Below are 72,089 nucleotides of genomic sequence, written 5' to 3'. Positions count from 1 at the left end.
GGAGATTGAGCTCTTGTTGTTATTTGAGAAGGACACTACTGCTTCATTATCACAAAAGATCTTTAGTGGTCTCTCAATAGAGTCCACAATTCTAAGACTCATAATGAAGTTTCTTATCTAAATGACCTGAGACAAAGTCTCGTATAGAGCAATAAATTTTGCCTTTATGGTATGAGCAACAGTTGTAGATTATTTTTCACTTTTCCATGAGAAGGCACCACCTCCTATTAGAAAAATATATCAACTAGTAGACTTTCTACTGTCGAGACATCCTCCTAAGTCTATATCAGAGTATCCAATAACCTCCAGGTGGTCCACTTTTCTGTAGGTCAACATGTAGTCCTTCGTTCCTTGCAAATAGCATATGACCATCTTTGCTACCTTTCAATGCACAATGCTTGGATTCAATTGATATCTATTAAGTATTCCCACAACAAATGTGATATCAACTCGTATGTAAGTCTGCGCGTACTATAAACTCCTAACTACTGAAGCATATAGAAGAATTGTCATTTGAGCCTTTTCATTATCATCTTGAGGATAGTCCTTTAAGCTTAATTTATTCTCTTTCACTATAGGTGCTAAACCAAAAGAACAATTCTTCATCCCATATCTTTTAAGAACCTTAAGGATATAGGATATCTGAGAGAGGCTAAGGACACCCTTAGTTGTATTACGATGGATCTCGATTTCAAGAACAAATGTGACATTACCCATATCCTTTGTATCAAAATGAGAGGAAAGAAAATCTTTTGTCTCATGTAATAGACTCAAATTATTTGTTGTGAGAAGAATGTCATTAATATATAACACCAAAATTATGAACATACTCCTACTAGTTTTAATGTATATGCACTAATCAATAATGTTTTTGGTGAATCCAAAGTTCATAAATACCTGATTGAGCTTTTTATATCATTGGCGGAAGGCTTGTTTAAGTCCATAAATTGACTTCCTCAATTTGTTAACTAAATGATTTGAGTCATCTACACTTAAACCAAGAGATTGTTACATGTACACCTCTTCTTCTATATTCTCATTCAGGATGGCAGTTTTTATATCCATTTGATATAGCTCTAAATCAAAATGAGCTACGAGGGCCATGATTATCCTCAATGATTCTTTAGTTAAGACAGAAAAAAGGTCTCATTATAATCAATGTCTTCTATCTGTGTGAAACCTTTTGCAACAAGCCCAGTCATGTACATCTCTACTTAACTTTTAGAGTCTGTTTTGGTCTTAAAGGCCTATTTACAACCAACAGGTCGAGGTACAAGATTTCATACTTAGTTCTTTGCCATAGAGTCAAGCTCTTCCTTCATAGCATTGATCTAATGTGTTGATCTTTACTTTCAATGGCTTTTGCAAAGGTGAAGGGATCATCATCAATATGTATGAAATTATTTAACTCTTACAAATATACCATATAGTCCGGATGAATAGCAGATTTTCTAGTCTTCGTAGACCTCCATACAAGTGCTACAAGTGGTTCAAAATAAATTTTTATATCCTGTTGTTGTTGTGTATCCTCATCAATAACTTGCGATATTTGGGATTGATGTTCATTGATCGAACTTTTCTCAACATTATCCAAAGGGACAATGACAAAAAAAAATGGGTCTTTATCCTTTGCAGGTATGGAACCTGAATCTTACATTTCCTCAAATTCAATAATTTGAGATGCATTTGTCTCAATAGAACTATTTTCAAGAAATCTTATTTTATCTGTTTCCACTATCTATGGTGTTTGAGTTGGACAATAAAACCTTAAGTTTTTTTATCTTTCTTGATAACCAATGAAAAATCCACTAGTCGTCATGGGATCAAAAGCTTTTATATGTGTGGGTTATACAATTTAGCTTTTGTTGAACATCTCTATATGTACATATATGACAAAGAAGGTTTTCTACCAGTCTATAACTTGTAAGGAGTCTTTTGAATAGTCTTTGTAGGAACCTTATTTAAAAAATACACTGTTATTCTAAGAGCTTCACCCCACAAGGTCAAGAAAAGGTTTGAGTAATTTAACATCGCTCAAACTATTTCTTTAAGTGTATGGTTTCTTCTTTCAACTATATTATTCTGGTAAGCACTACCAAGCATGGTATATTGCGGTACAATGCCTTCATTTTATAGAAATAACGCTAATGACCCTTCTTTTTATCTCATCTCAGTGAAATGACCATAATATTCACTACCTTTATCAAACCTAACAAGCTTAATAATTTCACTGGTTTGTTTCTCTACTTCTTTCTTTAAGTCCTTAAAAACATGAAAGATTTTTTCTTTTTCAAATAATAAGTAGAGATACATATATTGTGAGTAATCGTTTATAAAGGTGACAAAATACTTTTCTTTTGAAGCGCAAAAATATTAAAATTGTCCATCCAATATCTGAGATTAACTGAATTCACATCGATAAAATATTTTTTTTTAACACATCCTTCAGATGTGTTGCATCATAGTGCGACCTAACTATCTTTCCATGATGTTTGACCCTAGCCTTTTTTTTGTCTAAAAAATAAAGGCAAGGCTTAAGCAAAGTTGAGATAATGGTGGGTCTCAAAATGATGGCCCAAGCCTGTCCCAAATATGGCCTACAGGCTTGCTTTGCCGAATGCCTATATATATATAGGATGCTTATGTGGTGATACTATATCACCGTAATATATATAGGGTGATTCTATGGTGGTACTACACCACCATAACTTACGGTGGTACATACTTGATTTATGTAGATTTAAGCTCCAAATGCAAAATCAAATATGATATGTTATACCATTTTTAAACTACCCTTATTTTCATGTTGTGAGTTCGTTGATTTTCACCATCTCAAAATGAAATGTTATGGTGTATTAAACATGATAAAACCTTCTAATATACTAAATAAATTCTTCTAAATACATCTGTATGGGTAGATTTACCATTTGGTTTCTAGATTTATAGAAACAAGAGTACGTACCACCTTATATATATGGGTAACATTTGGTCAGAAGGGGGGATATTGGTCGTACCATTTTTTCGTTAGGTCCAGCTAGGACCCTCCAAAAATAGTATATTCAAGTATTTTTGCTTGATCTGAACCACTATGTGTTTATTATTGCTTATTTACTAAGGACTGAGCTTTCATTCAAATTGATTTGATATAAAAATGTAAATATTTTATTAACAATTTTTTGTATAATATCAACCATTGATTTTTTTACCTCTTTAGAATACAAATCTGAGGATAAAAATCTTAATTAAATAGATGCTTTCCATTGAGTAAACAATGATAAACACATGTAATGGTATAGATTGAGCAAAAAAATACTCAAAAGTATGATTTTGGTAAGCTCTTAACAGAACCTAACGGAAAAAGAGGTAGGAAGGTGACATGAGATAGAAACACTTCTTTTTTTTCACTTTTTTTTTGTTTTTCATGAAACTAACCTTAAACATGTGATTTACATGTTTTTCTTAGTTGGAATGAGCTCTTATACCTTCCCATTATGTCACATAGGTAGGTTTTTATTAGGCTTTAAAAAACAATGGACTAAAATGTGCAATACTTTTTTGGGTAATAAAATTGAGTTTAAAAAAAAAACATGATTTAAAAGCCAGTTCCCACTGTTTTGAACAACTGAATCTATCCCCGAGGCCGGATTAAATGAAAACAACCCAGACCATATAGATCTAGAGGCGTTTGTAAGCAATAGTGCCATTACCAAATGTTACCATATATATATATATATATATATATATATATATATATATATATATATATATATATATATATATATATATATATATATATATATATATATATATTCAAAATATGTGGATTGGAAAGAATAAATCTGACGATATATGAATTTAATTTGTTTTTGGTTTTGTAAAGTCTAGTAGAAAAGGAGTCCTGTCTCTTACATACGCAAAGGCGCATGCATAGTGAACCTAGGTCCATTAGTTATTTATTCTATTCAGATGTACATCTACGTGCAAATGGAGTGATATTAAAGTTTAACCTTTGCTACACGCATAGGTGATGAAAAAAAAAACAGTTATATTTTTAATATTTTTTATGTTTTTGCACATCTGACCTTCCAGATGCGATCTACATGTTTGGATCAGAAGAAATCAGTGCTTGGATTATGTTATTCCAACGTATATGTAAGATTTTGGTAGGGTTGAAAAAATCAACAGCCTACGTTTCGAAAATACGATCCAAGAGTCGATTATTGCTATTTTGACAATGCTGAACACATGTATGGAGTTAGATTGGGTCAAAACAACATCCCACTATGAGTTTCAACCAGGGAGTTGCTTACCCACCAAGGAACAAAATCTAACCTCGTAGATAAATTTGTACTTTAGAATTTAGATTCAGATTTGGATGAAAATCATAAAATCAATACAACACGTTTACCTATATAGTTGGGTCTAAAACTCTACTGCCTTTAACACAGTATTGAAGTTGCTCTTTAGTGCAAAGATGAGCTGAGCTTGGTCAGTTCACCAAACTCAGATCATTCGTGCTGAACCCTGAGTTAAGCTTCGGGGTCCTTATCGTGGCAAGCCAAGATTAGAAGGAATCAAACATTGCAACCCATGAACCTCAACCAATTATTCTATATTATTGCATGTGACCTAAATGATACTTGGTATGCATATGTTAACCTCTCAACAGGCCAACAGTACTATCTACCCCAACAGTCTTTAAGTCTGAAAAAATGGTAGGTGCGCCAACTATTTCTTCCTTTTCATGATGCGTATTCGAATCTTAATGTGAGAAAACTAATAGCTTCTTAAACAGTGGAAATGTTGGCCTTTCCTAGCAACGTCTAGCTTTTTTTGCTTTAACTGTTAATCCTTTTAAGATCTACAGACCCTCACTTTCACCACTCTCTCTCTCTCTCTCTCTCTCTCTCTCCACCCAATATATATCTATAGCCACTAGAATACGAAACCTACAAATAAGAAAACTACCATGTAAACTGGGCATTTCCAACATTTCTTTTCCAAATCCAACCCTCAGATGCGTTTAGCATGATGAATTTGCTAGGAATCAACTCTTGGATCGTATATTTTTTATGAGAAAATACGATTTTGGATGCTTGAATATTTATGAAATTTCTCAGCAATTGATTTTGAAGCCTTAAAAAGCCTGGTTATGCATCATAATCGATTCAAGAGTTGGTTCCTATAAAACCAAGCATGTATATTACTTTCATATGGTCATCCCATGAAAAAATCTGGTCAAGCAATAGTTTTCACATTGTAGTGGCCATATATACATTTAGATTAAAAAAACAACAATTTTCTTAAAATGAAAGTATAGTCCTGTGTAATTCACTGGTCACTGGGCAAGCAATCACCCCAACAAAAGAAATAACAGTAAGCTGGATCCACTAAATCCTCATAAAACACATGAGTTGCACGTCATTGGATAATCTTGCATTATATCGATTTCAAACTCCTGGTCAGATGCATTCTGTGTGCATGACTAAGTCGAACTGCTCCGTTCTGAATTGGTTTATCTGTTGAAGGAGCTCTTTACGAGTGGAACTAAGAGCGGCTCGTCTCTTTTCCCAGTCCTACCTCAAACTGGTGTGTACAAGGCATTGAATACACAAACTTGTCATAAGACATTAAAGCTAGTTTTGCTTTACAGCTGCTTTTCCATACATGATAGTGGCACTTGAAATTTCGAAGCAAGCCAAGAGCAGAGAATAAAACTAAACAGAGAATAAAAAGTAAAAAAAGCATGCTTTTGGAGAAAGAAGAAACCTGTACATAATTCCATTACCTTTATATTTTAAGGAGGTTGTCATTCTAAAGCTATGAACTTTTCCTTAAAGTTGGACAGTCCAAGCACTATTGCAATTCCTTTATCACATGTTGCAAACATAGTGCATTGGCCCACATGCCACCTAAAACCATAAAAATGATTATGCAAATAAAAAATTTGCCTCCAATTTTTAAAGCCTCACTAAGTTGACTTTTTTAAATCTTCAAAGCGCAAAATGCACTGTAGATGGGTCAGCAACAATCTAGGTTGGTCCAGGTCCACATCTGGGTCCATGGCAAGCAGATCCAGTCTTGAGTGCAGATCTGTCAGGTCGTGATTCAAAACTGGTCTTGTGGGGTAAATTTCTTTTTTTTTTCATAAATTTGCATTAGAAAGTGTGATTTATTTCATAATTTTGCATACGAAAATGTTGGTATATCGGCCAGCTCAGAGTTCTCGTCTCCATTTGATATGCCCGCTGCAGCATATCCTCTTCCTTTGGTATACTCATTTGCTTCCCTCATTAGTGGATGGTTCCTATTTTGGTCGGTCGATCCATATCTGCAAAGAAAACCTATTTTGCCTTATGTATTCGATTTCAAGCGTACCGGTACTTGGTATTGGTACGAAACTAGTTTCAAAACACTACAACCAGTTTCAGAAACACTAAGAAACTCATCCTTAAGAACATAGGATCCTAGCCCTTTTATAAGTGAAAGCCAACTAGTTTCATCTGTAGTGGTGGCAATGGTTTTATCCCTTTCAAATAAGGTAAAACATAGGATAATAGGGCCTCCACAATACTTCCTATGCCATTCTTATATAGGTAGATCTATCTTACTTTCATTGAAACCATTAGCATGCTTCTCTCACTTCCATTGAGGCTAGGGGTGGGCAACACTCTGGGCGGCCCGATGGGCCAAGCCGACCTTGCCCCCATATGCGGGGTTTGGGCTGAGGTTTTAGGCCTGGGTACATTAGGTATTGGGTCGAAACCCGGCTTGTTATATACGTGGGCCAGCCCGCGAGCTAACGGGCTAGCCCGATGGACCAAAGTTATTTATTAATTTTTTAATAATATAAAAAATAAAAAATTAATTATTGTATAGTAACTTTGCAGTTATTACAATTTACCTAATTAGTTAGGTTAATTTTATGAAAACTAGAAAGATAATTAATTGGGTGCATGGGAAGTTGATAACTTGTTAATTATTACTATTTACAAATGGATTTGGGTGAGGTTGAATCGTATCCGACCTGCTTTACATTGACCTGTTAGGCCAATGGGTTGGGTTACGGGCTGCTCTTCAAACCCGAGCACGTTAAGAACCAGGCCAAAACCCGACCCATTAGTAAACGGGCCGAGCCGTATTTGGGCCGGCCCGGCCCAATGCCCACCCCTAATTGAGGCTATCATAGAAGGTTATTTCTTTTTTTTTTCAATCTAAACCTAATTTTTGTACTATTTATATCAATTTCATGGTTGATATCTAAGAAGACATAGAAGATAGAATATAGCTTGAGACATTGACCCATATACATAGTGAAATTATGTGACAATTTGATTTTTAATATTTTTGCTTTTGTTTTTAACATGTTTTTATCACAACATATATAATGTCATTAATCTTATAACATAAATGATGAGATCTACTTTTCAGAAACTTGTATCGATTTTGTTAGAAACTCATACCATCATCAAGGATTTTGCGTACCAAAACCTCATATCAATGTCTATTAGAAACTCATGCCAACATTTTTTGATACTCATTTCAATGAAAACATACCCAAAACTTTTGAGGGCCTTGCGTACCCATATCCATCTCTAGCAATTATGGGTCAATCCTTGAGGAAGGTGCTATTGTGGGTTGTATGCTCTATTTAGGGGCCCACTATACCTGTTGTAACTATTCCTTTTTTCATAGTGAAGATTTTGTTGAGTGTACTTGACCATGGCCGAACAACATTATATGCAATGTCTCTCCTCTCTCTTCTTCTCCATCCTCCTTCCAATCATTCATGGTATCAAAGTAGGAATTTTTCTCCTTACTGCACACTCAGTCTTGAATCCTCTATTGTTTGTTGTGTCTTGTTGTGACCTTGCTCGACCTCCCTTTATCACAAAGTCCAGTGATGGTACTTCTTGTAATGCCTAGCATTTTTAATATTTTAAAAATTAAATTTAAATGTATTTAAATATAATTATTAATATTAATTTGTTTAATAATTAATTAATATTAATTTGTTTAATAATTAATTAATATTATTTAATTAATTAAATAGAGTGGGGTGTCATGATGGACCATGAATCAATTTTTGGATAGGACCCATAGTTCAAGAAGGATTTTAAATAATTTATTTATGTTAATTAATTAGAAAACTAATTAAAGTCTTAATTACTTAAGATATTGTTTTAGAAGAAGGTATAGATGAGGTGGCAAGGTAAATTTGAGAGCTTTAGTTGAAGTAGAGACTCCAAGGGTGCGACGTACCCCCTTGAAAAAGTCCTCTATGTTGGACTCCCAACCAAGGTGAGAACTCCAACCAAGGCAAGAGAGAGAGAGAGAGAGAGAATAGTCCTCTCTCCTCTATATAAGGAGAGTGGGGAACTCCTCCCTCCCACAAGATTTTGGGAGAGGGAGCTAAGGAGGAGAGAGAGAGAGAGAAGAGGCAAAAATGTTTTTTAGAGAAGAGGAGGCCAAGGTAAGCTTACTTCTATAATTTTTTATGGTTTATTTTATTTTTATAGTATAAGACTGATACAAGGTCTATAAATTAACCTTGGACAACATTTAAGTGAGATGAAAGAGAGATCTATGATCTCTTTTCGGGTTTCTTTGGTATTTTGGGTGTTTTTCATCGTGGTTCGATACCCATTCATTCGTCCATTGTGATTTTTTGTTCATTTACGAATTAAAAGTATAAGGTTTTTCATTATCCAACATGTTTAGGGTTTAGTATAGGTTGATCAAGCATGAAATAGTGTTCCAACGGTTTGATTTAAGATATATTTATTTTTAGACCCTAATTTCGATTATATATTTATTTTTAATCATGGGCTTGATTTAATTCATTTTCTGATGCAAGAACAATGTAGATTAATGTTTAAATTCATGTTCATGCTAGATTTAATATTTGCAACATGTTAGATATGTTTATTTATAGATTTATTATAGTTTAAATGTATTAAAAATTGATTGAAGGGTTTTTCATAGACCCAAAATCTTTTTGGAAATCATTTTTGAGAAAAACGTGTAAAAATGTTGGATCTTTTGCATGATTTGTGATATGTATGTTATTGTTCTACTTACAACATGTTTAGATATTTATGCACATGTGTATTATGTGCTTATGATGAATCCAAAATCGTTGGATGCATGATTATGATATTTTCTTTATGAAAAACATGAAATTAATTATGTGTTTATTTAAAACATGAAATTATTTATGTATTTTAAATAACTTTATCGTTCTTCAAAATGGTGAGCTAAAAAATTCTTAAATTTTATAGAGATATTTCTGACATGTAGAATCAGTTAAAAAAAAACAGTTTGTTTTAGGTCCGGATGAAGGAGATATGACCTCTTTATGTCAGAACAAAAATATTCTAATAGAAATTCTATGATGGCTGCACAGTTTTGTTGATTTTATTTCTTCAAATTTGCTCTATATTTATGATTAAAAAATGTATGTGTTATTTTATATATTTTAGAACACACGATAAAAATCTTGTGCATAGTTTTATTAAGGTTTGAGAATTAAAAATCACAAAAGTTTTTTAGAGCTTAAAATTTTTCAAAAATAGTTGTTGAAGAACAATAATAGACTGTAGTGCATGAATTTTGATTCTCATTTGCAATGGATTTTAGAGTTAATTTCTATTGAAGATTTTGGTAGACATATCCATCTAACTATAAAAAAATTTGCAAAATTTATTTCATTCTATAAATTTGTTGGTTGATGCTTCTTCAATGAGGCTGAATCAGACAAGTCTGTTTTGTGAACAAAAATCAGTTTCGATAAAATATTTGTTTTTTCCTAATCTGATCTCATATTGGACCAAGGTTTATAATTATAGTTAGCTAACGCATAGGTGCATCTACTGTAAAAATTTTAGAACTTATTTCATTTACTGGGATGTACGACAAAATTTAAACTGATAGGTGAAATTCTATTTTTTACAATTTTGCATGTAAAGTATTTTGACTTAATTACATATGACGTTGATTTGCATGCATGTAAAAATTTGTAATGTGTACCAAACCTTATTTATGCAACATGATGTTAAGGAGTAGCATGTTGTGATGATGTATATATCCTGATAATGATCGTGTGTTGCATGTGATTATGATTTGTGGCTTATGTATGTTGCATGAGGTAAATGCTTACTTGCTTGAATGAAACGGTTCAAGAGTTTGACTGGATTGTATTGTGGCTTATGACTAAGCCACATGTAGGCCTATTGATGGTTGTTTGCTAGTGCATAAACTCTATAATAATCATGTATATGCATTGTTTATGTTGTGTTATAATGCATTTGATTAATTAGATTTTTTAGCATACAATGATACACTATTTTAATGTATGGTGAGTTGTATGCTATGAATGATGTGAATTCAATTTGGTTCTTGTGGAAAAAACATGTAATATTTTAAAATATATAAAAGCAACTTGAGCAGTGTACTTGAGTCCTTGGTTGTCTTGCTTGTGTAGTGGAATCCTTGAATTTGTAGTTCGCAGGAGAACTGTGATATACCAAACACTATAGGTGTTATGCTCTTCGAGAACCCGATATGAAGGTTCATGTTTCCAATAAGTTATAGGAAACTTTTTCACCACTTTGCTTGCGTTGGTGATGTTTGGGTCAACTATAGCATATCAGTATACCAAGAAAAGTGGCGGTAAGTTGTGTGTGTCCCTTTGTGTCCTGACATTCGGGTGATGCATTCTTTGTATGTTCCAGCCTAGGGTGATATATTCCTCGAATGTCGGTTGATGAACATGTGTAATGGCCAATTAATAATAAGTTACAAGTGTGTGTGATTAAGATACAACTGGGTATTATTGTGAACCTCGAGATTTGGCATGTCTAGTATATGTGGGTCTTGGTCAAGAAAAAAACTTAAATTTGTTTGGCATTAATCATGCGGATGCATTAAAAAGAAAGTGTAAGGTGATAAAAGCTATGTATGCATTGATATGGGTTCATGCATTTGATATGCCTTGAAACATGCATTGGACATGCATCAATTTCTGTATTATGTGATTATGCAAGTATATTGAATACTCTTGTATTCAAGCATATCTGAATTGTTATATTATATCTGAATTATTATGTATGTTTAATTATTTTTTGAAATATATATTTGGATGATCTATGCTTTTCTTTTTTACTCTTAAGTAATATGAGATTTTGTACGAGAACTATGAGTTCTCACCTACTATATTTAACATTTTTCAGGTAATGAGGCATGATTTCAAAACTGGCTTGCTAGGAGTGGCAATGCTTATGAGTTAGTGGCTAGGTTCTAAACGTTTGGGATGAATTAAATTTTAAACTTATGAATTTAAAGTTTGTTAAGTTTGAGTATGGTTTGAAACTATTTTATTTCAAGTAATGATTTGAAATGTATGGTTGGTGTGGTAGATGTTAATCTTTAATGGACACCAGATCCATGGGACGATTTTTGTATTTAATTAAAAAATTATATTTCTATTTTTTTGACAAAGGGTTCCTGTATTTGGTAGTTCAGTACTGGACCTGGTACTAGAAGGTTAAGATATGCTCATACATGCTCTCAAGTGGGTTGTCTAATACTTGGTACGGTTGAAGCAGGACCATAGATTAGTCCTGAAGTCAATTTACTTTCTTTGAAAAAACAAAAATTATGTATTTTTGAAAGTGAATTTGGGGTCGTTACGCTTCTCCTCCAACACCCAAACTCGAATTAGCCACTTATAGGGTGACTGTATAGGAGTAGGATAACCCAGGCTTGATGATCACAACCATGTATCTAAAAGAAACCAATTATTTATCCTAGTCTAAGTCCACTTCCCTGTACCTGAGCGAAAAGGGGAAGGCTCGATCATGTAAATGACCAAAAGGCCGCTCTTGATCCTTCTGATTTCATGTTTGAGAAGTGGCAATCATTGGATCGCTTAAGTCCATGAAGCCAATGATCGTTGAGGGCTTCGTGTTCCTCAACTCGGCTAAAGCCATCTAGGATGTTGCCAAAGAGCTCTATAGCAAGTAGAACAATGTATGAGCTATCACAAGATATTAAAGAGTTCAAGAAACATGATCATCCCTTCAACGAGTATCTTAAAACACTTTGAGGGATGTGGGATTATGTTGACTCCCATATTCCCACCTCTTACGATCCCAAGACCATTCAAAAGCTAAGGGAGCGGGAGAAGATCTTCCAAATACTCACTAGTCTCAAACTCAACTACAAGACTATTTAAAGCTAGATATTGATAAGGTCCAACCTCTCATCCCTCAACACCGTTTGCTTAACCATCATGAGAGAGGAAGCTCAGCAAAAGATGATGAACCTAACCAAAACCAACGATCATGAATTGCATGAGAAATCTGCCCTTGCTATTGATCGACTTGACTCCAACCAATCATCAGAAAAGGAATCCAATGAAAAGACCAAATCCAAAAGAAAGAAGCTCACATGTTCATATTACAAGAAAGAAAGTCACACCAAAGATAGATCTTGGAAACTCATAGGCAAACCCAGTGTCCTTTAAAGAGAAGGAGAAAAATCAATCGACTGTCCATGTCAGTTGTGAAGAAAACATCAAAACTCCTTTCATTGTAGAAAGGCATACCCAGATTTTCCAAAACTTCACCAAGAGCAGTGTCACTAATGTTTTTGTCTCTCTACCCACCACCTCTACTTCTGAAGCAAGTAACTTAGGTAATGAATGCTCTCACTTGTCTACTTCGAGTTGCAATTCTTGGGTCATCGATTCCAGTGTTACCGATCACATGACAGGGATCGAAAGTAATGTGTCCACATTGGAGCTCACCCCTCTTTAGATACGAGTCACTATAGCCAATGGGTCTCATGAGAGGATATACAGTTGAATTTGTTTCAACTATTCTCTAATTTCCATTATAATAAATCTCTACTTAAGGCCTTTAACAAGGGTAATTTGGTTCTCATCCTAATGGAACTATTGCATCAGATTTGAGTGGTTTCTAAATTATCTCTCTTTTAGAGACCATTTGTAAAATGGTTGTGAAAGTTTTAGTAGGTAGATTGAGAAAGGTTATTTGCCACATAATTGGCCAGTCATAGCATTTCTTTATCCCTGACCATCACATGCAGGTGTGCTTTGCGTTGGCTCATGAAGTTGTACATGACAATGTATAATCAGGGCAACCAAAATTCATGTTAAAAATTAATTTCTAAGGCATTTGATATAATTTGTTGGGACTTCTTATTTTGTTCCCTATGAAGCATGGGGTTTGGGCAATCTTGGTATCATTGGATAAGGGACTTGGTTACAGACCTCGAAGTTGCAATTAATCTTAATGGCTAAACTGGTGACTCTTTCAAAATGAGGAGTTTCAAAACTAGCATCTTTGACATCTGGATCACTGAAAATGTGTTTCCTTCCATCCAATCAAGAAGTACGCCTCCTCTTTCTTCTTCTAAAACCCATTGAGAGGCCCTAGCTCGGGAAATAGAGAGTGGTCGAGTAGTCAAAAGTGATAGATTGTAAATCTGTTGAAGGTTTTTTACATAGGTTTGAATCTTGTTTCTCCCACTTGTTGTAGACTTCAGAGAAATGAGGCATGATAGGTGGAAGGCCAACCAAACCATGAGACCGAAGCTCTTTCTTTTTGTTGGTTGTGCCATGAAATTGTATTGTATGTTGAACTACTACGATCTCGTTATGGACCATCGTTATAGAATCCCAACGAGAATAGAAGGGAGTCACTTCTAGTTTAGTCATAGTCATAGTCATAGTAGTCAGCATTCCTATGCGGATGAATGCCTCTGTAGTCTTTGAGGCATGGTTTCTCTCTTTCGCTTCTTCTATAAGTGTGTTGTCACTCTCTTCAACTTTGACTTGATCTAAAGATGATGACTGCCAATTTAGAGAAAGCATATGGAAGTGAGTGAGAAACATAAGAGAAAACATTAAAAAATGAAAAGTAGAGTAAGAGAACACATGAGAAGAATATATGAAGTCTGTGAAACACATAGGAAAAGCATGGGAGAATCGAGATTCTCATCAAGTATAGAAAGTGAGGAATATCATGCTTTTGAAGCGAGTTTCCGGGAAGCAGGCTTCCCACCTATCTAAGAAGCTTTTGGTAACTCTAGTTTAGATCAATCATTAATTCTCCTACCCAATCTAAAGGTTGTTAATGCCATAATTAATGGAAGCACCCCCCTAAGGGTGCCCTTCCAAAGTGAGAAAAGACACTTCCTTCAAAAGGGGGAAGCATGGGAGAAAGTGCTTCCCATTTAGGAGAAGTGCACTTTTCACTCACTTTTCTCATGCTTCCATTTTATTTTTCACTTGTTTTCTTTCTACTTTACACTAATTTAGACAATCTTAGGGCAACTTGCATTAGAAAAAAATTAATTAGTGACAAACGTTTGCAACGAAAATAATTAGTCATCAATTTGTGATGGATTAGCTAGAGAAAACTATCTATTGCTAACATTTGCATAATTAGCAATGGAAAACTTCCATTGCTACTTGGCAATGGATTAGTGACAAAAAAAAATTGTCTCAAGTTCCTTCACACTTTAGCGACGGATCATTGGCAGAAATTTTTTGCCGCTACTCCGTCGCCAAGTAGCGATGGAGTAGAGACAGAATTATTCTTCGCTAATCTGTTGCTAATTTCCCCCGGAAAACCCTAATGCGAGCTCATTTTCCTTTTCTATTTCATCTGTCGCCTGCCCACCGCCCTTCGACCTCCCGTCGCCCGCCCGCCGCTCGTCGATCTCCCATCACCCGCTCGCCGCCCGACGACCTCCTCTCTTGTTCCCTCTACTGTTCTCTCTCTCGTTGCTCCCCCTCTGCATTTTCTGGCTAGCCGATGACCCCAGCCCGCGATGACCCTGCCAGTGACCTCTCATCGATGCCTCCCACAGGTAACCCTCCCCCTTTCCCCATTGCTTTTTTCCCTTGAAATAAGGGTCACCGGCGGTCTGACAGAGGGCGACCAACCTCTGTTGGAGCCTCCCCCTTCCCCCTATGGTTGTCGGAGGGCCAGCAGAGGCCCGACAGCCTCTGTCGGGACCTTCCCCACCCCTCTATAGTCGGCGGGGGTTGTTAGAGGCCCTGATCGTCTCTACCAGGCCTTTCCCTTATCCCGATATCTGGAAAGACAGGAGGCTTTGCTCTTGTCCTTTCGAATGCCGACAGGGAGCTTCACCCTTTGTCCTCTTGACTTCTCCGATAGTGGGGCTCTGCCCCCTGTTCTTGTTATAATCGGTATGGGGAGAAGCCCCCTACTCTTTTATTTTCCTTGGTAGGGGGTGTCTTCGTCCCCCCCTGTCCTCGATAATTTCGACAGGGGGAGAAGCCCCCTGCCCTTTTGTTTTCCCTGGCAGAGGGTGGCTTTGCCCCTCCTATCCTCAATAATTTTGACAGGAGGAGAAGCCCCCTGCCCCTTGTATGTTTTCCCGACAGGGGGCGGAATTCCCTGCCGAGAAATTTTGCCTCGACAGGGGGTGAGACCCCCCTGCCTCATGATTAATTCCAGGCAGGGGCTCAGCCCCTGCCTCCCGATGCTTCCCTTCAGAGGGTCCCACCACCTACCTCATGTGAATGTTCTGACAAGGGGTTTTGCTCTCTGCCTTGACCTTATTGTCGGCAGGGGCAACGCCCCTGCCTGTCTCGCTTTCAGCAGAGGGCTCTGTCTCCCTGTCCGGGCTCGTTTCCGACAGGGGGCGTCACCCCCCTTGTCATCGGGTAATAAACTTTATTTTAACATAGTGTCTCCTGCAGATTCTGCAATAGATCCCGCTTGTGCCCCGCGACCCGTGGTGAGTAAGTGACAAAAGCAATGCAAATCGGGTAAATACCCATGGTGAGTAAGTGATTCATGCACATCACAGGTTATTTAATTTCTTGGATGCATGATATTTTTTATTTGTTAGAATATGGTTCGTGGAGGTCACAGTGGTCGAGCACCCAGTGGTAGCCAGTCTCAGCCGTCATCTTCATGGGCTGCTTCGATAGTTATATCATTTAACTAATTATATACTTGATTAGTTTAAATGCGCATTGTATAAATTTCTAACTCATTTTTCTATAGATGATGTTTCGTCTGCACATGACCCACCTACACCAGCTATTCATACACGTCTCGAGACAATGTCAGATGCAGAGTCTTCTCAGTCTGACACACAATGACTCATTCAAATAGTGTATATCGATAATCGACCGTAAGTATTTCATTTTCACTTATCATATACTTATCTTATAAATATTGTATATTGATAGTTAATGTGTATCAATTTATGTGCAGCACGAGGTTTGAGTCACAAAAAGTAATATGAGAGATTAGGAAGTCACTAGTTCAACATCTACTACGACTGGTTGCTCAACAGAAAGAGTACCTGAAGGTGGTGTTGGATAGATTATGGTCCTCATTTATGATATACAATCGTTTCTCATAGTTAATGTGTTTCATATTTAATTTTTTGTTATTAGTCATGTCTATTAACTTTCTAAAACTTTTGTAGGCTTCGAATCGTTTCGCGACTACGATGGAGAAGTAGGACGCAAGAAAGGTGTAGCAGAAGGTGCTACCAGTCGATTTGTAGACATGTTGCACAATATGAAGACTGCAGCAAGAAAAGCATCTGGCATGATAGATGATCCACTGCAGTGGAAGGGCCATGACCTTCCTACTATCAGGTCAGATTTTTGGGATGCAATGTGTGACAAGTGGGCGGGGTATGAATTTTGAAACCGCTTAGTGAAAGTTGCATAAAACCGAGAGACGATTGCCAGTGCCCATCTGCACACAGATGGATCTAGGACTTTTGGGAGCCACTTGAAGAAAATGGTAACTCATCAATATATATTATCAAATTTATAAGTATTGTTGCATACCTGTTAAATAAATTTTTTATCATTTAACTTTGCAGAAAGTAGAAAAAAAAGGCATTGTGTCATACAAGGATGTGTTTGTTGAAACATATCAATGTAAAGACCACGGGAGAGTATCAGAGAAGACGAGAACAACAACAGTATGTATTTATTGTATTAATAAACATTATAATATACAAGTTATCATAAATATTGTAATTCTTAATTATTAATCCACACTGTAATAATTACTTTGTAGGAGTCATACGAGCAACAAATGGTAGAGCGATATGACGATAACTTCACTCAGCATCCGCCTTTTGATCCTGCAGCATGGGTGACTACAACAGGTGAACCAAAAAATGGTCGTGTATTCGGGTTTGGGAGTAATATGAACACCTCACCAGTCGTTGCCTTCTCCAGTCACGACTCTTAGAGTTCTCCTGCCAACATCAGCTTCAAGCATCCGACTGACCCTCCTACTTCTTGGGATGGTGTCCGCCAGCTTGTTAAGGACACAATGTGTGACTATTTACATGAAGCAATTTTCGACATTGTCCGTAATGAGTTGTGCAACTTTTTTTGGGATAGGAGAACTTCATCTGTAGGTGCCTGTCAGGTATGAAAGTTTCATGTCATTTGTTTCATGTCGTTAGATTTCAAGCTAGTATATGCATGATTTCATCACATATGAGCATGATTTCATCACTATGAAAGTTTTTTACTGCCTTATAACACATATATGCATGATTTCATCACTATTAAAGTTTTTTTACTATATTAGAACACATATAAGCATGATTCCATCACTATGAAAGTTTTTTCACTACCTTAGAACACATATATGCATGATTAAATCACTATTAGAGTTTTTTGATAACCTTAGAACACATATTTGCATGATTGAATCATTATAAATTTTTTTCTGTCAGCCTTAGAACACATCTAAATTCTGTTAATATCCTTCACTTTATTGCTAGCTAGACTATGTGTAATTCACTCATGTTACTTTGATTGTCTTAGCTTAGGTGCATTGTATATAATTTATTTCATTATATTGTGTTTATCAATACTAACCTTTCTTTTCTCTTATAGGATGTTGGAGATAATCAACATAGAGGAGCTGAAGGGGCAGATCAAGACAATGAAGAAGATGACACACAGAATCTTGGCGATGATTAGATTCATGTGTTAAATTTGTTGTACCTTCCTGTTGTTTCAAAAGAAACTCTTTGTAAATGTTCACTTGTAAATAATTAGAACTTGGCGAGGATTATAGTGGATCGATAAGTAGGTTTAGTTGCTTTGTATATGTATTTTTTATGTATATTTTGTTTTTTATACACAGGATATATAAATTGTATCACAAGAATTTTTTTCTCGATATTTATATTTTAAACAATTTTTTTTTAATTTTTTTTATGATGGATTAGCGATGGATTTTATCCGTCGCTAATTAATATCGGCCTCCAATTTAGCGACGGATCAGGGGCAGATATTTAACCATCGCAAAACTGAATCGGTTGATGTTGTGCGAAAGATTTTAATTCGTCGCAATTCCTCTCCTACAATAGCGACGGATTCATATCTATCTCAAACCCAAATCTCTGCATATTAACGACGGCCTTGCGATGAATCATAGCATTTGTTAATTCGTCACAAGTTAGCGACAGATATGTTCCATCGCTAATTAGCGACTAGTAATTTACGATGAAAGTTAGTCGTCGCTAAGCTCTATAATGACGAATTAGTGACGAATTACGGCCATCGCTAATCCACAGATTTCTTGTAGTGATGCCTTGTCACCTGACATGAGACTACCATAGTTGAAAACCCATGAGGGACCCTAGGGAGGGATGATTTCTATAAATCTGACCTCGAGAAGGCTTTGTCACATGAATAATCATGGAAAAAGAGAAATTTGTTCTTAATCTAGCTAGACTATGCATCAGATAAGGTTAATAGTAGAGGAGAGAGGGAATATTGATCCCTTTAGGTGAGCTACTACTGAGAGAAAATATATAAGAGTAGAGGGAGAAAAGGTTTTCCCTCTAAGGAATATGAATTCTGAAATAGAATGATAGAAGAATATCTCATGGGCCAAAATACTTCATTAAAAATAAACTATGGATACATCTAAATATATTTATATAAGAAGGCAAAAGGGTAAACACATAGTTCCCACCCTAGAGAGAATTCTAGGAGGTATCCCACCAGAGTCTGAGCCTGGGTAGGACACCAGGCTAGGCGAGTTTCTCTAGGAGTCTTAGGAGAAACAAAAATTCCCTTTACGTAGTCTCAGTTGAGTAAGACTCCAATTGGTTGTGTCTTGGCTAGGGCGGATTTGGTAGGTCAGACCCGAAGAAGGAAAAAGTCTATAACAAACCATCCATATCAAACTCGCCTTATCCTCAAGGCTAGAACATCAATCACTGAGCTGTTAGTTGGTCCTCTTCCTCCTTTTTCAATCTTGTTCCACCTTATGGGTTATGAGTCCATAATATAAAATCGGATCTCGAGGCTGATATATAAACTAAATGAACCAAGCATATCTATGCCAACATGTGTACTGAAGCCATGAACATTTTTTCTTATCCAAGCAAAGCCATGTGAGAGGCTTTCATAGAGAAATGAGTTAAAGGAGTTTGGAGAAGCTGGTTGAGACAAATTATAGATTCATTTTGAAATAACTTTGTTTGGTTCAGAAAAGTTGAAGGTATAGAGAACATTTAGGTTGGAATATATGGGTTTGGAAAAGGTTTGAATTTGGTTAGGAAATTAGACATTGGGAGGTTTTGGGATTGGATTTAACAAGCTTAGGTTTATATTCAATTTAAGGTTTTCAGGAGGATATGAGAGTTTGTGGTGGCTTTAGGAGGGTCAATATAGGAGACTTGGATTCAAGACATGAGTTTGAAAACAAATCTTCTTGAATTAGATTTGGGTCTTGAGAAGGATCTTGGATAAGTTTTAAAGGAGAAATGTTTGTATTGGGTCTCGATTAAGTTTCATCTATTTATATTTGGGTAGGCAGAGGGTGTTCGAGAGCTTTTTCTTTTCCCTATTCAATTTATCTTCAATATCCAAGGCATACTGAATAGCTTGCATAAGAGAAGTGGTTATGATGCTTCTCACTTTCTTGAATATTCAAAAATCAAGTTCGTCAATATATATGGTAATTTGCTTCTCTATGATTTTTTAGATACAGGTCTTTAATTTCATGCGATAAAACTGCTTTGTGTATTCTTGTATAGACTTGAAGCCTTAAAAAAGAAAAAGATATCATATTCATAGCCTTAAACTGTTGTCATTATATCTTCAAGGGCTACATGCGTATCTAGATCCATTAGGGTTTAAGGCTAGCTTTGGGTTTGGATTTCTGGTCAGAGGTACCAGGGAATGGAAAAATGATTTTTCAGAATTTTTTAAGGTTTATTTTTGTATTGTCAAAATTAATTTATTTCTAGGTTGTGACAAGGCATTACAAGTTTAGTTTGGTTGTTTGGGTTTGGATAGGGTTCAAAGGTCAGACCAAATCTCAATGATCTGAATGAATTTTTGAGATCTATAAATTGTATTCTAAAGCTAACAGTTATGGTTACCTAGGGTAAAAAATTTAAGCTTTTATGGCTTAGGATCTTTCGTAGGAAATTTTTTTAAGTTTTAAAAATGTTAGGTCATCAAGATTCAAATGTTGGATCTGACAAGATTTAATAAAATTGTGGTCTCTACAGATTGAGATGTGATTTTTCTGATCTGTAAATTGGGTTTGATTTAAGACAAATAAGACTAACTACGGTGATTTTTAGGTTTGTCAAACAACAAAGATGAATTTTTAAATATTACAGTTACCTTACCTATTTTTCAAGAACGATGCTTTGATACCACTGTTAGAACCTGAACTTAGAGAAGAAAAAATTCTACAAAAGGGGATTGAGAGGGCAACAAGAGGGTGCATCATAAAAATAAATAGGTAAAAAAAAGGTGGGGCGTACAGCAATGGAGGAGGGAGATAGTCATCTCTCCTAGTCAGTTGCGTAGGAATACGTGAGGTGGATGGAGGGCCGATGACAATGGATAGATAAAATATATTCTCTTTGAGTCGATGATGGGCATGGAAGAGCGGCAAGAGAGAATGTGTTTCATCACAGAACAAGAACAAGAACTAAGAGTGAAGTTTATTCAGAGATTTCTCTAAGCTTCGTTCTTGGTTCTTGTTCTTGTTCTTTGAGGAAACATATTTCTTCCTCATCTCTCTTCCACGCTCGTTATTGAATTGGACGAAACATTTTTTTCTCCATCCCTTGCTTTCAACCTCCCATCCACCTTACACATTATTGTGTTTAAGATGCATCTCTCTTTTCTTTACCTATTTGTATTTAAGATGCATCTTCTAATAGCCCTCTTGAGGCCCATTTATAGAATTTGTTCCTCCTTAAGGTTGAGTTATAACAGTTCTTTTAGGACCCAAGCTCTAGGGAGGACGATCTTATGAATTTGGATGAGCTGGACGCGAGACACGACTCTGGAGAGAAGCGCACACTACGCGCAAGATGTTTAGGCTATGGTTTAAGGGAGGGCTCTGCGTTTGGTAGTCTGGTATGGTGTATCAGTTATGTAATTTTTTTTTTGAGATTTTTTCATGATTATCTAAGGTCGAGATTAATTTATTTGTAGGTTATGTTAGGTCATTAAAAGTTTAGTCAATTTTTTAGGTTCTAATAGGTTCTAAAAATCAAACCAGATCTCAGCGATTTAGATGAAATTTTGGGATTTGTAAATTGGGTTTAAAAGCAAATAGATGTAATTTCTAGGGTAAATTTTTTAGAATTTATAGATCTAGGATCAAGTCTAAGGAATTTTTTGAAGTTTAATAATATTAGGTCATCAGGATCCATGCGCTAGATTTGGCAGGTTTTGGTAAAATAGTGATATCTACAAATCAGAATATAATTTTTTTGATGTGTAAATTGGGTTCGGTTTATAACAGATAGGGATAACTAGGGTAAGTTTTCAGAGATATTTAGGTCTATCAAACTGTAGAGATGAATTTTCAAAAATTGGACTTAGATGTAGTTCTATACCGATCCTTTCTAAGAACTAACAAAAAATTGCCTTGACTTCTAGAAGTTGAATCAAGGTCACCAGTGATCAGATTCTAACGATTCAAAAAAATAATTAGAAAGCACAAGAATCGAATAACTTGTTATCGATTTGATCTCCTTAGAATGATAAGAGGAGAAATCCTGGGATGCAGATCGTTGCAGTTGATGAAGATCACTATTGGTTGTGGCTGGATCTGTTGTGCAAAGCCGTAAAGGGCTTGGGCCCTTGTTGCATCATTTAAAAGCAATGGTTAGGCGACATGACTCTTAAAAATGATGCTCTGATACTACTGTTAGAAACCCAACCCTAGAGAGGGACAATTTCTATAAATCCAGCCTCAAGAAGGTTCTGGCACAAAAAAAAGAAAAAACAAATCAGGAAACAAAAAAATCTATTTTAGATCTAGATAGAATCTACGTCAGATGGGGTCAGGAGTAGAATAGAGGGAGAATATTGATTCCTCTAGGTAGGCTGCTACTGAGAAAAAATATGAAAGAATAGAGGGAGAAAGGGTTTTACCTCTAAGAAACAAGATTTTTGAAATAGGGTGAATGAAGAATACCTCATGGGTAAAATACTTTATTAAAAATAAACTAAGTAGAGTACATCTATATATAGATTTACAAGTGGGCAAAATGGTAAAAATACATACAGTTCCCACCCTAGAGAGGACTCGAGGGAGTGTCCCACCAGAGTCTCAGCTAGATAGGACTCTAGGCTGGACGAGTTTAAGTGGGAGTCATAGAGAAAGGGAAACTCTCTCTTCGCAGTCTTAGCTGGATGGGACTCCAACTGGGGCAGATTTAGAGCTGGAAAGAGCTCGTAACAGGTGTATCTTTTCTTAAGATCAAAGTAATTGAGTATGCTCTCCAACAGGCAGGGAGACCTTGTGTTTTACCAACCGGAGGCTCAATGACGAAACCTAGCCACCAACACACACACACACACACACACACTCATATATATATATATATATATATATAAGGAGAGAGAGTGATGTGTATCTTTCAAACTATTTATTCTCTGGACTCTCATACCCCTTTAAAAAACATACTTGCATGTATTTTTTATTTAATCTAAACCAATAGATGTGATCTCTATGCTTTATTTAGTAGAAAACATGTATTAGCTAGTTTAATGAGATTTGGCATAGTGGGTTGGCACCTAGGCCACTAGGTAGGCGATCTAGGTTCAAATCCCATGGTTATCACCCCTTGTGTAAACAAAAGTGTGGCAACTCCATGGGGGCAAGGGGTAAGCCTGCAAAGTTTTACTTGGCAGGAAGATGATTTTCAGTAGGGCAGGCAGAGCCAGTGCAACTAGGTCTCTGATCTTGGTGGTGGTTTATGTATAAATGTAAAAAAAATCCTTTTTAATAAAAAGAAAAAGTTTAAGCATTTTTTATGTTTAGATATGTTTTTAGCTCAATGAAAAAATCAACGGTATATATTGCACAAAAAAACTTGATTAAGTAGAAGTCAAGAATTCTTGTTAAATTAATTTGTTCCAAAGCATGGTTTTTAGTAAATAAGCAATGGTAAACACATATAGGTTTGGATTAATAAAAAAAACTTGCTCAAAAAACTTGCGCAAATATGTTTTATATAGTGATCTAGGATAGTCTAAGAGATAAATGGTCTACACGATACACATCATTATATATATATATATATATATATATATATATATATATATATATATATATATATATATATATATATATATATATAGTGAGAGAGAAAGAGAGAGAGAACACATGTAAAAGAGAGACATTCCTTTGAACATGGAGGGAGATAAATGGTTCCTCCAAACAAGCAGTAGTAGGTAAATCCCCATATAGAATAAACTGAAAAGTATCAGCATATAAGTGGATATTTGCCAAATAATAACTATTTTTTTTTAGAAAACTAAAAAACGTTTTGTTTTTTAAAAAAACAAATAATGATATAAATTATAATAGCATTTTATGTGACAGCAAAATAAGGTTTGAAAGATCAAAAAATTGATGTGTTTAAATGTTTATCAAGCCATGCGTATGATAATTTAGTAGTTTAAACAAAAAAAATAAAATCTCATTAGTTCTCCTATACTCAAAATAAAACTTAGAGTCGTGCATGCAAACACATGATACATGCATGCATGAAATTAATTGTTTTTTATATATCTAAGTCATTTTATGAATATGCAAAATAAATTAAAATTAATAAATAATCTCAGTTAAGGATATCAAAAATAAATGTTGGCAAAGTGGTTTTCATAAAGGGATAATTATCTAATGTTGCTTGCCGTTTAGTGGAATTAGCATATTCGAGAGGAAGGGAAAAGGAGGAGAAAAGCAGTCATGTGAAGAGAGGCAAAGTTCCTCCTTTTGTGATAGACAAAAAGCTAGAGAGATGAACATAAAAGGAGGGGAATATATAATAGAGTTTGAAAGATAAAAAGGCTTGTGGGGATGAGTCCATCATCCCTTGGGAGTTGAATTCATTAATTTTCCTAACACAGTTTTTGATAAAGTCTACACACGACAAATTCCCTACTTACAATAGCGCATCATCACTTTGGGATTCTATTAAGGTATCCAAATTACTAAATTCTACTCCAATTCATGGTTAATGTATGGTGGTGGTGCTCACTTTTGAAAAATTAAGAGTTTCTTCTTTTTTCTTCCTTTGATTGACAAAAGTGCCCCTTGACCAATGCTGCATGCACAATCCCCTTAAATTTGAAATTGTTTTAAGGACATTTGGTATAATATAAGACATCAAAACATAGTGGTTTTGACATTTAGGATATGTCATTGATCAACGTCTTAAGTAGATTATCGTAATCTACATTGATTGGCAGAGAGTGATATCTTTTCTTGTAAAGCTATCATTCTTGTGTCTTAAAGGGGAGATGCCCTCTCACATTTTTTGTATTAGATATTTTTTAGCTCCTCACTTTCCAAGGATGAGAATGTTGCTTATGGAATCAAAAAGAAAGAAAAGGGATTCTTTTCAACTCGTCACAATGCATTAAAAGGAGTGCTCTTTTTGAAATTTATCAAGGAAGATTTTTGCTTTTTCCTTCCAAAGTAGGCTATACTTTGCTCTATACCTACGTCACGGATCACACCTTAATCTTACCTTTTGCACTATCCATATTCATTTGTCCTTAATTGGTGTTAGCAATTCATGTTCTATATTTATTTCTTTGGATCATGTAAGAAATTGCACCACCTGGTGGCCCTACCCTCATCACATGCATTCAAAGGGTTGTAGCAATGTAGGTAGTCTCTTTGCAAATTGAACCACCCTTTTTCTAACAAGAAAAAGGAACTTGGGTGTGTGTTTTTCTTGGGTGACAAAGTTTTCCACCTAAGTGGGTAATGGGATCACTGACAACCAAGCTCTTACAGAGAGTGCAAAGGCACTTGCACACAGGGTGAGAGTGGAACTTACGACGAAAAAGTCAGCACCTTCTCTCTAGGCCTGCTACCACTCAGGTGACCAGGACAGGTGCTTGTCTATTTCTCTTTATGAGGAAACTTCACTATTGATTTGGACATCTTGAATGCAGGCCTAAAGGTGCCACATTTAAGCATAGTCATATTTCAATGTTGTTAGTGTAAAACTCTATGAGTACTCTCCCCTGCCGACCAAAAGAATGTTTTCCATTGGCTTCAATTGACATATGACATGTGTCTACCACGGTTCGAAATTAGGATATCCCCTGCCTCTTAGCCTGGTGTGCAGAACCGCATGGGATAATGAAGCTTATGCTTAGGGCTGGTAAATGAGCCCAACAAACCTAACAGGGCATGTTTAGGCTTGGCTCATTTTCCAGTGGAGGGAGCTCGTGACTCGGCTCATCCCTAAACGAGACGAGAGAAACACAAGTAGGCTCATGTAAACAAATTTTTCGTTATATATATATATATTAAACTTAATAGTTCATAGTTTAATTTCTTACATTTTTTCTTTATATATGTTCTTTGCATCATTCTCTGTATATATTATACTTAAAATATATCACACAATATATATATATATATATATATATATATATATATATATATATATATATATATATATATATTTATCTATATGAGTTCACGCGAGCTGAGTTGCCTAACATGCTATGTTCAAGCTTGACTTGTTTAAGTTAAACAAGTTGTTCATGACTAGGATCACCAGCTGCATGAACCGATCACAAAGTTCATGACAAGCTAACTCGCCAGCTGTTTGTTTCATTTACTAGCCCTACTTATGTTGTGATTTTTGGGGCTTGTGCTCAGGATTATGCTGGCCGTATATGATATTGATGTGATTAAGTTAAACAAACAATCACAATGAAACTAACAAAAAATGCAAATAATCACAAAATAAGAGGATTTTACATGGTTTGGCAAAACCGCCTATATTCATGAAGAAAGTATCAAAAGCCTTTATTAACATATGGTCGATATGAAAGGATAAATAAAATCATAAACGAGAATATTTGCTCTTGGCGTTAGTCCCATCAAAAGAATCAATGCGTACAACTCAAACTTTTCTCTCACTCACCAAGAAGAAATGGTCACATTCTCTCACACTTCTTTTAAAATTCAAAAGAAACCCTAAGCATCTGATAACCGCCCTAGAGAGCAAACCCACAATCTTTCAGCATTAAAAAAAAAAGGTACCTTTTTCTTTTCTCTCTTCCTGAAGCCAAGAAATACCTCTACCTTTTTTTCAAAAAAGAAGGCACATCCTTCTATTTATAATTTCCAAAAGTAGAGTCTGTCTATCAAATAACATTGTGTTCTTATTTCTCATATCATACGAAATTTTAAAAGAATGTTTAAAAAAGGCTTCTTTATATGACAAGGTAAGTTTTAGTTCACTAAAAACTAAAAACTAGTTCAAACCACAATCAACATTTTATGCTTGTGCAAGCCAATTTATTGAAAATTTTACCCTTCTAGCCTACTTATACTTTTCAAATCAATTTCTTGCCTGCATTTAGGCTTGAGCTTGTGAGCCTACGTCTGGGTGAATTCATTTTTGACAAAGTACACGTACGAGAAAAAAAATAATAATAAACGTGAGATATGATAACTTTTTTAAAGCGGAGGCTTCCATATGACAATATCCTATTTGTTTTTCCTTTTTATTTTGCTCGTAAAGGCAGCTACGACACCTATATATCTGTCTATAACTAATGCATAAATTAACTTACAGAGGCCATTATCTCAGGACTCACAGATTAGCTTGGGCGGTTGTCGTGAACTTACTCACCAAATATCCGGTGACGAGATGCTTTGATAACTATATTAGTCTCTAGGGGTGGCAATCGGGTCGGGTTGGCGGGTCGGCCTGTCAGCATACCTCAACCCGAACCCAACCCATTTATTAAACGGGTCGGCTGTGGCAAACACGAACCTGGCCCATTTAATAAATGGGTAACCCGACACGACCCGCCAACCCATTTAATAAATGGGTTGGGTAGGGTAAATGGGTTCTCAGGTTGGCGGGTCGGCAGACGAGTTGGCAGGTTGGCGGGTTGGGTTGGCGGGTTGACCCACCCGCCTAACCCGTTTATTAAACGGGTCAGGCGGGTTGGCATACCCCTAACACGAACCCGACCTGTTTAATAAACTGGTTAGGCGGGTCGACCCATTTATTAAACGGGTTCATTTTTTCCAAACCCGAACCCGCCTGTTGAGGGGTCGTGTCAGATTTTGTCACCCCTATTAGTCTCTCTCTTTCTTTCTTTTTTTCACATCAACCAACTTTTTTTTATAGCTAAAAGATCAGGTAAAGTATGATTGCACAAATATTTGTGCATTAAACACCTTATCACCTACTATCTTTGGGACAGGCCTGTGAGTTGTGGGGCTCCAAGGCCTGATGGAGGGCAATCAGGTGATTAATGCACAAATTTTGTGCCATGTGATTACACCCGATCCAGACACTTTTTTATCACCACGAATTCTTTATTGAAATCCATAACAATGCAAAAGCATCGATAAGACATGGAGTCGTCGAACTCCACTCTAGCTGCTGATTCGAAAGAAAGTACTTAAAAAAACCATCGAAAGAAAAGAATATGTTTTTTTTAGAAACCTCCTAGCATTACTGTAACAGAAAAAAGCAAGTCTCCCAGCCATACATGACTTTATCATATACGAGTGATTGCCTGCTATATTTTACTTAACAACTGATGCTTATAATTGACCAGAAAAGTCCTAGTTCAGTATCCATCTTATGATCAGTTGGTCAAGGCTTACATCCCATATAAATAAGATGGGATTGTTTACTGGTTGGTAAATGTATAAACAGCCAAGTCTCGGGCAATGTTTACTGGGTGTGGCCTAGTGGGATGGGGCCTAGATCGTTTGACGGACAGTCTAGATTCAAACACCATGTATCTCACTCTCCTGCCTAAGATGAACTAGTTAAAAGTTGATTGAAGGTATTACTTAGTCGACGAACCTTGGATAAGATCATTGTGGTAGTTAGAAACATGCTTTGGATCAAATTATTTTGTTGTCATCTATTTTTTCTTATGATGTTTTTGTGCATTGTGGACCATTACGGTATGTTTGATGTTTCCATCAAACTAACGACAGGGCGGTCCGCTGCATCTTTGAAATGCTAAATCATCATTCCACCCCCTCTTATGAAAAGAACAAGGACGGGGGACGCTCATTAAAAAAAAAAGTTAGGGGAGAGGACTCCCGAACAATCTTTCTCTCTCACACACTCTCTCTCTCTCAGTCGGGCAGTGAGGCCACTGTAGAGAGACCGACAGTGAGGCACGTACCGTGGTCTCTCTCTCCTATGGAGTGGTCGGGCAGGGAGACCAGGGTGTTGTCGCCTCGCCATGGGAGATGGCATCCTGATCTCTCTCTCTCTCATTCTTGTTCTTCTTCTCTCGGATTAGGGTTTTAGGGTTCTGATTAGAGCTTTGATTAGAGTTCTGAATTAGAAATTTCTTTTATAGGGCTTTGATTAGGGCTTTTTTATTCGATTATAGTTTTTCTTTAATTTTTTAGTTAATTTGATTAGAGATTTTCTTTGGTTTTATTAGGGTTTTTTCTTTGAATTTATTTGATTAGGGATTTTCATGTATTTGATTGAGATTCTTTTTTTAATTTTTTTTATTAGTCTTTGAAATAGGGTTTTTTTATTTAAATGTATGGTTTATTTTTCTTATAGTTTAGGGCTTTTTAGTTTATTTAAGATTTATTTTCTTGCATTTTAAGTTTTATGATTTAATAGGGTTTGATAATTTGATTTTATAGTTTTATGATTTAATAGGGTTTGAAATAGGGCATTTTTTATTTAATTGTATGGTTTATTTTTCTTATAGTTTAAGGTTTTTGATTTATTTATGATTTATTTTCTTGCATTTTAAGGTTTTATGATTTAATAATATTTGATAATTTGATTTTAAAGGTTTATGATTTAATAGGGTTTGAATTAGGGCTTTTCTATTTAATTTTATGGTTCATTTTTCTTATAGTTTAGGGTTTTTTTGTTTATTTATGATTTAATAGGGTTTGATAATTTTATTTTTATAGTTAATTTGATTTTAGGCTTTGATATTTTTATGATAAACTTTAATTAGATGTAATATGAGATTGATTAAAGCATTTATATATCAAAAAATATCAATTCTTATATTTTCTCAAATTACTCTAATTTTAAACATTTTTTAGTTTTTAGATCCAACCCGAGACCCATATCTAGGGCTAAAACCCATAATAAACATGTCAAAATACTCACATGATTGAGCAAATCGAGTCATATGATTCAAAACAAAGTTATCCAACCCATTATCCATGTGTATTCATATTGTCTGCATAGCGGATCTAACAAACGCTGGACATAAGGAACACAACTTTCATGAACAAGCCACCAAACGTTCAACTGAGTACAGTTGTTATAGAACAAAAATATGTATGTTTTGTTTCTTTGTTCTGTCCAATCTTGGACAAGCCATCAAACATGCTCTTAATGTTCAGATTTCATGAAAAGTCTATATGCACATCAAACCCACTTTTGTTCCTTTGTTTCCTCCAATCTTGGACAAGCCATCAAACATACCTTTGATGTTCAGATTCCTTGAAAAGTCTATATGCACATCAAACCCAATTAATCTATTACATATCTATGACAAATGAAGAGGCCATGCAAATCATATTTATATTGTCATATCTATAAAACATTTAGGATGTGTTTGGGAACCCTGCAATGGGATGGGAGAAGCGGTTTCCATGCATTGGTAAAACATTTGAGAATCGGTAGGATTATGAGAGAGTATGAGAGAGAGAGATCATACATCCATGTTAAGTGAAATATACTAAATGTGTTTTTTTGGCTCTTTTGTTGTTTTTTTAGGTTCCAACCCCATAATTGTGTTGGGCATGATCGATTTACTAGGAATCCATACCTAGATTATGTGTTTTGGTTGGAAAACATGATATTTGGAGCCTAAAAAATTTATGAAGAATTTAAAACATTGATTTTTCAAACCTTATAAAAACCAACCCATGTGTCTGAAGCAAACACTTACGGAGCAAATCCATATAAAATCAAGTACGTAGATCACATTTTTACTATGAACATTTAAAAATAAAACAAAAAATGCCTGAAAACCCCATTTAGCATGTTTCTTTTAACATATATGCGTACTAGCAAAATGATGTTTACTGGTTGAACCAACGGTGGCCATTCGATCTGGCTGGCTGGATCGGTCCTAGTTTCATCCCAATCTGACTCCCTCTTTTTCCCTCTTCCCTCCCTATACCGATTTATGAACTATCACCATCAAGTGAGTAGTGATTTATGAACTACCACCGTGTAGTGATTTGTGAGCTTGTAGCGATTTATGAGAGACGACTTTATGAACTACCACCATCAAGTGAGTAGCGATTTGAAGACCGAAAGCGATTTGCATGTATCACTGTGTAACGATTTATACAGTGTACCAGATGAATCAAAATGCGATTTTTCACAAGAAGGAATTAGCGTGGTTCAGTCATATTAGACCTACATCCACGGCAAACACTCTCGTTCTCCTTTTTTCTTATATTGAATCATCCAGGGATACAATGTTTATAATACACAATGAATGACTAGATTGGAAAGATCATAGCGGTACGATATATAGTTTCCATAACCATCTTGATATGCAGAGATATTTCCTGTAACCGTTTGGATGAGACGAGATCAAATCCCGTAAATCTAGGAGAGAGAGAGATGATAAGGATTATCATCAACACTTCCTTTCAAGTGGAGTGTAGATGTTTGCACAACCCCACTTGTCAAGAAGGTCATGATGATGATCTTGACTCAGACCTTTGGTGAATCCATCAGCAAGTTGTTCTGTACTTTTAATATATGGAGTAGAGATCTCTCCTCTTTGAACATTTTCACGAACATGATGGCAATCGATTTTGATATGTTTAGTCCTTTCATGAAAGACTGAGTTTGCCGCAATATGTATTGTTGCTTGATTGTCACAGAACATGGAAATAGGTAGATCGACCGACATCTTCATTTCTGTTAGGAGAGTTTTGACCCAGGTTATTTCACTGGCAGTGGTTGCCATGGTCCTATACTCTGCTTCTGCACTGGATCTGGCAACCACCCCTTGTTTTTTGCTTTTTCAGGTAACCATATTGCCACCAACAAATACACAATATCCTGTGGTAAACCTTTTGTCTGAACTTCCTGCCCAGTCTACAACAGTGAACCCTTGAATTTTGTGACATTCATTTCGCTTGTACCATAATCCTTGGCCTGGCGTTCCTTTCAAATATTGCAATATTCAATTTATGATTTTCCAATGTAGTTCCTGGGGAGCATGCATACATTGGCTTGCGAGGTTGACAGCATATGTAATGTTTGGTCGAGTAATGGTTAAGTAGATTAGTTTTCCAACTAATCTCTGGTATCCTTCCTTATTAATGGTGACATCATTAGGAGTGATAATAGATTTTTGTCCGCTCTCCATCGAAGTTTCAACGGGCTTACACCCGATTTTTCCTGCACTTTTAAGAAGATCTAATGTATATTTTCTTTGAGATTAAAATAGACCCTTTCTTGAATGAGCTATTTCAATGCCTAAGAAATAGTGAAGTTTGCCCAAATCTTTTATGTCAAAGGTGTTATGCAGAAGCTTCTTTGTTTTCGAATGCCTTCATCATCTGTACCTATTACAATGATATCATCCACATATACCAAGACAATAACCAAGTGATTTCCTTCTCCTTTGACAAACATAGAATTGTCAGCATTGCTTTTGACAAATTTATGTTGTTCCAAACAGCTGCTCAATCGATGGTACCATGCCTTGCGAGATTGTTTCAGGCCATACATGGCTTTATGTAATTTGCATACTCTATCAGTATTTTCTTCTTCAGAATGTCCAGGTGGAAGTTTCATATACACTTCTTCTTTTAAGTCTCCCTACAAGAAAACATTTTTAATATCTAATTAATAGAGAGGCCAATTGTAATTGCAAGCAATAGATAAGAGAATTCTGACGGTACTCATTTTGGCAATAGGAGCAAATGTTTCATCGTAATCAAGACCTTGAGTCTGAGTATACCCTTTAGCCACCAACCTGGCCTTGTATCTCTCTATAGTCCCATCAGTGTTATGTTTTATCTTATATACCCAGCGACATCCGATTGCCTTTTTTCCAAGAGACAAAGGAACAACTTCCCAAGTCTTATTTTTATAAAGAGCTCGTAGCTCTTCATTCATAGTTCAAACCCATATTGGGTCAATTCTAACTTCCTCATATGTGGATGATCACTCCTTAATTTGAGAGATGCGACTGATGTAGGCTTTATGAGTCTTGCTAATTTTGTGATACCCAATGTAATTTTCAATAGGGCACATGACTGAGAAAGTAACATAATCATTTAGATGAGCAGGAGCTTTAGATTGATGCTCTGACCTTCTTAGCAAAGGTTGATTTTCAGTTTCAGAGTTTGCCTCTTGAGATGAGTCCAAAGTTCTTCCTATGCTGGTTGCAATTTCCTCATATGAGTCGGTTACAGAGAGTAATCTTTCTCAAATATGTCTTTAGATGTTGTCTCTCCTTGGCACTGATTTTGCTGAAAGTATGAAATATTTTCGTTGAATTCAACATCTCTGGAGATAAAAAGGTGTTGCTCTTCTACATTATAGCATTTATATCCATTTTGAGACGCAGAATACCCCAAGAAGACATATTTGGAAGCATAACTGCTAAGTTTATCCGATCCTTGATGGACTATGAATACCACACATCCAAAGGTTCTCATGTGATTGAAATTGAGTTTTTGTCCCTTTAGAATCTCAAGAGGAGAGTATTTTTCTAAATTTCAGCTAGGCAGACAATTTATAATATAGAAAGCAGTCAGAGCAACATCACTTCAAAACATTTTTGGAACATTCATTTGGAATAACAGGGCTGTGGTAACTTCAGGCAAATGTCGATTTTTCCTTTTGACTACTCCATTTTGTTGAAGAGTACCTACGCAGGTAAATTGATGGTTTACACCCTTTTGTTTTTCAAATTCATCAAACTGAGTATTCTTATACTCAGTGTCGTTGTCAGATCTTAGAATCTTGATTTTTGTATCATATTGGTTTTCTACCATGGAGAAAAACTCTTTAAATTTACCAAGGACTTCATCTTTGATCTTAAGTAAATATATCCAAGTAGCCTTTGAAAAATCATCAATGAATGTTAGATAATATCTAAAACCAGAGTAAGACGTCACAGGAGAAGGTTCCCATACATCAGTATGAATTAGATCAAAAGGTTTTCCAACAATATTATCTGATCTAGGAAAAAGAAGTCTAGTCATTTGAGCATATCTATAAACATCGCATGAATGACAATCAAATTGTAAGTCAGGAAACAAAGTGTTTAATGACTGGCTTGATGAGTGCCCTAGGAGTTTATGCCATAAACATCCTTCATATTTTCCAGGCAGCATTGCCCTTTCGTGTCTTCCAAGCACATAAAGACCAGCATAAATTTTTCCTTCACCAATCACTTTCTTCATTGCATTGTCCTGAAAAATCACATTATATGGTTAGAAAGTGATATCACAATTAAGCTCATTTATAATTTTTGACACAGATAATAAGTTGGTCGATAAGCTTGAGACTACCATAGCATCTAGTTCTTTTGCATGACCAAATGGTTGAAATCTACTAATACCTGTTACTTCAACTTTTGTTCCATCTACAATGACAACATGCTTGCAACCACAAATTGGTTTTAGCCTGGATTTATTGGTTATAGTCGAACACATATGTTCACTTGCTCCTGAATCAATGATCCAATTATCATTGTGATGATCAGAAATATTACCTGGATTTGAAGGAGAGGATGTGGAGGCCGTCATAGCTACTTGATCATTTTTCTGACAAACGATTTTAAGCAGCTTAGCAATATTCTTCAATTGAGTAGACAAATCTTTTGAACTAACTCTTTCATTCGAGTTGGAAGTGGTAGCCACATGACTAGATGGTGCGGCTTCATGGGGACATCGAGCAGGAGAAGTTTCTGATTTATAGTGAAGGTTCCAGCATCTATCCTGGGTATGTCCAATTTTTTTATAAAAGGTACAAGAAATCTTGTTTCTTGTTTTGTGGCCGGATGATTCATAATTTTTTGTTGCACAGGCTACAACATCAGAAAACAGAGCTCTATCGGATATTTCAAGGAGAGACTTCTCTACATTCATTACTCGACGGCGAGTTTCTTCCTTCATTATGGTAGATCATATATTGGTAACCGATGGTAATTTGGTTGATAACAAGATCTGGCTTTGAACTTGATCAAATTCATTTCCTAGCCCAGCGAGCAATTGGAATGCTTTTTCCTTTTCACGAAGACTTTTGAAGGAAATCATATTCGTGCAGGTGGATGTATATGACTCATATATATCCCATATACGCTTCATTTTCCCAAAAAAGTCAAAGACACCTTGAGTATCCTTCTTGAGATTATGGATCTCGCAAGACAACTGATACATATGAGCTATACTGTTTTGCTTGCTATACATTTTTTTAGCAGTGGTCCATATTTCGTGAGCGGTATTTAAGAATAAGAAACCCTCAACAATTCGATTTTCCATCGAATTAAGAAGCCAAGACATAACAAGATTATTGATCGACCTCCAATCACGATATTTGGGGTCATTTATGCTTAGCCTAGTTATTTCTCCATTAGTATATCCGAGCTTAGATCTACCGCTCAGGTACAGGGAAACTAATTTGGACCAAGAATGATAATTTGTATCATTCAACAATATCGATGTGATTTTTGTATTATGTACCTAATCCTGAACGAGGATTCGCTCTGTTGATGATGGAGATTGAGATTGTTCTGACGAATTGTTCACCATGAAGGAAGCCACACACAGAGAACAAAAACGCTTGACGAGGAGGAGAGGAGAATGCAGTGGCCAGAGATCAACTACGCTTTGATACCATGTAGCGATTTATGAACTATCACTGTCAAGTGAGTAGCGATTTATGAACTACCACCATGTAGCAATTTGTGAGCTTGTAGCGATTTATGAGAGACGACTTTATGAACTACCACCATCAAGTGAGTAGCGATTTGAAGACCAGAAGTGATTTGTATGTATCACTGTGTAATGATTTATACACTGTACCAGATGGATCAAAATACAATTTGCCACAAGAAGGAATTAACGTGGTTCAGTCATATTAGACCTACATCCACGGTAAACACTCTCGCTCTCTTTTTTTCTTGTATTGAATCATCCAGGGATACAATATTTATAATACACAATGAATGACTAAATTGAAAAGATCATAGTGGTACGATATACAGTTTCCATAACCGTCTTGATACGCAGAGATATTTTCTGTAACCGTTTGGATGAGACGAGATCAGATCCCGTAAATCTAGGAGAGAGAGATGATAAGGATTATCGTCAACACTCCCTCTCTCACTTTCCTTTCTATGCTGAGCACAACCATCGTCGAACACTACCAACAATCGACCCACCACCACTGTCAGGTTTTTCCTCCCTTCTTTCTGAGGACCACCACCACTATTGTGGTTTCTCGTCCCTTCTTTCCACCACCTTCTTCACCCGATCTCCCTCTTTTGCTTGCTTTTCTTTCTCCCTTCTCTGCATCACCAGATCTCCTTGTGCTACTTGCGTCTTTTGTCTCCTCCATGGCAGCAAAGCAAAACCTTATCCATTGTTGCTTCCAGCTTCTTTGTGTTCCCACCCCCTTTCTGTGTTCCTGAGTGCAAGCAACACTAATTGTGTCTCCTCCCCGTCTGCACCTTCTGTGCAATTTATTGAGCACCACCACTGTGTTGTCGAACATTTCTCTTTCTCTGGTGCTGGTGGTGCTTGGTGGTAGTGGTTCTCGGCAGTGGTGGACCTCAAAAGCACAACACAGAAAAAAGGGAGGGAGAGGGAGAAGGGTGTCGGGCTAGTGAGAGAGAGAGAGGAGAGAGGGTTGTGGCCTGTGAGGTGGAAAGAGTTAAAGATGTAGCCGTTCGATCAATCGAATGGTTACTGTTGGTTCAAGCCACAAACATCTTTTGCTGGTATATGTATATATAAATATATATGAATCAGGCATAACATTGGACGCTGGGCATTGATCAAGGTCGGACGCACCCAACGCATCTGGTTACATGTTTTTTTTGAAAGGTTTGAGTGAAAATCCAAACTTTAGTGGCAGTCCAGGACTGCCACTAAAGGTCAAAAAATGCAAAAAATATCGCACACGCAATCAACAACATGCGTTTGTCCGACGTAACATCGAATTACTTGTGAGTCCAACGTTACTCTCTCTCTCTCTCTCTCTCTCTCTCTCTCTCTCTCTATATATATATATATATATATATATATATATATATATATATATATATGTGTGTGTGTGTGTGTGTGTGTGTGTGTGGTCCGTGTCTCTTACTGCTCAACTTTGTCTCGGATTACTGATCTAGACTGCCTTCACCCAACCTTTTATGAAAGCATATTTTGTCATCTGAATCTCTTGGCTACAAGCATGTTATTTGTATTAATGAGAGCTACACAAGTGTGAATGCTTACCTATATAAACAATACCCGAATTTATTGAGGCCTTGGCTTTAAGGCTGTCGGATGAATCTAAACACTATATTTTTGGAAGGATCCTTGGTCTCTAATGTTTTAGAGAGTTATTCTCAGCATTGTATTGAATCTTTGCAAACAAGGAGGGTATAATAAGCTCTTTTTAAAATCTCCAAACCGGATAGGATATCTAGCTAGGCAGGAACCCTTAACCTTTAGTGCTAGATCAATGGATAGAACTTAAGTTCTGGCTGGCCACCATTGCACCTATGCAATTAATGCTCCTTGCTGAAATCCCTCATCATCAGGTCTATTCACTATTGACTCTCGAATACCATCTTATGATCCCTAACCGGTCACTATGGGACAAAGCGTTCCCTAACGGCTTGGCTGATATTGCCTGACCGGATTCCTACGGATCTCATTCTTAAAAAGCGTGGATTTAGCATAGAAGCCAATGTTCTCTATGCTGTTATCAAGAGAAAACGAACCTTGCACTTGGACATGCACCTTTATCAAGTTGGGTTTTGGGCTTGTGTGGACCTTTGCTGCATCAAACTGTGATTCCTTGTCGGACGTTTAGAAGTGTACTCGTTGCACCACATCTGAAAACTCATGGCTCCAAATTTATCTATATATGGTGCTGCTTTGTCTTAATACTTTGAAGGATGGTTTAGCTTCAGAGGAACAATCGTAGGCATTCCAGACCCATGCTTCAGCACACCTTTATCGCTAATACTGCCAAGGGGGAACTTTTTATTCGACTTGGCTTCCGAAATTTTGATGTACCACGATTTCTGCTGTAACTTTTCATCTGATAATTAGCATTGAGGGGTCTCTAAACTCTCTGCTATGGTTGTAAATTCTCTACATCATTAATCAATAACAAATTCATCTAAATATTTTTCTCTAAAAAAAATAACAAATATTTGGTTAACTTTTCTCGAGCCAAGAACGCATTTTTGTGTCGAAGTTACTAAACCAGAAAATGACAAACTGGTCGCTGAACGACCCTCTTGCTGGTTTGCATGGCTGTGAGCACTCAGCTCACTACCTCCATGGACATGCAGCACGCATGAGAGAGAGAGAGAGAGAGAGAGAGAGAGAGAGAGAGAGAGAGAGAGAGAGAGAGAGAGAGAGAGAGAGAGAGAGATTCGGGATGCGATAAACAAATTTCATGTTACACTAACCATTTTTTACATGCTAAAACCAATCCATAATACCCACTAGGAAAAAGGAAGAGAGAAAACATTTCTATGATACAAAGCTCTCCACTCTTTCAATGGCAAAGACAAAACTTCTGTCCACATACTTGAGCAGCTCCACCTCACAGTACTGTTCCACGCTCTCATTGTCTTCCACGGAGAGATTCAAGTCCAAAGAAATGCATGGACTCGTACCATCCCTCTCTCCTCCCTCACTGCTGCTCATTCTCGCCTCTACCTCCTCACTGCTGCTCGATGACTTCTGCTTAACGCAAGGAGAGCAAGCTCGAGACTTGGACCTAAAACTCTCACAGCTCAGAATGATGATGGCATCCCCAAGACCAATCTCGTCACCATCCGGTACAAACACCTTCCCCCTCTCTATAGACCTCCTTATATTGATCATAGTATGATAATCCACCTGGTCTACATCCTGTAGGAATATAACCCTGTGTGGATTGTACCGTATGGCTTCACTGAGTTTCCCAAAGTAACTGGAATCTGCTTCTTCCCTGCACCTTTTCCCTCTGAAATCCTCACTTGAGTCTGTTCTCACTGTGGAGAAACTGCTTAGCCCAATGGAAACAAAGCTGTGTTCAGAACAAAAAACCTGATTTGCTAGCTCTCTCGCTATTATTTCCTTGCCCTCTAAATCCCCACCTTCAAATAACAGCCAAGTGTCTTCTTTTCTCTTTCTTGTTTTCACCCATTTTCTTCTGACCATCCCTGACCTGCACTGCAAGACTACGCTTGCAATTTCGGAAATGATGTCTTTCTGCCATGTGGCTTTCTGCTCAAGTGCACTGCAGAGGCTCTTTAGGCTTTCAGCATTGAACTGCTTAAATCTCATGTATGTATGATCAGGAGATGAATTAGGGCTGGAGTGGTTGGAACTGGGAAGATCCAAAAAGGGGGTTTCTCTGTCTGATATACTGATGTTTTGTGGCCCCCATGAGTCTGTATGGTTCCAGCTGCTCAAGTACGTAATGGAAGAAGAGGGAGAAGGAAAGCAGAAACTCATGGTGTTTTCAGCCTGGGGATGATGTTTGTGGATAGAATTACATATACCGTTCCATTTCCTGCATAGCTCCCTAATTTGAAACTGATCCTGCAAAAGAGCAAAATACTAATCAATAAAGACCACTGGCTAATTTACTTTATGTTCCTGCATCATACTTCAATGAACTGTAGCCTCAAATTCAAGGAAAAAAGAAAAGAAAAGAAAAGAAAAGCACTTACCAGATCATTACTAGTGAGATTTCTTTTCTCATCTTTGCATTGCTGTAACCATAAGGGTATGTTAGAGCTGATGGAGGAGTCTTGGATGGTTCTGGCTAATCTTTGCGCATCCATCTCAAATTTACTTAGGCAGTCAACACAACAAGTGAGCTGCTTCTCAAAACTAGCCTCATGGTTTTTGCCTAGTGAGTCACTGAGAAAATCAAACCCTTAAAAAATTAAGGTCCAGAATCCAAAGTCTTGAGGTAAAGCAAAAGAGAAAATATAAATTCGCTCATAAAATCTATATAGAATATTTCGATAATAGTGTATACCTTTCTGAATTGAGACTCAGTCCCAAGCTTCCAGCAGGGATGGGAAGAGGGTGAAGCCCCCACAAACTTTCCAGAGAAGGATGACCCATCCTACATCTCATGAAAGTATGATAACTTGCAATTCCGAGCAGCCAAAATCTCCCACTCTCAATAAAATCAGATACCAATCTTCCAATCTCAAAGACAATGTGCTCTATGGGGCAAACACATTTCCTTCTTTGATCATCATAGCTCTCTCTAAACTCGACTGTCCACTTCAGGTCCCCCACATACAATATAACCCCTCTTCCTATGCACCTCCTTAGCACACACCTTAGCTCCCCAAGCTTCTGCTCAACATCTTCCTTGCACAGATGACCAAACGGGAAAAGTGGTAGTGTTATTAACTGAGCACCTTTCAAAGGGTCAGGAATCTCTTCCTTGTCAATCTTGGCTTTGAGTCCTCTCACCGCACTCTCTGCGGTCACAAGACACTCCCCTACAATGACAGTGCTTTTTGTTTTGCTGCTCAAGAGAGTATCTACAAGGCTAACTACATCCTCACTATTTGCGGACTCCAAACCAGAGAAAGAAGGTGGTTTAAGGCCAGAGTTCAAGATGGGTACCCCTAGATTTGGTTCTTTTGGTTTAGAGAGAGAAGGATTGGAGCTAATCTCAAGAGAGACGGCCTGTTCCACATTATTCTTTACTTGGGTACTTGAAAAACCGGCCTCTCTCATCACCCTACTGACGCTAGGGTCATCCAAAATGGAGATTATGAGCTGTTCGACCTCTACCTTTAGTGCTAGCAAAGGCTGTTGCTGGTTCTCGATGGATCCACGCCTCTGGTGGGCCTGAGCGCGCTTGAATGCAGCAACAAGTGCGTTAGAGAGAGAAGGGTGATGGTGGGAGTGGTGGAAATGGAGGGAGCCACCGGTCGTGGTGGTGGTGGAGGTGGTGGCTGGGAGACGATTAAGAGCTACGTTGAAGCAGAGCTCCAAGGCCTTGCATTGGAGTGGGTGGGAGTGGGATTGCATGCATGCAGTGCGTAGGAGGCCGGTGGAGGAGGAGAGCATGGTGTTGGCCACATGGAGGGGAGTGACCTGAGCGTGGCCTCGCCGCCTGGCCAGCATCACCGACTGCTTCACTATGGTTGTTGCCTCGGGTGTGAGAGTCTGCTGTAGGCTGCATGCTCCTGCCCTCATGGTTCAGTGTCTTGTTCGGACATGGGACAGGTGAGGGAAGCTGAAGAGAGAGAGAGACCTTGAGGGTCTCAAAGATGTGGGTGTGTTAGATATTGAGGTTTTATGTGGGTTTTTGTTTCGTGGGAGTGTGCTTTTCTTCACCAGAGAGGAGAGAGGGATTCTGCTTTTCTTTTTTACTTTTGTAATTTTCTTTAAATTGTCTAGGGATCCAAAGTCGATTTTGTAGTGGAAAGTGACAGGCATGTGCAGACAAGCTTATTTAAATTAGCATAAGATGAAATTTTAGTGCGTATGCCTTATGTCTGTTTTTCACATTTCTTTTTAAAAGATAAAGGTTTTTGGTTGATATAAAAGAACCATCACGCCATCTTCTTTTGAACTAGAGAATTATCAAGACTGGTCCCAAGAAAAGGATAAAAAGGCTCGGCAATTTGGCTTTTTTGAAATGACAAATTTGACCTTTATGAAAAGGCCCAAGAAAATTAAATTTTCCTGCGTCTCGAGAAACCTATTTGATACTCAAAGTATCCGAAGGGTGGCCATAGTGACAAAAGATAAAAACGGTAATTTTTCGACTGTGAATTTCTCGTGAGATTTTCATTTTTTTAAAATTTTTCTCAAGTTATTATCGGCAAAATCTCGAAAACAATATAAAATATCAAATAATTTCCCAAAAGTTGTAAAAAAATAAAAAATCAAATAAAAACAAAACTAATTATAAACTTTACATGAAATACAAAGTGGGATTGTTTATTTCAAATAGAAATACACGGTGACTCGAATTTGAGGCAGCAATTTGTGTAATATTATTGCTAGTGTTTTATTTTCAAGTTAGTGACGTAGGAATAGAACATGCTAAAATATCATTTACGGAAAGGCTTCCCAACAATCACAATAAACAAAACTTTACAAGATGACAATATTTTAGATTTTTAGGCAACCGGAATTCATGGACTATATCTCGGATTTTAATTAAAAACTTTACAAGATGACAATATCTCGGATTAGGCAACCGGAATTCATGGACTATATCTTAATATTATTAACTATGAAAAAAGAATCAAACACCCATATCTCACAGTATGCTCCACCACCAGACCTCAAAAAAACAAAAAACAAAAGCAAAAATCATCCTCCGTCGTCCAAGCCTCCACCACCAGCAGCTGCCTTAAAGTTGAATCCTTGCTCCAGCCCACCACCAAAAAGGCAGAAATGCAGAAGAGAAGGGGGGAAGGACTCACGAAAACGCTACCTCATGCCTCACTGCTGCCAGTGCCTCTGAGGTCCAATGTGATTTGACGAGAGAGGCAGAGAAATGAGACGGGCAGAGGAATGAAAAGGGAACGGGGAGCGGTGCACTGCTGCCGGAAGGCCGGGAACCTCCCCGCTGTCGACGATCCGACGCCTCTGAGCTCCAATGGCAGAGAGCAGGAGAAATGAGAAACAGAGAGGGGCAAAGAATGAGAGAAACGAGAATGGTAAGTTAGGGCTTCTTCTTTTTCAGTTGGCAATGGGCCGGGCAGCTTTTGTTGGAGAAAAAAAGAACAAAAACTAACGATATTATTGCGAGATTTTGATTTTTCTCGCAATAATATCTCGATATTTAGTCAAAAACGTTAATCTCGAGAGAAAAATATCGTTTTTATCGTTCACTCAATTTCGCGAGAAATTCATATTTATGGCGAGATTTGTCACAATGATGGTGGCACTTTTAGTCTCACAAAGAGCTGCTGTCACTAAGGCGAGTCCTGTCCAGCACTGTCCACCGAGGTTCCAAGATGCGCTATTCAAGCACCATTAATTTTTTTTTATTGTGTTCTTGTCCGTTCGCAACTGTTCGGTGGGAGGGCATGGAACAGTGGTGGGCGCTGTGTCTGCATCCCGGGATGGACCAAATCAGCGCCTGCACGTCCTATATTTGCGTAGTCGCACAGACGAACGTGGGGTCGGCACTTGCTGATGGGGATTCAAGCATCCTCTAAGGGTATGTTTGATGCGCCGTTCTCAACGTGATTCGAACGAAAATTACGCTGGGAACGGCGATTTCCAACAAACGTTGGATGCAGCGGACAGCGTTTCGCACGTCCGCCACATCCTTATACACATACTTTTTCTTTCCACCCTCCCCCTGTTACAAAATGAATAGGAACGGAGGAGACGAAAAAAAATGCATCGATGGGCGTGCCGCTTCCGCCTCTCTCTCTCTCTCTCTCTCTCTCTCGTAGCCGTCGGCTGTGGAGTCCATCCTAACAGGCAGGAGCTTTGGCTCCCGAGCAACAACGGAGCTGGATTTCAGGTCGTCCACGCTGACGACAACATCGTTCGACCTGAGACTGTCGAAGTCCGGCAGCAAATCCTCGAAGGTGTGTTTCTTTTGTTTTTTGTTGGAGTTCTTTCTCGTGGATTTTGGTCGGTGTTCGGATCTAGGGTTTAGTTTCTGCATTCTTCTCTTCTGCTCCGAGAAGAGTGCTTTTGTTTGGCCGGTTCATCTGTTTCTTGTTTTTCCTTTTAACTTTCAGCAGATTTTGCGCGTTCTTTTCCTTTTCTTCAAGTTTTTTTTGGTGAAATTTTGGGAATATTTTTTTTCTTTCCAAAATTTTTTGGTTTATCAGGTAGGTAGATTCCTCTATCCTCCCTTTAATTTTTGGGTTTTAGCATGATTTTTCGGTTAGATCGATTTTTCTTTTTTTTTTCTTTTGGTTTTTGGCATGATTTTCCGGTTAGATCGATTTTGGTTTTCGATTCTTCTGAGGTTCGAGTATTTGTTCACGATTTTTATTTTTTGCTCATTGTTTCTATTTAGATTGAGTTCTATTTTTAGTTCGAAATTCCACTCCTTGTGTTTCATTGTCCTTGTGTTTGGGTTTGAAATTGAACTCGTCCTCATTGATCTTCTTGCCTACGTTAATAATTTCTTTTTTTTTTTAATTTATGGTAGATAATTTATCGCATATATATAACTTTGAAGTTTACTTCATTCTCAAGTATTTTCCTTTTTTTTTTATCAATTCCCTCTATTTCTTTATTCAAAAGTTTGAATAATGATGATAAAACCATCTCAGAAGTGTAGTTTTGTTATGCTTATGTGATCGGTTTGTGCAGCCAAAGGGCTTAGTTTAACGAATGGTTGAATGTCGAATGGCTCTAAGCTGACATTCTACAATACCTGTTAGTGATGTACTGGCTAATTAATGTAAGATATAGAATCAGATAAGTTTTATGCACAATGCATTATCACTTGTGCAATTTGATGTGTATGAATTAATCATTTTGATCTGCCTGTCTAGAATTAGGTATTGCATGCGAGCACCAAGAATGACTTTCTTTATTTATACTGTTGAGATGCAAGTATACCTTTAATGAGTCTTTTCCTGTTTAAAATGCTATGTTATCATCAGATGGATATGAAAAATGATTAGATCATATCAACTAAAGGCCATACTAGTTGATGAATTGGTTCTCGGAGGTAGCTTGGCATGTACGAAGTCTTCTTATGCCAAGTCATGAGGAGACTTAACCAAGACTGAGAGAGTTGAAGATTTGGTATCTTGACTTGCACGTTGAACGCTCAGAGAGTTGCCTGAGGACTTAGTTAATGGAGTCTCAGTTTGTCTTACCAAAGACCTAAAATAGATTTCATGTTAAGCTGAATTATGAAGTGAACAAAAACTGTTAAATCTGTGAAACCATGCAGAATAATAAACAGAAGGACAATAAGAATCATGCATATGGAAATGTTTGTTCCAATCATGTGGGGTTGGGTTTTTTGTATTTATGTACTTGCTGAGAAAGTTTTTTATTTTATAAAACTGTAAAAGTTCTTGATCTTGATATCTGTTTTTTCTCTCTGTTTCAGAATTTTTTGTTTATTTTATCTTTGAGTTGAAAATTTTTGTTAATGTCGAGTTCATTCTTTTTGTGAATGCAGGCACATGATCTGAATTTTCAAGGCAAAGCATGTCTTACTGTCTTCTCTATGAGTTTGAAATCCAAGAAATCACTTTCAGCAAATGGGTATGGAGTTTGCATGTCTATGCAACAAGCAAGTGGGGTCAAAGTCTTAGTCTCACCCTTAGAGCTCAAGAAAGCGCCCTCTAAATGTTTACAGACCCAAGGAGCCTTATACTGCTACCATAGTTTCGGTTGAGAGGCTTGTTGGTCCAAAATCTCCCGATGAAACATGCCATATTGTTATTGACCATGGTGAGAATGTGCCATATTGGGAAGGACAGAGCTATGGTGTTATTCCTCCTGTAAGATCCTCATCCTTTGTATAGTCTTTATTACATATAAACTGCAGGCTTGTTAGAGATGTTATTGAATGTGCGATAGCATGGTTAATTATGCTTGAAGAACAGAGGATCAGCTACTCATCCTGAGTTGATGGGGAACCAAGACTTGTGCCCTAATCTGGCTACAGTTGCAAGGAGCAGAAGAACAAAAATGGCGGGAAGATGTATGTACAAGATAAGAACGCGGAGTACAACTATGAGTTCTTCAAGCTTTTGGATCAAAGGGCTTACATCTATTTCTGTGCGTTAAAGAGTACGATGCCTGGAATTCAAGAAACACTGAAGAGAGTTACAGAGGAGAAGGAAGAGAATTGGTACCAGAAGCTTTTCTAACTTAAGAAGAACAAGCAGTGGCATGTTGAGGTGTATTAAAAGATTGGAGATGGAGCTGATTGGTAGCTCAGTAATCTTGAGTAGTTCTTTCCCAATTGTTGGAAAGAAAAGATTGGTCTCTGTAGAATTTGGTGGCTACTATGGTCATTCCGCTTTCTGTAAACTGCTATTGGCCTTATTGGGATTATTTATCTATGTTATTGCTTTCGAATGAATGAGAGTATTTTTTTTTCTGGTGTTTGTATTTCATTTAATATGCTTATTAGTAGGTATTAGATTTTGACTGCCGGTTCGTATCCCCTTGTATACTAGTTACACTGAAAACTTCATAAAATGGTTGGATCCTCTATCTTCAGTCATATCTATGTAACATGGTGGAGAAAATGAGGTATTCCACTATCTTTTTTCACTTATTAATTGCATCAACCTTGTACACTATCTTTTTGTATGCAGGTATTACAATACAAATAAGCTCACCAAAAAACTGATGTTTATAGCAAAAATCTAATTCCAAATCCATATTCAGGGCAAAAATTCATGATTTTAAACGTAATTTCATAATTAGATTCATATCTGAGCAAAAAACCATAATGAACTTGTTAAAACATGCAAAATGGTGGATGGATCGGGTTATACGATCCAAAACAAAGTAATTTGATCCATTGTCCATAACTGTCCAAGTTGTCCTCAGATCGTCATCAAACAACAGATATTTGGAACATATCATCTACGGTCCAAACAAACGTTGGACTTGGAATAGTTGTTACAGAACTAACATAACCAATGTTATGTTGTCTTTTTCGTTCATTTCATCCAGTCTTGAACAAGCATCAAACATACCCTAATGTTTCATTAATGATCAAAAGATCCTTCATTTACTGTAGCAGTATAGTTAAGAGGCCCACTAACCAACATCGGGGGGCATCAGCTTGTCTGGCAGGAGCAGTTAGTGCACGTCACCTTATGTTGGGATGTTGCAAGTTCGATCCCCATGGTATGGTTGTATTACTGTTAGAGGTCTGCCTAACCCCCAGCTTTCTCTGTCAAAAAAAAAAACCCACTAAACATTTTTAAATAATTTTTATCTAAGAACTTAATCATTGTCTCCAAATTCCTTTTTCTAAATACAAGATTCAACATTTTGAATAAAAGGCCCACTATTTTATAACAAGAAAACCATGAGAAATTTATACAAATACCCATTGGGATAAGATAATATAGAGAAATGGCTTTTAAGGTGCAAGGCGACTCGATCACGGTCTGAATAGGGGTGTCAATGGGTTGGGTTTAACATGGAACCAACACTACAAGAATTTTGCAGATTAGCGGTGGATGTTATCCGATGCTAATTCGTCGCAAATTCATCACTGAATTGTTTAGTGACGGATTGGCAATGACTTAGCGATGGATAGCGCCCGTTGTAATTTCTTGGTTACTAATTAGCGACAGAACTGATCTGTCGCTACTTCTATTATTAATTCACGATGGATTAGCGAATGTCATGATCCGTCGCTAAATAAGCACTGATTTGGTTTTGTGACATATACATATTCATCGCTAATTCGTCGTTAATTTCATCGCAAAACATTGACTAATTCAGTTTTTTAGACAGATAAATATTTGTCCCTAATCCATCGCTCAATTGGTGATGGATATTATTCATTGCCAAATATTGTCGCCATTTTGCGATTGAATTTCTTCAGAAAATCCATCGTTGAATATTAACGATGGATAATATTCATCACTAATATATCATAAAATTAAAAAAATAATAATAATTTTGTTTGAAATATAAATATCGAGAAAAAAAATTTTGTTATACAATTTATATAACCTCTGTATAAAAAACAAAGTACACAAAAAATACATATACAAAGTAGGTGAAACAAATTTAACACAAGTTATAAGTGAAACAAATTTAACAACCCAGTATAATCCTTACCAAGTTCTAATTAGTTACAAGTGAACATATACTAAGAGTTTCGTTTGAAACAACAAGTACGTGAAACAAATTCAACACATGAAGCTAATCCTCGTCAAGATTCAGAGCATCATCATCTTCATTGTCTCGATCTGCCCCTCCATCCATGCCTCCATCAGCTCCTCTATGCTGATCATCTCCAACATTATACAAAAGAACCAAAATGTTAGAATTGATAAACACAATATAATAAAATAAATTATATGCAATGCACCTAATCTAAGGCAATCAAAGTAACATGGTTGAATGATACATAGACAAGCAATAAAGTGAAGGACATTAACAAAATTCGGAGGTTGTCAAAAAAATTTCATAGTGATGAAATCATGCTTATATGTGTTCTAAGGTTGTCAAAAAACTTTCATAGTGATTCAATCATGCATATATGTATTATAAGGCAGTCAAATTTTTTTTATAGTGATTCAATCATGCATATATGTGTTCTAAGGTTGTCAATTTTTTTTTTATAGTGATTCAATCATGCATATATGTGTTCTAAGGATGTGAAAAAAATTTCATACTGATTCAATCATTTATATATTTGTTCTAAGGCTGACAAAAAAAATTTATAGTGACTCAATCATGCAGATATGTGCTCTAAGGTTGTCAAAAAAATGTCATAGTGATTCAAGCATGCATATATGTTTTTTAAGGCTGTCAAATAAATTTTATAGTGATTCAATCATGCATATATGTGTTCTAAGGCTGTCAATAAAAGTTCATAGTAATTCAATCATGCATATATGTGTTGTAAGGTTGTCAAAAAATTTACATAATGATTCAATCATGCATATATGTATTCTAAGGTTGTCAAAAAAAATCATAGTGATTCAATCATGCATATATGTGTTCTAAGGGTGTCATGAAAATTTTATAGTGATTCAATCAAGCATATATGTGTTCAAAAGGTGTCAAAATTTTTTTATAGTGATTCAATCATGCATATATGTGTTCTAAGGTTGTCAAAATAATTTCATAGTGATTCAATCATGCATATGTATTCTAAGGTTGTCAAATAAAATCCATAGTGGTTCAATCATGCATATATGTGTTCTAAGGCTATCATAAAAAATGTATAATGATTCAATCATGCATATATATGTTTTAAAGGTGTCAAAAAAATTTGAAGCACAATAGAAATTTTATGACAATTTCTCATTTTTGGGCAACATACTCTTCATAATAGAGTACAGACACTCAAAATATGATTGACTCAAATTATACTCTGACTTCAAATTCAGTAGTTGAAGAACTGCAGACAAGATAGTGTGACTCTCGCAACCATTCCACAGTGGCTCATTAGCATCTTTAAGTAAGTCATAAAATCTACTAGCTGCATCGTTTGTTGCTTCTTCCTCTACCCCAATTGGTACATCACTAGGACCCATAGCAGAACTCAGTTCTGGTCCTGTGACATCAAATATCAAATCCATATATAGATTATTGTACACCACATCCACCCATGCGTCAAAATTGTTTCAAAATTCTTTACTATGAAGCGTCTGATTCTGATAACCACTAACAAAACCTTTTCTGTATAGGTAATGTCTAACGCCATGAGGTTCTACAAATTGATTATTCTTACACATCATGCAATGACACCTGATCTCACCGGTGGGATCCACTATATTGATATTTGTCGTTGCAAATTCATTAAAACTGTCAACATCATTCATATATTCAAGCGACACCTCATTATCAACTATCCTACGATACATCCATTCACGGTTTGCAGCCATTTTATCTTATGATGTTACGAATATTATCTTAATCAGTTAAAAGAGAATCATAATAATGCTATGATGAAGAAAATATTTAATTTATCATGCATTTATGGTGCATGTAATGATTTGATATATATATATATATATATATATATATGTGATATCATTCACCTCCAAGAAAACTACTGTCAAGGAAAAGTAGTTTTCTACACATTTAGATGAAATTACAAAGTAGGTTTCATTTTTCTAAGTTAATGGGAATGAATCAACTGATTTCTCCTTATTGGTTTGCTATAATTTGCATATTGTAGGTCATAAAGTCTTCATTTTGCTTATTGCTTGTGTTGAGTTGGTTAACACTTTGTTGTGGTTTACAAATTTGTTAGAAATTCTTATTTAGTGATTGTTGGTGAGCAATTTTTTTGTTTCAGTTAATGCGTAAATTTTCTTCACCTCTCTACCATAAACATGCTTAACATAAAATGCAATTTCATGAATTATTATGTATGCATTGATAATTTAATATTTTTGTGTGTAACACCATCACATTATATTTATACACACATCACAAGAATATTTAGAAAGATGAAATCACATTCATAAACATGATACATTCATTTTAACTATGTTTTTATGATACAATTTCACACGAAATACATAATCAAATCGAAAATAACTTCATGCAAGCATGGATAGTCATGTCAAACATTGCAATACATTCAATCATTCATATTACAACAATGTCAAACATGTACCTGCAACAAACACACTCCAATATCTCGCTAACTACAACCATAACTAGCAGAAATCCGAACTACAAAAATAAAAGCATTTCTATTCTCATACATTCAAATCATGCTCAGTATGATCTCCAAAATCCAGCAAAACAGTCTTAGATATCCACGACTAAGTAAGTGTTGTATTCAAGAAAGTAAATAACATGTGATGCGCTTGCATCACTTACTCACCACGGGTATTTACCAGATTTACATGCTTTTGCATTTGCATTTTTCTTGTTGCTTTTCGCATGACATTTTAAGCCACATGTGATGCTTAGCATTAAGTATTGCGCAATTAACTCAACTACGCACCTGCAAAGCACAAATATACAAAATAATATAATACAATACATTTCTATGTTGTGCCTATGGTGCGAATTTAGTGTACATACAAACTAACTTTGAGAATTCATTATACAAGCCAGTGATCCGACATAATTTGAATTGAAAGTAGGATTTCATTTGAAATTCAAATTCGGACTTCATCCAATTTCAATTCAATTTTGAAGTGAATTCAAATTTGAATTTAAATTCTAAATTCATATTCAAATACTATGTCAAATCCGATATTCGGATTCAATTTTGAACTTAAACTTAAATATTGAAATTTAGGTTTGATGTTAACTAAAATTTAAACTTTAAAATCAAATTGAAATTTCAAATTCAAGTTCAAAGTTAAAATTTAAATGCACGGTCAATTTACTTTTAATAAAGTATTAAATATCATAAATAAAGTATTTAAATGCTATATAGATTTAAATAGAATTAAGAAATAAAAAAATGCAATTGCATTAAAATTTTAAATTTCTCAATTTCATCTAAACATTACATTCTTTTAATAAAAAAAATGTATATAATTTATTCTTTTCATAAGTAATTAAAATTTTGAATAACACAACTCAACTTTTTATTGAAAAATACAATTTTTATTGAAGGGAAACATGCAATAAATATATGGAAAACATGTTTATCTTTCCAAAATCTAGTGTTGGAGCCATCGCTAACACTAATGTAAATTGCATCCAGGAAATTAGTAAGTAGTTTTGCCCAGCCCTTCCATACGCCTAAACCCCGAACCCATTTAGCATAACCTATCCATCCCAAAACCATCGGTTCAAGCAATACTTTTGTTTGAAAACCGCCACCCATGGCTTGTCTTGAGTAATGACCAGCCATAGCCATTTCATGAACAACAAGTTATTCTATCTCCCCATCCCAGGAATTCCAATCGACCCTCTTTCTTACAAGAAATGAAGGTTTCCCACGAGATTAAATATATCTTTTCTTTTTTGTTCTTTCTTGACCAGATGAAGTTTTCAGATTCACTATTGATCTGTTTTTTTGGTCTTGCATGGGATCTGAAAATTTTGCAAGAAATGAAGCTCACACAGGGGCTATGTTTTCCCTAGATACACACTAATGCAAGCCAAAAGAACAAGGAGATACCCTTCGGCGTTGGGCGATCATGCAGATGTGGTGGAGATGTGAATGTCCGGTGTCGGCGGTGGAGGCATAGGGTGTAGCATGGTATCAGGCAAAATCCGAGGCTCAGCTAGGTCCACGGGCGACATCATCTCGAAGATGGCTTTCGGCGAGGGATTTACCTTTGACTATAGATACCCGAACAAGGTAGGAATGCAGGTGGTGATGGGAGACCTAGGCAGTGGCGACAAGTCACGACACCGCTTCTGGTTAGCGCTCGAACGAAAAGGGGAAAGCAGTGACAGACCAGAGAGGAGAGAAGAAGAAAGAAGGGGAAGAAGAAAAAAGAAGGTGAGGAAGGGATGAGGTCTATCGGTGGAGGTCGGCGATGACTCGATTTTGTTCGGTCGCTGGTCGAGGAAAGGAAAAGAGGAGGAGAAAAAGAATTTGGCGACTGCATGCGAGGGGGGACAAAGGAAATAGAGGAGGAAGCGGTAGTGGTCACAACGGCGGCGTGACTCCAGTCGATTTGGGGGTAATGAGAGAGAGAGAGAGAGAGAGAGAGAGAGAATTTTGTGCCTTAGATGGGTTATTTTATATCGAAAAATAGCGACGAAAATTTTTTGTCTCAAAATCCGTCGCTAATGAGCGAGGAAAAAATTCTATCGCGAAGCTGCGATAGAGTTTGAAACGAAATATTTTCGTTGCTAATCCGTCGCTCATTAGTGACGGATTTTGAGACAGAATTTTTTCATCGCTAATTCCGCAAATAATTCTAATTTTAAGGACAACTAGTTTTTTCTAGCTAATCCGTCACAAATTATTTTCGTCGCAAATTGCCATCACTAATTAACGGTTTTCTTGTAGTGCGACCCATACCAAACCCTATAGGGTCATGCATGTTTTGGAATAAAGGAGACCAGATTAGAAACTTGGTCAGATCCAAAGGGTCCAATTAGTATATGGAGCTGGGTATGGTTTATGAATTTTATATCAGATCCGAGTTCCTATTAAGATTCATGGTACTATTTTATCAGGTTTGAACTAAGTCTGGTGCATGTAATCCTTACAGGACCCAGGTATGGTTTTTCTTATGGTAGACCCGACTAGATCTGGGTTCAGATCCAGTTCCGGCACCTCAAAGTCAGATCCAGGTTTGGACCTACCTGGGTTGAAACCAGATCTTACCCGTTGACACCCGTAGGTCTGAATTGGGATTTTTTTATCAAAATATTAGGTTTATATTATGTTCTGTCAGAAAAGTAGCTTTGTATTTAGAGTTCGGGGTAAAAAGTGGCTTCTATTCGAAAAATTCTCAAAAAGTTTTTTATTATTATCATCAACTTAATTCAAATGAAATTTTTACTGTACTAACCATAGAAAGGAAAGGAGATGATTTTTTTCATTTATACAATGAACTCCCATTGTATTTTCTTCTTCCATGAGTGATCAGGTTCCTTTATAACGTTTTTCATGGCAGGCATAATTCGATCTGGTGGACCACATCTTATATATATTTGATCTTTTCGACTGAGAGAATTGCATCACTTCTAAAATTGGAAAATTAGGTTCCTTTTTTCTTCTTCTGTTTTGCACCTGCATCATGTTATGAAGCCCCACTCTCATGCAAATGATAGCACATGCCTAACCATGCAAGCTAGAGAGATCGGGCATGGTGTACTGCTTACTTTGCACTAAAGAAAAGCACAATGATGGAACCACAAAAAGCTTGTGGCGTCCATGTTGGTGGAAGAATTCAATCTTCACTGTTTGGGAATTTGTAATTGATTAAGAAGAATGCTTTAGTAACTTCCAAAGCATTATTGCTTTCTTGGGCATTTTTTTTGTGGGCCATATATCCCCTTGGGCTTGCAGAAGACATGCAGCAATTTGCATGAATATGAGTGTCCCTGTCTAGCATTTGTTGGAAGGGTTTGAACCGACAATAATAAAGAAGGAAAGCCCATACTAAAAACCAGGTGTTTGTGTCCTCTTGCTTGGACTTGGAAGTCTACCTTCATAATTTTTTCCACATTTAAGATGCATTGAAACATATGCATAAGACAAACGTCAACTTATAAGTCATGGGTGTCTAATTTTAAATAAGTTTCAACATTTTAAAAGTGAAAATCTCATGAATAAACTAACTTTAATATCGCATATCAACACACAAAGCATTTGACAATACTGTTTTTGTAGTTTAGTGTTCAAATGCATCACCACATCGGCTGAAGGCAAGATATCTAATAGTAAAGTTGGCTGCCCCATGCATAGCTGAGGAGAGAAGTATTAAAGCATAGTAGACCAAGTCACACCAAGGTTGGAGCTAGGGGTGGCAACGGGTCGGCTGTGGCAAACACGAACCCGGCCCTGTTAATAAACGGGTAACCCGACACGACCCGCCAACCCATTTAATAAATGGGTTGGGTTGGGTAAACAGGTTCTCAGGTTTGCGGGTCGGGTTGACGGGTCGACGGGTTGGCGGGTCGGGTTGGCAGACGGGTTGGTGGGTTGACCCGCCCGCCTAACCCGTTTATTAAATGGGTAAGCCGGGTTGGAGGGTTGGCATACCCCCAACACGAACCTGACCCGTTTAATAAACAGGTTACGCGGGTCGACCCGTTTATTAAACGGGTTGGCTTAAGCCCAACCCGAACACGCCTAAGAGGCCGGTTGGCGGGTCGGGTTGGCGTGTCGTGTCAGGTTTTGCCACCCCTAGTTGGAGCAGTAGCCTTTTGTCTCATCTTGGTTCCTCTTCTCCTTATGGCAAGCCCCAGCAACTTGATCATAAAATTCAAGATGCAATATAGGTCCAATTCCAGTTGCTTTTTATAGCTACAAAATTTAAGTAAACGGCTTAATTTTATACTCTTCATAATAGGAGCTCACCATAGAGGTTCCACTAGAAGTTGCATTATTAGACCCCCATGAAAACGACTGCCGAAAAAAGATAATCTAAGTGCTGCCCCTTTTTTGACTATTATTTGGCGCATTTAAACTGGAAAAAGAATCGGTAGGTGTTTGTAGCAAGTTTGGCCAGCCCAAAATTTGTCCATTCTTGACTAGTCTGCAAATAGGTATGTATATGAGGTAGGTGTTCTTATTTCTACACTCGCCCGGTAGGCCCAAGTGCCAGCGGACTTAGAGATTAGGTGCTGACCCTTATGTCACTGGTTTGACTCACAGGTGTGCATGTGCCTTTAACTGGTGGGTTCGGTAAGGGTTTGGGTGTCGATGATTGGCAGAAAGCGAGGGCCCATTAACTAAGTGGGTTCCTCGTCTACAGTGGTACGGACTCTTGTTTAGGCGGATCTAACCATATAAATGTGTTTAGCATGGTTTATTTATTATGTTGAAAGGTGTCATCATGTCGAAATAAGTTACAAGATTTCATTTTTGAGACAGTAGAGAATCAGTTGATTTAAAAATGAAATAAAACATCATCTTTCAGTTAACTTTAACACATGAAAATAGTAAATACAGCATGATCCAAAGGTTATATTTTGTTTTTGAAGCTTAGATTTTATATAAATCAAGGGTGTAACAGTACCGCCATAGAAGCACTCACACACACACTCTATATAGAGAGAGTGAGTGAGTCGTAGGTGCTTAATCTCATCGGTGCTTGATGAAAACACACCCATGTTGAGCATCCATTGCATGCACAATGGACGCTCAGCATTTTTTTGGGCAAAACATACAAATATTTTTAGTGTGCTTTCGAAGCACTGCTTAAGGTCTCGGCATAACTGGCACCATCTTTGCAAAAAAAAAAAAGAAAATGTTCAGCGTCTATCACGTGCGCGTGATGGATGCTTAGCACACATGCATTTCATTATGCACGAATGTGATTAAGCACCTACCACTTTTTCTATATATAACTTTAAATGAGTTGTGTTTAATATTAGATGAATTCAACCTTATTATTAAAAATGACTAAAATACTTTTAAAATAATAATATTTTTGAAAATATGCAGTTATTTTTTGGGTATTATAAGTCTTTTGAATTTGAAGAGAATTGAAAAGTCAGTTTTTTCAAAAAAGTAACTTATGAATATATCACAATCACCTTTTTTACTTAAAAAATAATCATGTATTTTAAAAAATAGTATTCTTCTACAAATATTTTAATCATTTTAATAGGGTTAAATCCATTTAATATTAAATACAACTAGTTTAATATTAGATTAACCATATATATATATATATATATATATAGTGTAATGAGTCTGTGCTAAATGAAATATGCTAAATTAAACATGTTAAATGAGTTTTTCAGGTTTTTTATTTTATTTTTAAATTTTGACTATACAGATGCGATCTATGTATTTGATTTTATAGTGATCAGTGTTCGATTCCAACACATGGGTGAGTTTTTATAACATTAAAAAATTCAAGTCTAAAATCTTTGTAAATTTTTGAAGCTCCAAATATAAATTTTTTAATCGAAAACACATGATCCATGTGTGGATTCCTCATAAATGGACCATGCCCAACACATCTATAAGGCCGGAACAGCGGAAAAAAATACAGAAAAAGCAGAAAAACCCCATTTAGCACGTTTCATTTAACATGAACATCTCTCTATCTCTCTCTCTCTCAAAAAAAAAAAAAACAGTTGGCCAATGTTTAACTCATACAGTCATAAACGCAATTGTTTTGGAATGCTTTTGACTTGGAATTCAAAGGTGTTTCGGTAATTACCTCTTTGCACAGAAAAAACCTTCCCCACTGCAGCATTGTCCAGGACATGAAAAGAGGTGCTCGGTCTGGCCTGTGAGTTTGGGAGATGTGTATTATTAAAAGACAAAGAATAAAGGGAAATGATCGTCTTGGGGACATCATATCAAAGTCGCAACAAAAGGAAGATACGTTCTTAATTAATTTAACCTCTTAATTTTTCCTTTTCATAAGAAAAGTGTCATTTTCCGTATGATCCAAAGATTAATTTCAGTATTTGCTGCAAGTAGGGCTTGCTCGAAACAAGACCCTGGCTCATAAAGAATCGCTCAAACTCAAAACAAAAATATGCAGGCTGAACACAAATTACAAGTGTTCGGCTCGGCTTAGCTCGGCTGGTGTCATTGAGTAGTAATAAATATATTTTACATATTTTTTTGTCAGGTCGAAAAATAGGTTTAGAGTTTAAAATTTTATTGTTTCCAGTTTTAAGATAAAAATTTTCTTTTCTTCTTTCTTTTTATTTTTATCTCTAATTTGGCTTATTTAGCTCTAGATTAACTCAGTTCATCACATGTACAAGGCGAACTTGAACACCTCAATCTTGGCTCATTCAGCTTGTTTACCAACTCTAGCCTAGAAGGGAAGAACATGACCTAATCTCAATGGGTTCTGGACCTATTTATTTTTCTTATTCTAATTTGGATTCCATTGAACCCGATATTATTTGTTCCAAACCCTACCCGTCGAACATTATTTGCTGAGCCTTATGCACATGAATTAGCGGAAAGCCAGCTCCATGTTCCTCTTCTTCTGTGAAAAACAGACACAATTAACGAGAGATTTGATTCATTCCTCAATCATCTTTGCCTCCAATATTCTATTCTCTTACTCATGTTTCCCAACGTGTTGAATATCTAAATTTTGATCCTCTCTCTCTCTCTCTCTCTCTTTTATAAAATATAAGGAAGCACTCTAGTTGAGCTTGAAAATCAAGTGCCGGCGTTTTTGTGCTGCCACAATTGAAGTTTGTAAATAGGTTTCCCGCTACACTAGGCTTCGTTAGATTCACAAATAGCCTTATATCGCACAGCTGGCAGCTAGACATAATAGGACTTGACTTCCAAGTCACTGCAACAAAACCTTGAGGGCCTGTTTGGAATCTGGGCTCTGGGATGGGCGTTTGGTGGTCCCGAAGTAAATTCTTGGTCAAAGTACCTTGATGTTTCGGTTTGAAATCTCGATGGTTCGGTTTGAAATCTCGACGCTAGGATGGGCGTTTATGCATTTGGGATGAGAAGTGAGGCCCTTTCTTCTTTGTATTTACACTAAATCATGGATTTGACAGCTACCACCTCGAGATTTAGCAACTGTCACTTCTTCATATGCATAAACTTCCTAAACGCCCATCCCAACTTCAGATTCTGAAGAGGCCCTAAGTAATTTTGGTGTCACCCCACGTACTAGCTGGAAACAGTGTCACAAAGATACGAGGACATGCATTGTGGGTTCTACTCACACTCACAATTCACAAGTTCAAAAGTTTTTTCCACAATATGACATGAGGACATGAATTTTCTTAAATTTTAATCAATAAAAAGCTTTTTTGATACTTTAATACATACCATGTATTTTTATTATTATTAAAAGCAAAATTTATTAAAAATATTAGAATAATGGCTGGACATTGGATAATAAATGTCTGTCACTAAAAACGTCATTTAGGGTGTTTATGGATATGATAGTGGACATGCCATGTGACACGTTACAACTAGGGGTGTCAACACACCGGGTTTGATTCGTACCCATGTGGAATCAAACTTGAACCAGATTTTCAGGTATGGTATCAGGTCCAAACCCAGGTATAATTGTAAAACCCAAGATTTTTTCTTGATAATTAAAATGAATAAATGATGAATTATTAGTGTATTCATGACTATAATCATGAATTCTTGATTTTCTTAATATTCTTGATTTTCTTAAAATTCTTGATTTTCTTGATATTCTTGATTTTTTCACTACAAGAAAATCGTGGATTAGCGATGGTCTCTATCCATCGCTAATCCGTTGCTAAGCCGTCGCTAAACAGTTTAGCGACGGCTTAGCGATGGATAGAGACCATCGCGAATTTTTGCTCGCTAATTAGCGAAAAAACTTATCTGTCGTTAATTTCGTCGCTAATTTGCGACAGATTAGCGATGGATAATGTCCGTCGCTAAGCTGTCGCTAAATTTAAAAAAAAAAAATAAAAAAAATTGATCCCTGTCAGGCGGTATTCCGGCAGCAATAAGCCGGACTTATACCGCACCCGACAGGCATTGCACAGAACCAGTGCTCTCCAGCGTCGCCGTCCTCCATGAACCGACGTCATCATCCTCCGTGAACCGATGCTCTCCGGCGTCGCCGTCCTCCGTGAACCGGTGTTGTCATCCTTCATGAACCCGCGTCGCCGTCCTCCGTGAACCGGCCTCCCGCACCGATGCCTCAAGGTTAAAGTGGTTCGAGTCTCCCTCCGACTTCACCCCGGACGGAAGGACGATCGTAGAGGAGAAAGACAGCATTCCGTCTTCAATATTATTGTCGTTCCTTGATAGTCCAGAGGCCGGCCACTTCTTCTCATCCACTGCAGCTGCTGGCACCACCATCATCGGCTCCAACGAGCTGCCAAAAGCTGAGGTTCCGGCCACCGCTTTTGCGTCTGCCTCGTCGCCGTCCTCCGTGAAATGGCATCCTCCGTGAGACGGCGTCCTCCAGCGTCCTCCGACGTCGCCGTCCTCCAGCGTCCTCCGACGTCGTTGTCCTCCGGCGTCGCCGTCCTCCATGAAACTGCCTCGTCGCCGTCCTCCGAAGAAGTCGGTTTAAATCGAGCGCGGCCGATTTCAATTTCGAACGTGGAGAGAGGGAAAATTTCGCGCTCTGTTAAATCGAAAATTAGCGAGGGATTTAGCGAGGGAATTTTTCCGTCGCTAATTAGCGACGGATTAGCGACGGAAAAATTCCCTCGCTAAATCCCTCGCTAAAATATTTTTCTTGTATTGAGAATTAGCGATGAAAAAATCATTGTCGTTAATCCGTCGCTAATTAGCGACGGATTAGCGATGAAACAACTTTCATCGCTAATCCGTCGCTAATTAGCGACGGCTTAGCGATAAAACAACTTTCATCGCTAAGCCGTCGCTACTTAGCGACAGATTCATGAAGAAAGTTTTCTCTAGCTAATCTGTCGCAAAGTTGCGACGGAAAAAATCCGTCGCAAATTTCCGTCGCTAATTAACATTTTTCTTGTAGTGTCTTTATATTCTTGATTTTCTTGATTTTCTTGATTTCGATTAATTATAAACCTTTGTCTCAAGTTATGAATATTATTTCAAGAATAATTGAAAAAAAATTAAAATATGTGGACTAAATAAGAAAGTAAATGATTTCAGACTATGAATTTTGTATTTTGATCTAATCTCATTAGATTGGACCAATAGTATCAGATGTCATTATTGTTTCAACAAAAACTTTGACCAATTAGTGGCTTATCTATTAAATCAGAGTTGATCTTGGCGTTCTTCATTTTGAGGGCATCAAAATCAACTATCTACATGACCAAATTGGTGTTGATTTGAGCATTTTATTACTGATCAATGTTTATGCCTAATTATAGGTCGAAAATTAACATTTTTTGATATCGACTAAATTTTCTTGCCAATTTGTATGTGTATGATTAAATCTAAGACCACCACAATGATCTACGTTTTGAGAGCTATCAAAATGACTATTTAAACATCGCCAAGGTAAAAAGCTCATACTTTTCTTTTATAGATTAAGTAATTTCGAAATTTAATTAATTAGGTCTCATAATTTATTTATTTTTATTTTATTAATAAAAAAAATTAATAAATATTAACTTATTATATTATAGATGAGACTCTTATATAAGCCCATCTATAAATAGAGGCCCTCATGAGAAAGATTAACAATGTTAGCTCTCTTTCTCTCTTCCTCAAGAACCTATCTCCCTTATTCTTCTTCCCTACACTTCAACATTGGGTCTTCTCAACGTAGTTCAGCATAGGAGGCTTTCACGCACATTGAGAAAGCTTGAGAAGGTCTTGAGTGAGGCCTTCGTTGGCGTAGAATGGCCGGTTTACACGATGAGAACCATCTATTCTCTTATAATTGATTTTTGTCATTAAGGTATGGAGTTCTATACTCTACATGTGAACCGGGATTTGTGGGTATTAATACTTTGATTTTTTATGAGTATGGACCCTAAATCATGGCTCCCATGTGTGGGTTTGATATAGGACTTAGATCATGTATTTGGAAGGGGTTTTTGAAAGAAAAAGCACAAGAAAAATCGTTTTTCATCAAACTGATTTCTTCAAAAACTAAAATTATAAAAACAGTAAAAGATCCATGGTAGCTGATTGTTTTCCAGAACATTTTATTTTGGGTTGGTTTATTACAATAATATTAATATTCTGTAAAATTTTTATGAATTTCTATAGTAATTTTTCTCAGAAAATATGAGGTTTTCAATTCAAGTTCTTTAGAAAACATTTCATTTTTCGTTTTCTAACATGCCACCCGACCGGTAAATCGTTCGTATATCCCTCATTCAAAGGAGTTTTAATGAGCGGTTTGTTGCATTGGAAAGCTAACAAATTTTTTTATCTACCATGAATTTTTTGGCTCTATTCATAGATTGAGCATGAATCAGTGACCATTGAAATAGAATAGTATAGGTCTGCTCCAAAATATTCGTATCTCCCTTGTCCGAAAGAGTTTTAACGAACGGTTTGGGGCATCGAAAAGCTGATGAAGTTTCTACGTTCTAAAAAAATTTCAGATCTGTCCACCATACAAATTTTTTTTATAGCCTCTGTAACAGTCGGGTAGAGTTGGGGTTGTCTTAGAATTCGAAAGTTTGTTCAAGAACGATTCTTGATATCACGTTTATGCTTGTTCTTGATAAAGAAAGATAATCTGAATATCTATGGTAGATTATTTTATGTTGATCATGATTAAACATTATGTTGTTGTATAAATAATTCATGTTCTATGATTGCATATGGTTTGTTATGATTCTTGCTTAACAAAAATCTTATTCATGTTATTTCTTGATAGTTTTACGATTCTTCGACGATGTCAGTTAATGTTTTAGCAAGCTAAGCCTGAACATGAGCAAATCTTTATTTGATGATGACAAAAATATATTTAGACTATAAAAAAAATCATGATTTAGATAGACCTTTACCTTGAGTTTGCCCTTTCTTGATGAATCTTGCATGAACTTGAATCTTGTTATTCTTGTCCTCATTTTTAATCTTGACTTGTTTTAGAAATAAATTGATATCTCTTCAGTAATGAGTCCAATAAATTTAAATAAAAATACTAGAGTGTTCTACACATCCATGGTTTAAACTTAGAATTTTAATTTGTTTCGTTTAGGTCTGTATTGGGGTCAAAACGTTCCTTACAATGGAGTACAATTTTTTTGCTCTGTCTGCAGGACTGATCTGATTTATGATTTTGAGGACCTTAAAGACCTAACCAAGGCTGATCAAAATAAATCAAGAAAAATATAGGTGAATCGTAATATATATAAAATGGTCCTGTAAAAAGGGTTTTATGAAAAGATTTATTTGAAAGTCTTGAAAAATTTTCCAAACCAAAAAATTTCTTCTGAAGAAACAGGGACTGTCTTATATTTGTCCATAACAGGGTTTAGTCCAAAAATTTTCCTAATTTATCTATGATGAATTTTTCACTTCTGTTTCTTGGGTTATTTTTTTGAAACACATGTGTCTTTGCAAAAAAAATTAAGAAAATATGATTTATAATCTATAAATTTTGGTGAATTTTCGTAAATCGGGTTGACAGAATCCTAAAACTGTGAATTTTGATATGTATTGAAATTGTTGCTATGCATGCAAAAATATGAAAGCTTATCATGATAGTTATTGATATGTGCACATGCTTACTGAGCAAGATGTATGAATGGATGATTTAATGCCTATTAAAACTTGCAAATTGGGGTCCTAAAGTTGCTGAATTAACTTTCATAAATTTGGTTACGGTATTGCATAAAAAATACTAATGCAAATAAATAAAACCATAACACTAAAGTATTGACTTATTAAGAGAGGGTAAGTGGTACATATTGGCTTCGTGGATATTGTTCGAGCACGGAAGGTAGCTCCTTTCTCCACCCACGAAGAGAGGAGAAGCCTATGCATAGTCTGCAGCGTAGACAATACATAACTCATAAGAAAAATCTGATGCATCAAGTATATTATTATTGTGTTTGGAGTCTCTCTCACTCTTGGCATCCAGCACATAGACTGCTGAAGTGTACCCGGCCAGGCCAAAGCCACCCTTGCATGAAATTATGCTTGAGCCATGGTTCTTCATCAGGTTATTGCTTGTGTGGTACCAACATGGCTAACAAGTGAAACCTAATTATATGTGCATCATTTGAGCATGACATGCATCATATAAGAAAGAAAGATAATCAAAGATAAGAATTTATTCATGCATAAAAAGGGCCTATGCATTGGTAAGTTCATACATATTTAACTATTCATGCATTTTATTCAAGTGAATGATGAATAATGGTTATCTATTGTGGTTTTCTGCTTATTCGATATACTTGCAATACTTGTTGAATATTGCCAAAATCAAAATATAAGTGCATAAAAGTTTGAAGAGATTCTTACTTGTGAATTCTAGATTACTTGCTTAATATAACTCTACTCTACTAAGACATGTTTGTCTGACCCTATGAATATTCAATGTTTTTCAGGAGGTGATTGAATTTACATGCAATAGCGAGAGGTTGCGACAGGGGTCGAGTGAAATCTTTTCTAAGCTTGCCAAAGTTGATGAATAAGATTATATTATTTGCTTAGGACTCTGATTAAATTCTTGATTTTTATTATTAATAAAGAACATGTGAAATCATTTTTTCTATTATGGATGTTCAAAATTCTAAGATTTACTGCCTATCCAAATATGAATGTGAATGAAAAGTAGCATGCCAAGTTTTACTCCCGATTGTTTTTACCCCCGCTGCAATTTTATAAAAAAAAAATCACACTTTTCGGGACTTAAAAATTTGGGGAATTACAATCTTGGTATCAGAGTTGAGGGAAAGTATGACTTAAACCTGTCCAGCTGACCACCATCGTTGTAAGTATATTCTATTTTAGTTTAGTTTGATGATATGTTATGCTTTAAAACTGTTTTCTTTTGTTAATTATTGCAAAATCAAAATATAGATGTTACAGGGTCATATAAACAAGAATTTTTTATTTATGCTGAACCTAAAAGTAATTAGAATCCATATATGTATTTGTAGATGGCTAGCCGACAACCTGTAGGTTGGACCGCCCAGAGAGCCTTCATTCTTTAAACCATTGCGACTTTGATAGCCATTTGCCAGAACCTTGCTGGCAATACGAGTAATAATAATGGTACTAGCCACCATCCTAATGCACCTACACCACCACCTGCTGTCGCGGTTCATGGAACGTCTTACAAACACTTCATGAAATTGAGCCCTTCTGCTTTCATTGGTAAGGAGGATCCTGACGCAACAAAGAAGTAGGTCAGTGCGATTGTCAAGATCTTCAATATTCTTGAGGTTCTCGCTGAGAGGCAAGTGTCATTTGCCACTTATCGACTCTAAGGTGATCGCGCCATCGAACGATAGTTCTATTGCTTGTACCTTTTTGCCTAAGGTAGAAGTATTAATATCAGAGCAGAATCTCTTTGTCAATCCTATATTGTTGGATATGGTGGGTTATGATGCTATCCTTGGCATGGATATTGGATATATGAGCACTATGCTTGCATGACATGTCGCGACTGACGTATCCAGTTTACTCGCCCAGACCAACCTATACTTGAGTATAAAGCGAGTAAAATGGAAAGTAAGGGATGAATGATTTTGGCATTGAAGAAGCAACTGTAAGAATTGATGGACAAGGGCTTTATTCGGCCCAGCATTTCACATTGGGGAGCTCCAGTCTTGTTTGTCAAGAAGAAGGATGGGTCAATGCGCCTATGCATTGACTATCGCATGTTGAATTAGGTGACGATAAAAAACAAATACCCTCTCATGAGGATCGATAATTTGTTCGATCAACTTCGTGAGACCAAGGTCTTCTCGAAAATAGACCCTCGATCAGGCTACCATCAATTATGGATCAAGGAGACAATGTGTATAAGACACCTTTCAGAATATGGTACGACAACTATGAATTTTTGGTGATGCTCTTCAATGCTCCTGCAACATTTATGGATATGATGAATCAGATTTTTTGGCCCTACCTGGATCTTTTTATGATCATATTTATTGATGACATCCTGATTTACTTAGAGAGCGGGAAAGATTAAAGAGAGCATTTGAGAATTATCCTTGAGACACTTCGACAACATCAGTTGTATTGTAAGTTCTCAAAGTACAAGTTTTGGCTAAATCAAGTTATGTTCTTGGGTCACGTGATCTCCAAAGATGGGGTGTCAGTAGACCTTGTTAAGGTAACTTATCTCATCAATTGTGTGGCATCCAACATTGTTTAGAATTCTGTTTTGATTTGTAAATCTGATTGTGAAACTAGGTGGAAGTAGTCTTAGATTGAAAACAGCCTAAGAGCGTATCAGATATTCGTAGCTTCCTTGGTATGGCAGAATATTACTGAAGGTTCATACAGGATTTCTCGAAGATAACTACACCGATGACAAAGCTACTTTGCAAGGGCATCAAGTTCGTATGGACTCAGCAGTGTGAAGAGAGCTTTCAAGAGTTGAAGAAGATGCTTACTTTTGCCCTAATTCTCACCTTGTCGGCTAGACAGGGAGGTTTTGTGGTGTACAGTGATGCATCAGACACATGATTGGGATGCATGTTGATGCAACATGGCAGAGTGATAGCATACATGTCACGTTAATTGAAAGTGCATGAGCAAAATTATCCCACGCACAACTTGGAACTTGCAGCCGTGGTCTTTGCACTTAAAGTGTGACAACATTACCTTTACGGAGAACAATTTGAGGTTTTCTCTTATCATAAGAACCTCAAATACATATTTTTGTAAAAGGACCTTAACATGAGGCAGAGGCGATGGTTGGAGATTTTAAAGGATTACAGTTTTTTTATATCTTACCACCAAGGAAAGCCAATGTAGTGGCGGATGCTTTGAGTAAAAAAGTGGAGAGCCTTGTAAGCCTTCTTAGTAGCGAGTGGCGATTACTAGAAGATATGATTGATTGAAAGCCTTTCGCCCCTGACTCAGGTCGCATACAGATGGCCAATTTGGCAGTTTGGATAGAACTTACGAATCAAATCATTTTTCTGCAGAAGGATGACCCAGAATTTATAAAGACGGTTGTAGCTTGCAAGCAGAATGAGTCAGTTTTTCATCTGGAGAAGGATGAAAGCATATGGTATGGCCATATACTTTGGGTATCGAAGGATCCTCAGTTGAGAAAAAAACTTCTCGATGAAGCACATCGGTCTAAGTTCACCATACACATAGGAAGCACAAAAATGTATAAAGACCTCCAGAGATCTTATTGGTGGCACGACATGAAAAGAGACGTTGTTGATTAGGTATGGAGATGCTTAATTTGCCAACAGGTCAAAATAGAGGATCAGAGGCCTGGCGGAATGCTACATACGATTGAGATTCCACAGTGAAAGTGAGAAAATATCACCATGGACTTTGGTGGTAGGTTTACCCAGGACCCGCCAACAGTATAATATAATTATGGGCCGACTTACTAAATCAGCACACTTTTTACCGATCAAGGCGAATCAGACGTTAGAGAGCCTGACAGATTTATATGTTGAAGAGATCGTCAGGTTACATGTAGTACATGTTTTGATCATCTTCGATAGAGATCCGAGATTTACTTCAAATTTTGGGGGCAACTTCAGAAAGCTTTGGGAACAAAGCTTAAGTTTAGCACTGCCTTTCACCTACAGACGGATGGACAATCAGAAAGAACTATTCAGACCTTAGAAGATATGCTTCAAGCGTGTGCCCTAGAGTGGAATGGCGGTTGAAGTAAACACTTGAAGTTAGCTCAGTTTGCATATAATAATAGCTACCATTCAAGTATTGGTACGGCCCCTTATGAGGCATTGTACGGATGACCCTACAGATCCCCTATTTGTTGGAACGAGGTTGAAGAAAGAATGATCGAATCACCTATAGTTCTGCAACATTATTTGGATCAAGTCCAACTGATTCGAAAAAGACTTTTGACCGCTCAGAGCCACCAAAAGAGCTATGTAGATCTAAAGCACCGCGAGGTTACTTTTGAGGAAGGAGACTATGTGTTTGTTAAAGTCTTGCCTACGAAGAGCGTATTTCGGTTCAGGAAGAAAAGAAAGTTGAGTCCAAGGTATGTCAGACATTTCTTCATCCTTGAAAGGATTGGTGGTACAGCATATAGACTCACACTTCCTCTTCAGTTCTTCAACATCTATGACGTGTTTCACGTGTCAATGTTGAGAAAGTATATACCAGACTCTACGCACGTTATTCAATTTGATGATATAGAAGTACAAAAAGACCTTACGTTTGAATAACATCCTATTGAGATAGTGGATCGACGAGATCAGGTGCTACGACATAAGACGATTCCGTTAGTGAAGGTTCGATGGTAGCGCCATGGGCTTAAAGAGTGTACTTGGGAGCATGAGGCGGATATGAGAGCGAAGCTTCCATACCTGTTTGGTACATTATCTTAATCAAATTTTGAGGACAAAATTCTTTTTAAGGGGGGTAGGATATAAAACCTGAGATTTTTTCTTGATAATTAAAATGAATAAATGATGAATTATTAGTGTATTCATGACTATAATTGTGAATTCTTGATTTTCTTGATATTCTTGATTTTTTTGACATTTTTGATTTTCTTGATATTCTTAATTTTTTTTTATATTCTTGATTTTTTTTATTTCGATTAATTATGAACCTTTGTCTCAAGTTATGAATATTATTTCAAGAATAATTGAAAAAAACTAAAATATATGGACTAAAAAATAAAGTAAATAATTTCATACTATGAATTTTGGATTTGGATCTAATCTTATTGGATTGGACCAATAATATCAGATGTCATTATTGTTTCAACTAAAATTTTAGCCAATCAGTTGCTTATCTATTAAATCAGAGTTGACCTTAACGTTCCTCATTTTAAGGGCATTGAAATCGACTATCTACATGATCAAATTAGTATTGATTTGAGCATTTTATTATCGATCAAAGTTCATGCATAATTATAGGTCAAAAATTAACATTTTTCGATATCGACTAAATTTTCTTACCAATTATATGCATATGATTAAATATAAGACCACCACGATGATCTACGTTTTGAGATCTATAAAATTGACTATTTAAACATCCAATTCTAATGAGTCTTTAGGTCTGTAGGCCTCTCAAAAAGTTACCATGTCACTAGAGCCCAAGCCAAGTTAAAAAGTCCCTACTTTTCTTTTATCGTTCAAGTAATTTTGAAATTTAATTAATTAAGTCTCATAATTTAATTTATTAATAAAAGAAATTAATAAATATTAACTTATTATATTAGAGATGAGACTCTTATCTAAGCCCATCTATAAATAGAGGCCCCTATGAGAAGGATTAACAAGGTTAACTCTCTTTCTCTCTCCCCAAAAAACCTATCTCCCTTATTCTTCTTCCCTATACATTAACGTTGGGTCTTCTCAATGTAGTCCAGCAAAAGAGGCTAACATGCACATTGAGAAAGCTTGGAAAGGTCTTGAGTGAGTCCTTCATTGACATAGAATGGCAGATTTGCTGGAAGAGAGCCATCTATTCTCTCATAATCGATTTTCGTTATTAAGGTAGAGAGTTATATACTCTACACATAAACCGAGAATTATGGGTATGAATACCTTTGATTTTTAATGAGTACAAACTCTAGATCATGCCTCCCACGTGTAGGTTTGAAATAGGACTGCCGGATCATGTATTTGGAAGGGGTTTTTGAAAGAAAAAGCACAAGAAAAATTATTTGTCATCAAACTGATTTATTCAGAAACTAAAATTGTAAAAACAATAAAAGATCCATGGTAGCTTATTGTTTTCCTGAATATTTTGTTTTGGGTTGGTAGATTACAATAATATTAATATTTTGTAAAAATTTTATGAATTTCTATGGTCATTTTTCTAAGAAAATATGAGTTTTTCAATTCGGGTTCTTAAAAAAATATGAGTTTTTCATTTTCTGGTGTGACACTCGACCGGTAAATCATTCGTATCTCCCTAGTCCAGAGAAGTTTTAATGAGCAATTTATTGCGTTGGAAAGCTAACAAAATTTCACATCTATTGTGAAATTTTGGGCTCTATTCATGGACTAAGCACAAATCAGTGATCGTTGAAATAGAATAGTATAGGTCTGCACCAAAATGTTTGTATCTCCCTCGTCCAAAAGAGTTTTAATGAACAGTTTAGGGCATCAAAAAGATGACAAAGATTTCTACATTTTGAAAGAATTTTAGGTCTGTTAACGGTATCAAATTTTTTTTACAGCCTCTGTAACAGTCAGACATAGTCAGGGTTTTCTCAGAATTTAAGAGTTTGTTAAAAAATGGCTCTTGATACCTGGTTTATGCTTATTCTTGATAAAAAAAGATAATCTGAACATCTAGGGTAGGGTATTTTATGTTGAGCATGATTAAACATTACGTTGTTGTGTAAATAATTCATGTTCTATGATGGCTTATGGTTTGTTATTATTCTTGCTTAACAAAAATTTTATTCGAGTTATTTTTTGGTAGTTTTATGATTCTTCGATGATGTCTGTTAATGTTTTAGCTTAGACTATCAAAAAAATCATGATTTAGATAGACTTTACCTTGAGTTTTTCCTTTCTTGATGAATCTTGCATGAACTTGAATCTTGTTATTCCTGTCCTCATTTTTAATCTTGACATATTTTAAAAATAAATCAATATCTCTTTAATAACGAGTCCAATAAATTCAAATAAATTGATATCTCTTCAATAGTAGAGTGTTCTACACATTCAGGGCTTAAACTTGAAATTTTAATTTATTTTGTTTGGGTCGATATTGAGGCCGAAATGTTCCTTGCAATGGAGTACAAATTTTTTGCTTTGTCTAGAGGACTGTTCTGACCCACAGTTTTGAGGACCTTAAAGACCTACCCAAGGCTGATCAAAATAAATCAAGAAAAATCTAGGTGAATCCTAACATATATACGATGGTCCTATAAAAAGGGTTATATGAAAAGATTTATTTGGTAGTTTGGAGAAATTTTCGAATCCAGAAAATTTCTTCTGCAGAAACAGGGATTGTCTTATATTTATCCAGAATAAGGTTTAGTCCCAGAATTTTCCTGATTTATCTATGATAAAGTTTTCAGTTCTGTTTCTTAGGTTGTTTTCTTGAAATACAAGTATATTTGCAAAAAAAAATAAAAAAATATGATTCATAATCTATAAATTTTGGTAATTTTTCAAAATCGGCCTGACAGAATCCCAAAACTCTGAATTTTGATATGTATTGAAATTGTTGCTATGCATGCAAAAATATGAAAGCTTATCACGATAGTTATTGATATGTGCATATTCTTACTGAGCAAGAAGTATGAATGGATGCTTTAATACCTATTCAAACTTATAAATTGGGATCCTAAAGTGACCAAATTAGCTTTCATAAATTTGGTTATTGTATTGCATAAAAAATACTAATGCAAATAAATAAAATCATAACACTAAAGTATTGGCTTATTAAGAGAGGGTAAGCGGTAAATATTGGCTTTATGGATATTATTTGAGCACGAAAGGTTGCTCTTTTCTCCACCTACGAAGAGAGGGGAAGCCTCGGCATAATCTGCAACACAGAGAATACATAACTCATGAGAAAAATCTGATGCATCAGGTATATTATTATTGTATTTGGAGTCTCTCTTGCTCTTGGCGTCCAACACATAGACTGGTGAAGTATACCCGGCCAGGCCACAACCACCCTTTCATGAAATTATGCTTGAGCCATGGTACTTCATCAAGTTATTGCTTGTGTGATACCAACAGGGCTAACAAGTGGAACCTAATTGTATGTGCATCATTTGAGCATGACATGCATCATATAAGAAAAAAAAAACAATCAAAGATAAGAATTTATTTATGCATAAAAAGGGCCTCTGCATTGGTAAGTTCATACATATTTAACTGTTCATACATTTTACTCAAGTGAATGATGAATAATGGTTATCTGTTATGATTTCTTGCTTATTCGATATACTTGCAATACTTGTTGAATATTGCCAAAATTGAAATATAAGTGCATAAAAGTTTGAAAAGATTCTTACTTGTGAATTCTAGATTACTTGCTTAGTATAACTCTACTCTACTGAGACATGTTTGTCTGATCTTATGAATATTCAATATTTTTCAAGAGGTGATTGAGTTTACATGCGATAGCGGGAGGTTGCGACAGGGGTTGAGTGAAATCTTGCTTAAGCTTGCCAAAGTTGATGAATAAGAGCATATTATTTGCTCAGGACTCTGATTAAATTCTTGATTTTTATTATTAATAAAGAACATGTGAAATCATTATTTCTATTATGGATGTTTAAAATTCTAAAATTTAATGTCTGTCCAAATGTGAATGTGAAGAAAAAATAGTGTGCCAAGTTTTACTCTCGGTTGTTTTTACCCTCACTACAATTTTATATATAAAAAAAATTCACACCTTTCAGGACTTAAAAATTTGAGCGTTACAATAATCGAGTTTATTATAAGAGAAATCATACCCGGACCCGATAAGAACTACATGAACTAGACCCGAACACTACCTGGTAAAACAATATTTTTTATCATTTTTACATTGAAAATTTGTGGGTCTTAATCAGAACTCGGGTTGAGCCCAGGTCTGGTATAAAATTTCACAAATTATACCCAGGTCCATAAATTAATTAGATCTTCAAATCTGGACCTGAGTCTTAATCGGGTCTTCTTATTTGTCACCGTACCCGAACCCTATAGGGTTTGGTCCTGGTCGAGTTTGGGTAAACCCTACCGGCTGACACCCCTAGTTTCGACACATATGAGTTTTATCTTATAATGTTTAATGGTCTTAAATACTATTTTCGATAATAAATCCATCTTTAATATCAAAATATCAAAAAATTATTTTTTTTCCCGTATTTGTCCAAAAATTCACAAATTTGCATCTTGGACTTGCGCTGAGTCCCCGTCTTCGTCTGTGTCGTGATGTGAAACGTACACAGACACGGTGCTATTGTTACACCACTCATTCATGATCGTGCAAAGCATGTCTATTTTGGCAAAAACATAGATATTAATGAGCATATGTATTTATGCATCTTATTTTCAGTCATTAACACTCATTTCTAGTGAGTCGCACGCATGTCCTAAGGTTTCTTGGTTCAGAAACCAAGGTGTGCATAATTTTCTTTTCCTTTTTCCTTTTGATCATGTTTGATTGTAGCTTTTCTTTTCTCTTTTGGGAGCCAGTCAAAAGTATAGATATTCTTAGACCTAAAAAAAGAAAAATACAAAAGAATTTGCAACCCAAAGCACTTACTTATCTGGACGCCACATACAAAAAGAGTGATGAGATGAAGAGAGGGCACTTACTTATCTGGACGCCTTTTTTATGCTTTTTGTTTGTTTGTTTTGAAAGGCAAGCTGGGGTTAGGGTAGCAGACCCCTACCATTGGGATTCGAACTTGCAACGTCCCAACACAATGTGACGCATTTTTCATGATCTTTGGGCCTGCTTAGTTATTATCATTAAAGGCCCAATAAGTTAGTTCCTAGGTAAAGCTTTTTTTTCTAGTGTAAAAGTAATCTGAGTATTTGTTTCCCAATAAGTTATTGTAA

At 36.4% G+C, this 72,089-nt stretch overlaps 1 protein-coding gene across 1 annotated transcript; it reads right to left on the bottom strand.

Moving 5' to 3' along the window:
- Positions 1–38,288: 38,288 nt before the first annotated feature.
- On the bottom strand, positions 38,289–40,976 carry LOC149817043 (protein SMAX1-LIKE 3-like). The gene is made up of 3 exons (XM_089987011.1): positions 39,793–40,976; positions 39,479–39,671; positions 38,289–39,347 (listed from the first exon to the last, which is right to left on the bottom strand). The coding sequence occupies exons 1-3, from the start codon at positions 40,974–40,976 to the stop codon at positions 38,289–38,291; spliced, it is 2,436 nt and encodes an 811-aa protein (XP_089843137.1).
- Positions 40,977–72,089: the final 31,113 nt, after the last annotated feature.

The sequence above is a fragment of the Nuphar pumila genome, chromosome 14 (assembly GCF_984573655.1).
Source record: "Nuphar pumila chromosome 14, dmNupPumi1.hap1.1, whole genome shotgun sequence".
Taxonomy (NCBI): Eukaryota; Viridiplantae; Streptophyta; class Magnoliopsida; order Nymphaeales; family Nymphaeaceae; genus Nuphar; species Nuphar pumila.
This window is presented reverse-complemented; position numbering and strand designations above follow the sequence as displayed.

Coding starts and splice junctions, on each gene's coding strand:
- LOC149817043 (XM_089987011.1), bottom strand. CDS start 40,976: ATGAGGGCAGGAGCATGCAGCCTACAGCAGACTCTCACACCCGAGGCA. Junction 39,672..39,792: donor CTGAGTCTCAATTCAGAAAG/GTATACACTATT, acceptor TGATTTTCTCAG/TGACTCACTAGGCAAAAACC. Junction 39,348..39,478: donor ATCTCACTAGTAATGATCTG/GTAAGTGCTTTT, acceptor GCTCTTTTGCAG/GATCAGTTTCAAATTAGGGA.